The following is a 72,089-nucleotide window of genomic DNA, read 5'->3' on the forward strand; positions in this document are numbered from 1 at the left end:
ATGAAAAAAAATCAAAGAACATAGAACGCTACAGTACAGTACAGACCCTTTGGCCCTCGATGTTGCGCTGACCTGTGAAACCAATTTGAAGCCTATCTATTCTACACTATTACATTTCATCTATATGTATATCCAATGACCATTTAAATGCCCTTAAATGTGGCGAGTCTACTACTGTTGCAGGCATCATGTTCCACACCCCTACTACTCTCTGAGTAAAGAAACTACCTCTGACAGTTGTCCTATATCTATCACCCCTCAAATTTATAGCTATGTCCCAGGATTTATCCCAGGATTCTCTGGGACGTCTGGGAGGAGATTGCAGAGCCTTTGGCTTTGATCTTTATGTCATCATCATCTATAGGAAAAGTGCTAGAAAACTGGAGAATAGCAAATGTTGTCCCCTTGTTCAAGTTGGGGAGTACAAACAAACTTGGTAATTATAGACCAGTGAGCCTTACATTGGTTGTGGATAAAGTGTTGGAAAAGGTTAAAAGATACAGAATTTATAATCATCTAGAAGGGAATAAATTGATTAGGGATAGTCAACGTGGTTTTGCGAAGGGTAGGTCATGCCTCACAATCTTTGAGGTGGTAACCAAACAGGTGGTTGAGCGTAAAGCAGTTGATGTGGTGTGTGTGGATTTCATAAGGCATTTGTTACACAATATGGAGGCATGGGACTAAGGGTGATTTAGCAGTTTGGATCAGAGATTTGCTCGCTGAAAGAAGACAGGGAGTGGTGGTTGATGGGAAATTGTCATCCTGAATTTCAGTTATTGGTGGTGTATAGCAAGGATCTGTTTTGGGGCCACTGCTGTTTGTCATTTTTACAAATGACCTGGATGAGTGCATAGAAGGATGGGCTAATAAATTTGCAGACGGCACTAAGATCAGTGAAGTGGTGAATAGTGCTGAAGGATGTTGTAGGTTACAGAGGGACATACACCCAATGCCTCGAGGAAGAACACCTCATCTTCTGCCTCGGAACACTTCAACCCCAGGGCATCAAAGTGGACTTCACCAGTTCCCTCATTTCCCCTCCCCCACCTTACACCAGTTCCAAACTTCCAGCTGAGCACTATCCTCATGGACTGCCCTACCTGCCAATCTTCCTTCCCACCTATCCTCTCCACCATCCCCTCTGACCTATCACCTCCATCCACACCCCCATTCACCTAATGTACTCTTTGCTACCTTCTCTCCAGCCTGCCCTCCTCCCATTTATCTCTCCACCCTGCAGATTCCTGCCTCCATTTCTGATGAAGGGCTTTTGCCCAAAACGTTGACTTTCCTGCTCCTCAGATGCTGCCTGACCTGCTGTGCATTTCAAGCACCAGTCTAATCTAAACTCTGGTTTCCAGCATCTGCAGTCCTCACTTTTGTCTACAGAGGGACATAGATAAGCTGCAGAGCTGGGCTGAGAGGTGCCAAATGGAGTTTAATGCGGAAAAGTGTGTGGTGATTCACTTTGGAAGGAGTAATAGGAATGCAGAGTACTGGACTAATGGCAAGATTCTTGGCAGTGTAGAAGAGCATAGAGATCTTGGTGTCTACATACATAGATCCCGAAAGTTGTCACCCAGGTAGATAAGGTTGTTAAGAAGGCATACGGTGTGTTAACTTTTATTGGTTGATGGATTGAGTTTCGAAGCCACGGGGTCATGCTGCAGCTGTAGCTGTACAAAACTCTGGTGTGCATACAGTTCTGGTCACCACATTATCAGAAGGATGTGAAAGCTTTGGAAAGGGTTCAGAGGAGATTTCCGAGGACGTTGCCTGATATGGAGGGAAGATTACATTAGATTCCGTACAATGTCGAAACAGGCCCTTCGGCCCAACAAGTCCATGCCGACCCTCCGAAGAGTAACCCACCCAGACCCCTCTCCCTCTGACTAATGCACCTAACACTATGGGCAATTCAGTATGGCCAATTCACCTGACATACACATCTTTGGATTGTGGGAGGAAACCAGAGCACCCAGAGGAAACCCACGCAGACACGGGGAGAATGTGCAAACTCCAAACAGACAGTTGCCTGAGGCGGGAATTGAACCCGGGTCTCTGGCACTGTGAGGCAGCAATACTATCCACTGAGGCACCGTGCCGCCCTTGAGCCATGGCTGAGGGACTTGAGGCTGTTTTCCTTAGAGAGAAGAAGGTTGAGTAGTGACTTAATTGAGACATATAAGATCATCGGAGAGTTAGATCGGGTGGACAGTGAGAGCCTTTTTCCTTGGATGGTGATGGCTAGCATGAGGGAACATAGCTTTAAATTGAGGGGTAATAGATATAGGACAGATGTCAGAGGTAATTTCTTTACTCAGAGAATAGTAGGGGTGTGGAATGCGCTGCTGACAACTGTTGTAGACTTGCCAAGTTTAAGGGCATTTAAGTGGTCATTAGATAAACATATGAATGAAAATGGAATAGTGTCGGATAGATAGGCTTCAGATTGGTTCCACAGGTCAGCGCAAGATCGAGGACCGAAGGGCACATGCTGTACTGTAATGTTCTGTGTTCTATGTTTTAATTTTATTTGAAGTTAATGTGGATGGTACCATACATGGTTACTGTACACACTTTTCACTGTGTATGATGTTGAATAGACATGGTAATACATGATTCAAATCAAATGGAAGCAATTATGAGTTAGGAAGATGCTGTTTGGGAAATTTTGGTGAATGTCTGCAGTGCATCTTGTCAATAATACTCACTGTTGCTCCAGCCCATCAGTGGTGGAGGGAGTGGATGTTTGTGAATGGTGTGCCAATGAGGCAGGGGCTGCTTTGTTCTGGATGGTGTCAAGCGTCTTGAGTATTTATGGAGCTGCCCCTAACCCCCAGGGAAGTGGGTATTCCATCACACTCCTGACTTGTGCCTTGTAGGTGATGGACAGGCTTTTGGGAGTTAGGAGGTGAGTTCCTTGGCCCAGCATTCCTAGCCTCTGACTTGCTCTTATAGCCACTGTGTTTATGTGGTGAGTCCAGTTGAGTTTCTGGTCAATGGTAACTCCCAGGATTTTGACAGTAGAGGATAGAGTATTGGTAACACAGTTGAATGTCAAGGGGTAGTGGTTAGATTGTCTCTTATTGGTGATGGTAATTGTTTGGCAATTGTGTGGTGCGAATGTTACTTGCCACTTGTAAACCCAAGCCTGGATACTATCCAGATCTTGTTGCCATTGAATATGGTCTGCTTCAGTATCTGAGGAGTTGTGAATGGTGCTGAACAATGTGCAGTCATTGGTGAACATCCCCACTTCTGAGCTTATGTGGAGTGAAGCTCATTGATGAAGCAGCTGAAGGTGGTTGGGCTGAGGACACTACCTGAGGAATACCAGCAGATTCATCTGGTTTCAATTCTTTAAGACTTTGTAATGATTGGAACATCTGAATGGCTTGTTGGGCCATATAAATTTAAATGCAGTCGGCCAAAGCTTAGACTGCTTTTGTTATGACTACAAAGGACAATGCTCAAAGTGGTGTGCTGGGTGTCACAGCCCTCCAAGTAATCACAATGATTGTTAAGGCACTTTTCGAAGGGAGTGACAGCACAGCACAAAGATCCTTTCTCAGGACTACTCTGTGTAATGCCCCACAGTGCCACAACATCAGTGCCTTTTTCTGTCAACCAGCCTCAACTGCAGCAAATAAGGTGAAGCAGCAAGTCCTACCTTGTGGTCTCATGGCTGTTCACAGTCATTCTCCAAGAACAGCAGCAGCCATCCCACACGGAAAGTCAGCAACTTTCCATTGCTCATGCAGCAGGTACTGGGAGTCATAGACTCATACAACACGGTCCAACAAGTCCATACGAACATAATATTGTCTTTTAAACCTTGTAACTGTACCCACATTCATCACTTTCTCTAGAAATCCATTCCACATGCGAACCACTGTCTGTGTAAAAATGTTGCCCCTCATGTCCTTTTTAAATCTTCCTCCTCTCACCTTAAAATTATGCCCCTAGTCTTGAAATTCCTCATCATTGGGAAAAGATACCTGCCATTCACCTTATCAATACCCCTCATGATTTTAAATACTTATATAAAATTACTCCTCGCCCTCCTATGCCCCAGTGAAAAAAGTCTCAGCCTATCCAGCCCCTCCCTATACCTCAAACCTTCCATTCCCAGAAGCACTCTGGTGAACCTTTCCTGATCCCTCTCCAGCATGATGATACCCTTCCTAAAGCTGGGAGACCAGATTACTGCAGACGAACACTATAACAGACAAAAAGACATGGAAGTCAGCTACCAAAGGCACCAGTGTGATATTTAACGTTTGCATGGAATGTTGCATCCTCTGCTCTGTAAGTTTGGTTTGCAATGCTTATGTTGCTTTTCTGTTTAACATTATTACCTAGAAGATTCTGTGATGGTCAGCAACACAACCCAGGAAAGCTATGGAAGATTTGTGAATGCGACATTGGGATTGTGTTTGTTGGTTTACAATCCGTCAGTCAAGGTCCGGTTGGCTGAAAATGTGCTGTATGTGTTTTCTCTTCCTCTTTTCTTTCACGTCCTCCTCTACCTACTCTTCCTTCTCATTCTGTATTTCCCCCATAGTGGAAAAGACTGTGCTCATGTGATAGTCAGGCTATGCAACATGTAGCCGGTTTTCCAGAAATTAACGCAGTCTTGGCCAAGCTTTCCTAGTACAGCTACAACACTGGCATCTACTCATCAATGTGGAAAATTGCCCAAGCATGCTTCCCTCTCCATCAACATCCTGGGGATTACCATTGATTTGAAACGCAACTGGACTCACCATAATCATGCAGTGTCAACAGGAGGCTAGGAATACTGCAACAAGTAACTCACCTCCTGACTCCCTATCCACCATCTATCATGGCTCAACTCAGGAATTGCCTCCACTTGCCCAGATGGGTGCAGCACCAACAACCCTCAAGATACTTGACATCATCCAGGACAAAGCAGCCTGCTCTATTGACACCACATCCACAAACATCCATTCCTTCCACCTCCGATGCTCAGTCGCAGCAGTGTGTACTATCTACACGATACATGTAGAAATTTGCCAAAGATCTTTAGGTAGCATCTTCCAAAGCCACAACCACTTCAATCCAGAAAGACAAGGGCACCAGATACAGAGGAACCCAGCCACCTGCAGGTTCCTCTTTAAGCCACTCACCATCCTGACTCAGAAATAAATCACTGTTGCTGGGTTAAAATTCCAGAATTCCGTCCCTTAGGACAAAGAACGAAGAAAAATACAGCACAGAAACAGGCCCTTTGACCCTGTAAGCCTGCACCCACACATTTTGCCCTTCTATATTAAAACTGTGTTCACTTCCAGGCCCCACATTCCTCTATTCCTTTCCTATTCATGTGTTCATTCAGGCACTTTTTGAATGTTGCTTTAGTGGCTAATTCCACCACCTCCTCTGGCATCACGTTCCAGGCACTCACCAATGTTTGTGTGAAAAACGTGCCACTCACATCTCTTTTAAACATCCCCCCTTGCACGTTGAACCTGTGTCCCCTAATAATTGACCCCTCCACCCTGTGCACAAACTGGCTGCATGTTGCACAGCCTGACTGTCACAAGAGCACACTTTCCAATCTATCCATTCAGTTCACAATCTTATAAACTGCCTATCAGGTAGCTCCTCAACTCCAATGCTCCAGTGAAAACAAACCCAGTCTATCCAACCTTTCTTCATAGCTAAAATCCCCCATACCAGGCAACATCCCGGTAAATCTTTACTGTACCCTCTCCAAACCATCCACATCCTTCTGATAGTATGGTGACCAGAACTATATGCAATACTCCAAATGTGGTCTAACTAAAATTCTATAAAGCTGCAGCATAACTTGTCTATCCTTATACTGAATTCCCCTTCCAATGAAGACAAGCATGTCATAGACCTTTTATACCACCATATCTACCTGCACTGCCACTTCAGTGGTCTGTGGACCTGCATACCCAGATCCCACTGCCTTTCAATACTCCTAAGGATACTGCTATTGTAGGGGTCTACCTGGACTGCAGCATGGTTTGGAGGTGTCGGTGTTGGACTGGGGTGGAAAAATTTAAAAATCCCACAACACCAGGTTATAGTCTAACAGGTTGATTCAGAAGCACTCGCTTTCGCAGCATTGCTCCTTAATCAGGTGGTTATGGAGTATAAGATCATAAGACACAGAATTTATAGCAAAAGGCTTACAGTGTCATGGAACTGCAATGATATTTTAAACAAACTTAGATTAAGTCTTTAATCTATTAGAATGGACATGCTAGTTTTGGTTCTTTAATATGTAAATCCCAGAACTCCATTTAAGTTACATTCTCAAGATAGTTTTAGTTTTCCTAACAATAATTGCCACCTCAGCTCAGACAATGCATTAAGGGTGTGAGGTTACGATCTGTCTGTGTCCCAATGTTGAGTCAGATTGGTTCTATTTCTGAAGTGGGACTTACAGAATCTTACACGGATTTATGCAGTTTTTGAGCAAAATAAAATGTGATTCTGCAAATTCACCCCAAAAACTTACACGTGTGTGCGTGCAGGAGAGACAGAGTGAGTGTGTGCATGTGGGTATGAGTGCATGTGAAAGAGTGTGTGTATGTGCGTGGGTAAGCTTACTCAAGTAGGTGTGTGAGTGTGATGGCTATAGGCCTGAGAGAGGGTGCGTGCATGGGTGCGAGTGTGGGTGGTGCATATGAGAGAGAACGTGTGTATGAGAGAGGGTCTGTGTGTGTGTGAGTATGTAGGAGTGTGTGTGTTGTGTGTGAGAGAGTGTATAGTATAGTGGGTCACTTGTAGTGTGACATGAACCCAAGTTCCCAATTGAGGCCATCCCCAGGGGTACCGAACTTGGCTATCAGCTTCTGCTCGGCCACTTTGCGTCATTGCTTCTCCTGAAGTCCGCCTTGGAGGATGGTCACCCGAAGGTCCGAGGCTGAATGTTCCAGACCACTAAAGCTTTCTCCGACTGGGAGGGAACACTCCAGCCTGCTGATTGTCGCGGAGTGTCCATTGATCTGTTGACTGCAGCAGTTCAAGAAGGCATCTAACTATCACCTTCCCTCAAGAGCAACTAAGGACGGGCAATAACGTTAGTCAGCCAGTGGCATCCATGCCCTATAAGTAAATAGGGAAATAAGGTCATCCCAAAACTCAATGGACACTCTCCTGAATACTGCTAGGTTCCTCCAGAAAGACCCACACAGTGGAAGCATTGCTGCAGTATACCAGTGGTGCACTCTGTCATACTCTGTGAGCATGTATAGCTTTCTGACTGTGTATTCTATGCCAAGGTAGTGCACCATTTCACAAGCCACATTATTATCAGATCATCCTTGTTACCCAGTAAACACTCTAAGGTTTCAAAGCATAAAGATCACTGCCTGGATAATGGGTGTTCACCTGCATTATTCACTGAGAACATGGGACATATGAATTAGAAGTAGGCGATTCAGCCCATTGAGCCTGCTCCACCATATGCGAAGATAATGGTTGATCTATTTGAATCCTATGTTCTCATCTGCACCCACGACTCCTTCACCCCCTACTTAACAAGTATCTATCCATCTCTGTTTTTAAAATAGTTAATGATCCCACCTCCACTACTTTCTGAAGCTGAGTGTTAAAGTTGCACAATACCTTTTGTGAAAATATTTTCCTCATCTCTATCCTAAAAGAGAGACCCTTTATTTTATAACAGTGGCCCTTAGCTCTGAACTGATCCACAAAACATGCTTTTTACTTCCACCTTGTCAAGATTTTTAAGGACCTTATAAAATTCAATCAAGTCACCTGTCACTCCCAGAACATAGGACAAAGAACAGTACAGCACAGGATGTTGTTCCAAACATGATGCCAAATTAAACTAATGCCTTCTGCCTGCCCTTGGTCCATACCCTTCCTTTCCTTGCATATCCATGTGCTTGTCTAAAAGTGCCTTAAATGCACTATCATACCTGTCTCCTCCACCACCCCTGGTAGCACATTCCAGAGTCCTACCACTCTCAGTGGAAACAACATCTCCTTTGAACTTTCCCCCTCCACCTTAAATGCATGCCCCCTAATATTAGACATTTCAACTCTGGGAAAAAGATTCGAAAATCCAGTGAAAACAAGCCTTAGCTTGTTCCATCTATTGTCATAAGATACCTCGTCATACACCTGCTGAACATTAATAGTGAACATTATCACTTTTGGTTGTATTATACCTCAGAGGTATGCAGTCAATGGCACCTAGCACTATGGGGAAGCCCCAAAGTTTTGTGAATTTATGTATTTATTCTGCCTGCTACTCTCTCACAAAAGAGAATTTAAATTTCTAAAGTAGGGTCACTGGACCTGAAATGGTAATTTTGTTTTTTCTCCACAGATGCTGGCAGACTTGCTGAGTTCTTCCAGCAATTTCTGTTTTTGTTTCTGTTTTCCAGCATCAACAGTTCTTTGGGCTTTGTTTTTCGAGAATTCAACCGTATACACTTCTCTTGGAGTACTGAGCACTAGTTTCCTCCTCACTGGAATAGTGGTTGGGAAACTGGGAGATGTTTATAATATCTGCTGCTACAGTCTGGAAAACTCATAACAATCAAAGCCACAGGAAAAACTGTTCATGTCCTACTCTGCGTTTGCAGTTATGGTTGTACTTTAATGAGACTTCGAAAAGTGCAGGCGTCTGACGCATTTTTTTTCTCGACAAACTTCAGACAGGTGTATTGTTCCTGAACACCATAGATGGATATAGTCTTTTATTGAGTTAGCTTCTCCCTCGAACAGCTCCTAATCTGGAGCACTTCTGATCATTCCCCTAGTCTTCTCTGTCACACTGTAAGTCAAGGGAAATTCCTGCCACTGCATCAATATCTGATTGATCCATGCAGAATAATTGAAGTCAGGGAAAAGTCCATTAGCACCTGTCACACTATGTACCATGAATACAGAACTCCAGAAACCTAGGAACAACCTTTGACAATCCAGTAACATGCAAGTGGCTTGTAATCCTTGAAATTGCTTTGCTGGCAGCTTCTTGCTGCTGAGCTTGTGTACGATTTCAGAGAAGGAGCTTACTGCAATACAACAATTCAACTGTCAATGTCGTCATCAATCAGGAGTCCTTGCTAATAATCATAAGGCCGTAAGATATCGGAGCAGAGTTAGATGATTTGGCTATTCGATCATGGTTGATATGTTCCCTAACCCCATTCTCCTGTCTTCTCCCTGTAACCTTTGATTCCCTTCCTAATCAAGAACCTATCTATCTCAGTCTTAAATCCACTCAATGTTTTGGCCTCTGCAGCCTTCTGTGACAATGAGTTCCACTGACTCACCACTCACTAGCTGAACAAGTTCCTCAGAAAAAGTGAGGACTGCAGTTGCTGGAGAGTGAGAGTTGAAATGTGTGACATTGGAAATGCAGGTCAGGCAGCATCCGAGGAGCAGGAGGGGATGAAGGGCTCCTGCCTGAAATGTTGAATCTCTTGTTCCGTGGGTGCTACCTGACCTGTTGTGCTTTTCCAGCACCACACGTTTCAACTCTGAACAAATTCTTTCTCATCTCAGTTCAAAATGGTCATCCCTTCACTCAAAGGCTGTGCTATCAAGTCCTAGCCTCTCCTACTGTTGGAAATATATATTCCACATCCACTCTATCCAGGTTTCCCAGTATTCCGTAAGTGTCAGTGAGATACCCCCACCCCGCCCCCCACAAGCTTCTAAACTCCACCGAGTACAGACCCAGAGTCCGAAACCGCTCCTCATATGATAAGCACGTCATCCCCAGGATCATTCTTGTAAACCTGCTCTGGACTCTCCACAACCTGAATATTCTTCCTCATATTCAGGGCCCAAACTGCTCACAATATTTCAAATGCAGTCTGACCAGAACCTTCCACAGTCCAGCATCCTTACTGTTGTGTTCTAATCCCTTCCAAATGAATGTTAACATTGCATTTACCTTCCTAACTGACAACGGAAACTGCATGTTAATCATGCAAGAATCCTGAACGAGGACCCTTAAGCCCCTCTGTGTTTTACATTTCAGAAGCCTTTCCCCATTTAGAAAATAGTCAATGCCTTTATTCTACCGGCCAAAATGCATAATGTCACACCTTCCCAAACTTTATTCCATCTGCCACTTATTTTGTCCACTCACGTAGCCAATCCAAATCCTTTTGTGGCCTACTTGCCTCCTCTACACAACCTGTCCCTCCACCAATATTTGTGTCTTATGCCAACGTAGCAACAATGTCCTCAGTTCCTTGGTCCTGATCATTTCTGTCTAACGTGAATAGTTGTGGTCCCAACACTGACTCTGTGGCACTCGCACATGGAAATAACATTTGGAACAGCCCTCAGCAAAAATACATGTGTGTGCTGCAGATGGTATTTTAAATCCACAATGGCTCACCTGGTGCCTGAAATTATGTGCCCCAAACAACCAAACTTTACAGGAGGTATAACCTTCAGACAGCAACACACAATGCTCAGGGACATTGTGTTTGTTCACAAATGACACAATTAAAACTCAAACTCACTGACCACTGCCTATCATTTGTTGATCTCATCATTGTCACACGGTCTGCTCCTCACCTCATCTGCTATTATTTTCACTCTCAGGGGTGCTAGCATTGTAGGGTCATGACTTTATTCTGGTTTTTCAATTAAAAAAAAGAAAAGTTAAAAAGTAAACGCAGTTGTCAGTAGTGTAGCTAATGCAGCTGTCAACTTGCATACATGATTTGGAGATGCTGGTGTTGGACTGGGGTGTACAAAGTTAAAAATCACACAACACCAGGTTATAGTCCAAAAGGTTTAATTGGAAGCACACTAGCTTTCGGAGCTTCCAATTAAACCTTGGACTATAACCTGGATCGGCGCAACATCGAGGGCCGAAGGGCCTGTACTGCGCTGTATTCTTCTATGTTCTATGTTCTATGTTCTTCTCCTGATGAAGGAGCAGCACTCCGAAAGCTAGTGTGCTTCCAATTAAATCTATTAGACTATAACCTGGTGTTGTGTGATTTTTAACTTGCACACAGTAAGCTCTCACAAACAGTAGTGAACAAATTGATCAGGTAAGTTTCACTTCAATATCATTGAACAGTTGCCAGTTTGAACATCGGGAGAATAATTTATTATTGTTTGATAAAGTGACTTGCTATCTTCTTTCTCCATTTTCAAGGTCAGACAAGGCCACCTCATCAAATGACAGCACCACCAACAGTGCAGCAGCCTCTCTGTCCTGCACCAAGAATGTTTGATTGGACTTTAAGCTTTTTTCTCTGGAGTGAGAATTGAACTCATAATCTACAGGAACAGAGGATCATAAGGTTACAGAATGGACCTTGTCAAAAAAGATCTATCAACAATAAATTTAGGAGCCGAGGTTTGAGGAGCATGTGTATCAATCGATACTTATCAAGGAGCACAAATTCTCAGTTTTCAGCATGGTCCTTCCTAACAGTGTAATTAGTCTCTGATAACTGAGTGACATTTCATACAGTCTCATCCTATGGATGTCCCCCCTTTCATTCTGTATGTCTGATAGAATAATGAGTAAAGATTGAAATGTATACATTAATATACCATCCTCACATTGAATAGAGCAAGCTGGTATTAAAGAGCGTATTGTCTCATTCACCATGAATGGTGCTGTGGGCCAAACCCAATCTCCTCAATTACAGCTCATAACTCGCTCCAAGTGTTCATTATCCTGTCTAGAAATCAGCCAAATATGTCAATTTGATTGCAGCTTGCAGATCACTGCTGGGGTCTGGTATTCCATACAGGGAAGTCTATGAGCTCAGCTGGTTTGTGATACAGACAGAAAGCAACAGCATGGGTTCAATCACTGGTGGAGATTACCCTGAAGGACTCTTCTTCTCAGTCTCTCTCCTTACCTGAGTTTGGTAACCCTCAGATTAAACCACCACCAGTCATCTCTCTCTAATGAAAGAGCAGCCTTATGGTCCAGTAGCCACAGCTATTCAAAGATCATTATCCCAGTGACTGAGACTGGTTTTAAGGTCAAACGTTCCTATTTCACTGATTCAGTATCACAGGAACCATATTATCTTATTTGTTCTAATAATCCTTGAAAGTTCTTTAATAAAAGGTTTGAAACTCCATTCTGCTTTAATTAGTATTTCATGTTCCCTTGTAACATGCTGGAAACAACAGTTTTACTCTGTCAAACCATTGCATCCATCTGCTGCAGGAAGCTGTGCAAACTGCTAGAAAGAACTGAACTCATTAAGTACGGACTTGCTGGCCATTATAATAGCAAAAAAAAATTGTTTGGATTAAGAGCTCCTTGAGCCTTTTATGCTGTTCAATTACATTATGAATATTCTTCAACATTGACTTCCAGGTTTCTATTCAATCCAGGAATTCATTTATTTCCTCAGGTTTTAATAACCTTTCTATACTTATTAAACTGTACAAAGATTTTCCAGTAGAGAATTCCAGATGTTCATAATCTTCTGAGTGAAGGAATTGCTCTTCATCCCATTGCGAAATGAATGTCCTGTTTCTTGTTCCAGACTCTCCAGCTGGGGTGGGAGAAAGTGAGGACTGCAGATGCTGGCGATCAGAGTCAAAGTGTGTGGTGCTGGAAAAGCACAGCAGGTCAGGCAGCATCTGAGGAGCAGGAGAATCGATGTTTCAGGCAAAAGCCGTTCCTGATGCTTTTTCCATTCCACAATATCCAGCTGGGGTGAACAATTTCTCAGCACGATGCTGTCAAAACTATCAAAGAGGCAACTTTACAGAGGCATACAAACGATCAGAGGATGAGCTAGGCGGAACAGTGAGAGCCTTTTTCCTCAGATGTTGATGGCGAGCATGAGGAGTCATAACTTTAAATTGAGGGGTAATAAATTTAGGAGAGATGTCAGAGGTAGGTTCTTTACTCAGAGAGTAGTAAGGGCTTGGAAAGCCCTGCCTGCAGCAGTAGTGGACTTACCAACATTAGGGGTATTTAAATGATCATTGGATAAACATATGGATGATAATGGAATAGTGTAGGTTTGGTGTGCTTTAGATTGGTTTCACAGGTCGGCGCAACATTGAGGGCCGAAGGACCTGTACTGCACTGTAATGTTCTATGTTCTATCTTCTATGTTCCATAAGCTGTCCTTCATGTCTGGGAGTGTCTTCTGTTGTTTCCCCAAGACGTAATGGAGTGTGTGAATCCACAATTCCTGCTGACTGTCCTCAATGCTTTGTTTAAGGTCAGTCTCTTGTTTTCTCGAAGATGACCTTTGGAAATAGGTTTTCAAAAACTACAACGCTATTACAATAACACTGACTGTGGTCAGTGGTCTGGAAAAGGGTAGAGACTGTGGTCAGTGGCCCAGAGTGGGATGGGGACTGTGGTCAGGGACGTGGAATGGGGTGGGGACTGTGGTCAGTTGCCCAGAATGGGGTGGGGACTGTGGTCAGTGACCTGGAATGGGGTGGGGACAGTGGTTAGTGACCTGGAATGGGGTGGGGACTGTGGTCAGTGACATGGAATGGGGTGGGGACTATGGTCAGTGGCCTGGAAAAGGGTAGGGACCGTGGTCAGTGGCCCAGAGTGGGATGGGGACTGTAGTCAGTGACCTGGAATGGGATAGAGACTGTGGTCAGTGGCCCAGAATGTGATGGGGACTGTGGTCAGGGACCTGGAATGGGGTGGAGACTGTGGTCAGTGGCCGGAGTGGGGGTGGGGATGGTGGCCAGTGGCTGGAGTAGGAGTGAGCAGTGGGCTGGAGTTGAGTGGGGATGCTGACCAGTGGCTGGACTAGGAGTGAGCAGTGGGCTGGGACAGTGGCCAGTGGTCGGACTAGGAATGAGCAGAGGCCTGGAGTTGAGTGGGGACGGTGGCCATTGGCTGGAGTAGGACTGAGCAGTGGGCTGGAGCTGAGCAGAGACGGTGGGCCGCAGGCCCCGAAGTGGGAGTGCTCAGCGGCCCGGAGCAGGAACAGCAGACAGCGTACCGGGAGCAGAGCAGGGGTGGCCAGCAAGCCCCGAGTGGGGATGGACAGCAGCTCGGAGCAGGGACGATGGTTAACAAGTCCAGAGTGGAGTGGGTATGGCGGCTAGCAGGCCCAGAGTGGAGTGGGTCCAGTAGCCAGCAGGTCCAGAGTGGAGTGGGTCCAGTAGCCAGCGGGCCCAGAGTGGAGTGGGCACAGTGGCCAGCTGGCCCAGAGTGGAGTGGGTACAGTGGCCAGCTGGCCCAGAGTGGAACGGGTACAGTAGCCAGCAGGTCTAGAGTGGAGTGGGCACAGTGGCCAGCTGGCCCAGAGTGGAGTGGGTATGACGGCCAACGGGCCCAGCGTGGAGTGGGTTCGGTGGCCAGCGGGCCCAGAGTGGAGTGGGTAGGTTGACCAGTGGGCCCAGAGTGGAGTGGGTATGGTGGCCAACGGGCTCAGAGCGGAGTGGGTACCGTGCCCGTGGGCCCAAAGTGGAGTGGGTAGGTTGACTAGTGGGCCCAGAGTGGAGTGGGTACGGTGGCCAGTGGGCCCAGAGTGGAGTGAGAATGGCAGCCAGCCAGAGTGGAGTGGGTACCGTGCCCGTGGGCCCAGAGTGGAGTGGGTAGGTTGACCATCAGGCTCAGAGTGGAGTGGGTACAGTGACCAGCAAGGCCCAGAGTGGAGTGGGTATGGTGGCCAGCGGATCCAGAATGGAGTGGGTATGACGGCCAACGCGCCCAGAGTGGATTGGGTATGGCGGCCAGCGGGCCCAGAGTGGAGTGGGTACAGTGGCCAGTGGGGCCAGAGTGGAGTGAGTACGGCGGGCAGCAAGCCCAGAGTGGAGTGGGTACGGTGGCCAGTGGGCCCAGAGTGGAGTGGGTACAGCAGCCAGTGGGCCCAGAGTGGAGTGGGTACGGCAGGCAGCAAGCTCAGAGTGGAGTGGGTACAGCGGCCAGTGGGCCCAGAGTGGAGTGGGTAAAGCGGCCAGCGGGCCCAGAGTGGAGTGGGTACAGTGGCCAGCAGGTCCAGAGTGAAGATGGCTACTAGATGGAAAATGGTGGGAGCCCAGTTAGACCACGTGGAAGCCTTTCAAGAAAGACTGTAATGTCTATCTTTTTAGCTTTATTTCTTATTTTCCTATGTGTAATGTAATGTTATTTCTATTCTTTATTTTCTCCACTTTTTTTTGTAACTAAGATGCGTACCTAGGTACATAGTACCTAAGATGGCACTGTGTGTTGGCTGCATTGTACATTTCATTGTACTCCTGTTCTTTTGTAACTTGAGTACGTGACAATAAACCTGATTCCATTCATTTCTATTCCTTCAACACAATTCTCAAAAAGCTTTAAGGTTTGAATGGTCAACCACTACAAAAAAGCACTTCAAACTGTGAAGTAAAATTATGACAATGTTTTAATTTGTACAAAATTTGGCATCTGTTACTCAGTCTCAGGACCATTCTTTCTCTCTATTAAAATATATCAAATTGTGACAAGCTGACAGATTTTCTAAGAAAGTAAAACACGACGACAAGGAGACCAGGGCCAACAAACCTGCTGTCATCAACCAGGCTGGCAAAGTCCACACCAACAGTTCTGTGCAAGAGTCTCTCCCCAGACTCATTCTGTTCACAAACTGCAGATCAGCTGAGGAAATCACCACGGTTAGAGACAAAACAACTACGATGCTGGGAAATCATCACAGTTGCTAAGATATACCTTCAGTTCCAAATACTTCACTTCCAACAATTTTACATCTCTACCTTGAACAACACACATGCATCTAAATACAGATGTTGCTGTATAAATGTATAAATTGTACAAATAAATAATTTATATTTACAATCTATATTTGCATTGAAACATAGTTTTGTGTGTGCATGTTTGATTGTGACATAGTATTTTAGTAATTTCCCAGGTAAGAGCATGAAGATAAGCTAACCTTTCCAGTTACATATGAAAAGCTTCATGCTGGGTTATTTAAAATTGACTTCCTCACTCCAAGAGAAAGAAATACATTCATCCACATGGATCATAGGCAACTCTGAGGAAATATCTTAAAGCTGTCCATGACACTTGTATGTTTCAATGTGACTATGTTCTATAGGGGAGAAAGTGAGGACTGCAGAAGCTGGAGAGTCAGAGTCATGGGTTCTACAAGGACTTTAGGATCTGAAAGCAACTGTCCAATAATGTTGCAGTGCAGCTTTTCACTGGGTAGAAATAGCACAGCATAGCCAGAGTTAAACAAAAAAAGAAACACATTTCGAGAAGCATGTACAGCACACCTACTGTCATTAGACAGTAGAGTTTATCAAATCAGCGTAATTAGTCTGAGTGCTAAAATGGCTGCTGATACATGTCCAGATAGTGTCAGTGACCCACTTTGCTGTGACAGTCTTCTATGCTTGGAAGCATTTGCCCAGACAAAATTGCTTCGGGCACATGTCCAGACATAAGTTTTCCATAACAAATCCATCTTCAGATGTGCTTGGGAAGCCAGGGTTATGGGGAAAGACAGGAAATTGGGTTGAGGATTATCCAATCAGCCATGATCTCACTGAATGGCAGAACAGACCCAATGGTCTATTTCTGCTCCTACCTCTTTAGATCTTACGTGTGGATACCATGGACAGTCTGTTTCACCAATTGTTTGCTGTGATGAGATTTCCTGTGTTAACAAACACAGCATCCCACAACCAATGCCAGAAACAATCCGTCAGCTTCACATGACGTGTTCTGGGAGGGGGAGGTCCGTTGATGTTTGGTGATTTCCAAGCTTTCAGGAGATTTATAACTTTTGGAGATCAGATTACACATTGAGTTTGATCAGAGAGTTCTTTATTAAACACTCAGACAGAAGCAACCCATTAATCTGATAGGAGGTCACTGATACTGGCGTGTGGAACCTGCAGTGTGCTGTTCTTGTTTTCTCCTTAACTCAACTGTCTTGAAAATAAATCATGGATGTGGACATAAAACCATTTAACAAAAGAAATCACATTTTACTCTTCTAAATGACAGACATCTTAATCCTACTTTCATCAGCCTCGCATTCCAAGTCAGATCTCTCATCCCTGGAATCAGTCTATGAAATCCTTTTTGCACTTCTTGTAAGGTAAGTATGTACTTCCTTAGCTACAGATCACAACTTAACACAGAAAGTCAGATATGGTGGCATCAAAATTTGCAGCAAGTGGCACTTTCTCATTTACTCCAGCCTTATTTTCATATTTTCTTTTTATGACTACATGCTGCATCAGCATTTTCAATGTCTTGCGCTTTCCATACAAGGTCATCAAAATCACTCTAAACATAAACATTTTACAGTTCACTGTTTAAAAGTATAAACTGTTTTCCAATTCTTTCTTCCAAAATAAATTTTCTTGCCCACTGAGTTAAGGTGTCTGTAGACTATTGCAGACTCTTTGTATCTAGTCTCAGTTAACATTCTCCACAGGTAGACTGGGTGGTTAAGAAGGCGTTCAGCACACTTGCCTTCATTGCTCAGACCATTGAGTGTCAGAGTTGGGACGTCATGTTAAGATTGCACAGGATGTTGGTAAGGCCACTTTTGGAGTAATGTGTACAGTTCTGGCCCTGCTATAAGAAAGATATTATTAAATTAGAGGTGGTTCAGAAAAGATTTATCGTGATATTGTCATGACTGGAGGGTTTGAGTTATAAGGGTAGACTAGATAGGCTAGGACTTTTTCCATTGGATCATAGGCAGTTTTATAAACCTTATAGAGATTTATAAAATCATGACGGTTCTAGATAAGATGATTGTCAAAAGTCTTTTCCCTAGGTTGGAGGGCATATTTTTAAGGTGAGAGGAGAAAGATTTAAAACGGATCCAAGGGGCAACTTTTCACACGGGTTGGTTCGTATTGGACTGAATTTCAGAGGAAGTGGTAGATGCAGATACAGTTGCAACATTTCAAAGACATTAGGATAGGAAAAGTTCAGAGATATAGGGGCCAAATGCAGGCATGTGGGACTAGTTTAGTTTGGGAAACATGGCCAATATGGATGAGTTGGACTAATGCGTCTGTTTCTGTGCTGTATGATTCTGTAACTCTATGAATCATCGGCGAATCTGACCACATTTCTTTGGTCACTTGAAAATTATTTGCAAATAGCTGGGGCATAATTTGTGTCAGAAATATATGATGCAATTTGCTTTGCAAACCACAAATGTTTCCATTGAACTGGACACTTGCTGCATTTACCTTTGACAAGGTTCTTGTAAAGTAGTACCCTCACAATGTGAGCCAGCTAACTTGCACAGAGCACTTCAAAAACAGCTGTGACAGCATGCTGAGCTCTGCCTGGGCAACCGCAACCTTGTGGATTCAATAGAAATTAGTTATTTATTTGTGGCCTTACTAACTGCAGTTAGATCTGTTTTATTGATAAAACCTATCATTTCTAATTAAAAACTTTCCATTCTCTTCTTGGCTGGTGACTGTTTGCAAAAACACTCCTCACTACATAAACAAAAAACGTCTTTCATCCTCAAGCTAATGAGTGCAGTTAGTGAGAAACTTCAACCAAGAATATGGCTTAATGGATCCTGAAATATATTAAACTCCAAAGGGAAGTTAGTTTGATAAATGAAAGAGAAAAGAAGGATTTATCAAGGTGTAGTAGAGCAATAACAGCAGAAACACCAGCACAAGTGTCTACTGCTGCTAGCCTGTTTCTGAGCTGGTTAATTGCATGCAACTCTATTAATTAAATTCCCTTTAACTCATCTCTCCCTCCCTCAAGCATTCAGATCATGTTTTGTCAATGTAACTTTGATCACCGTTTCAGTCAGTAAAACTTTTATTCTCATTAAATTCCAGTTGAACTGTCATATGCATTTACTCCTCCTCCTCCTCCCTGCCCTGATCAAGTTAAAACACATTGCACAATCTGCTATGTCTTCATGTTTCCCCAGGCCCTGGGTACCGTGGCTGTTCCACTTGTTTCCCAACTCCCTGGTCCAATTTACTTTTCCGAACTGAAACTCAATTACCCAACTATCATTTGTTGATCTACTCTTTTCACTTTCAGTGGGGTCCTACAGCATAGATCTAGATCCCATATGAATTAAATGAAAGGTTATGTGTCACAGTTATTTTTTGGGGAAAATGTTTCGATATATCATATATATAAAACAATACTTGTATTAAGATATGGCACGACACATATGCCATATGTGTTTCATATGAGAAACAGTCTCCTTACTTGAGAAAGGATGCACTGGCACTGGAGGGGGTGCAGAGTAGGATCACTAGCTTGATTCCTGAGTTGAAAAGGTTGTTTTAGGATTAGAGATTGAGGACACTGGGATTATACTCTTTCACATTGAGAAGAATGAGGGTGATCTTATAGAAATATAGAAAATTATGAAGGGAATAGATAAGATAGAAGCAGGGGTGTTATTCCACTGGTGGATGAAAGTAGAACAAGGGGGCATAGCCTCAAAATAAGGGGGAATAGCTTTAGGGCTGAGTTGAGGAGGAACTGCTTCACCCAAAAGGTTGTGAATCTGTAGAATTCCCTGCCTAGTGAGGCAGTTGAGGTTACCTCATCGACTGCTTTTAAGGCATAGACAGGTAGATTTTTGAACAGTAAAGGAATTAAGGGTTATGGTGATTAAGTGGAGCTGAGTCCACAGAAAGATTAGCCATTATCTTCCTGAATGGTAGAGTAGGCTTGAGGGGACAGATGGCCCTCTTATTCCTTATGTTCTTATATTTAACAGATGAATATGAGTAAGAGGATAAATGAAGGGGTTCAGGAAGAAGGATGAGAAGTCAATGTGGTGAGTAGATATTGATGGTGATGGAAGTCAGTGAAGAGGGATTTGACATTGGGAGGCTGGTCCTGTGACTATTATCTCTTTCATGGTAACAGTAGACCTTTCTCGATCTCCCTGTGTTTGGATAGAGTCTCTCAAGTTGCTTGACTTTGTGCTCCTTCTGTGTTAGACAGTAGCTGCAGTGTGACAGAGCCTGAACAAGGGATAGCAGCTCACTACATGAGTCAGCATGACTGACCTTCGACACCTTAAAGACTGGCAGCTAAATTGAGAAATTTGATCAGTGGTGTGGCTAACCCATGTTTAGTCACAGTCTTCTGAGTGTAAGACAGTTTGCAATGTACCTGGTCACAATGTTGATAGTGGTCATAATCGTTGTTGTGGTTCTGTTCGCCGAGCTGGAAGTTTTTGTTGCAAATGTTTCGTCCCCTGGCTAGGCGACATCATCAGTGCATGGGAGCCTCCCTCTCATACTGAAAGTGTCTTCAGTGCCATAATGAAACTGCCCCTCTATTTCAGAGAGAATGGTATTGAGACAATACTAGGTGGTTATATTGCTCAGGCAGTTTATAAATAACAATGGACATTAACCCCCAGACAGGGACCATCTTCCACTATTTCTCTTCCTTATTCTCTCTCAGCATATCTTTCACATGCATGTCTCTTTCCCTTAATGACCTGAACTCAGTCCCTTCATGGGCGGCACAGTGGCACAATGGTTAGCACTGCTGCCTCACAGCGCCAGAGACCTGGGTTCAATTCCCGCTCAGGCGACTGACTTTGTGGAGTTTGCATATTCTCCCCGTGCCTCCGTGGGTTTCCTCCCACAGTCCAAAAAGGTGCAGGTTTGGTGAATTAGCCATGTTAAATTGCCCGTAGTGTTAGGTGAAGGGGTAAATGTAAGGGCGTGGGTTGGGCTTCGGCAGGTCGGTGTGGAATTGTTGGGCCGGAGGGGCTGTTTCCTCACTGTGAGTAATCTCATCCACTATTTAATCTCTCTCTTCCGTTGAACATTTCTGTCAATCCAGATAAATAATATTTCTACCCATGACACTTTGTCCACTCCTTCTACCATCTTCAAAAGTCCATTCTCGCTTGACACCTCTCAGAGCAGGCAGCTCACTCTTCTATCTCCATATCACCCAACATCTCTCCTGGTTGCTCAGTCACAACTCACATTCTCATCTCTCACAGCTCACATTCTCACTGCACATATTTCACAGCTTCACCTCTCTGCACCCACCTTCCATCCCTCATTTCTCACCCTCTCACACTCCCTTTGCCCCAGATCCACAACCTCTCGCCTCTTGACTGTGAATACTGTTCTTTGCCACATCTGCACTCAACCTCCCAATGCCAGCTGCTGTTTGTCCCCACATGCAATTGATGGGAAATTCCCAGGAGTTCATTATGGGGTACTAACCCACTGCAGCCATCACACCTAAAGGATGTGAAAGATATGCAGCAGGGATAAAGGACTTAGACCATCACATTCATGCCAGTTAAAAAACACCAACCGAACTAGTCTAATATCATTCCCAGCACTTGGTTCATCGCCTGTATTCCTTGGTATCAGAAGTGTGCATCTAAATATTTCTTAAAGATTCTGAAGGTTTTTGTCTCTCCCACCCTTACAAACAGTGAATTTCAGATTCCCACCACTGTCTGGATGAAAAAGCTTTTTCTCACATCTCCTTTGGGGAGAGATTGTGATGTTTGTCTTTTTAACTTGGCTTCTTGTTTTTTTTTCTGACCTATGAAAACACAGCTTGTGTTTAGCTGTGACGTAACTTCTTTTTTCTTCATTTCTCTATCGGTAACTAAGGATTGTACCTAAGATGGCGCGTAAGTGGCTACTTATAAACTTTTCACTGATTTGAATATGTGATAACAAAACCAATTCATTCATTCATTCGTCCTCAAAACCTTCTGCTCTTTATTTTAAATTTGTGTCCCCCTCGTCATTGATCCCTCCATGAAGGGGAAACGTTTCTTCCTGTCTACCCTGCGTATGTCTCTCATAATTTTACACATCTTAATTCTGTCCCCTCTCAATCTCCCCTACTCTACAGAAAACAACTCTTCTGTCCAATCTCTTCATAACTGAAATCCTTCAGCCCAGGCAACATCATGGTGAATCTGCCTTTCCAATGCTATTACATCTCTCCTATAATGTGGATTCCAGAACTGCACATATTACTTTAACTGTGGGGTAATCATTCAAAAAACAGTTTTAGCATCATTGCCCTGCTCTTAAACTCCTTGCCTCAGCTAATAAAGGCAAGTATCCCAGATGCCATCTTAACCACTTTATCCACCTGTCCCAATACCTTACGGGACCAGTGGACATGCACACCAAGGTTGTTCTGATCCTCAGTGCCTCCCAAGTTCATTATGCATTCCCTTGCCTTGTTTATCCTACCAAAGGGCTTGGCTCACATTAATCCAGACTGAATTCCATTTGCTCCTGATCACACTCTTTGACCAGCCTTGTCTTTATCCTCGTGTATCTAAGGTTATCCTCCTCACCATTTACCACCTCATCAATTTTTATATCATCTGCGAACTTACTGATCAGCCCTCCTATAATTCAAGTTTAAACTGTTTATATAAATTACAAATGGCATAACACTGATTCCTGTGTACCCCCACTCAACACAGACTTCCAATCGGAAAAAGACCCTCCCTCTGCTTTCAGCCTCTGCTTTCAGCAATTCGGATGACTGTGGATCCAGTTTGACAAATGTTCTTCGATCCCACAGGCTTTTGCTATTAGTATCCCATATGGGACACTGTCTAAAGCATTGCTAAAATCCTAGTCGACTACATAAAAAACTTTGCCCTCATCTACACAAAAAATCAACCAAGTTGGTCAGACATGATCTCTCATTGGCAAAACCATGCTGACTGTTCTTGATTAATCCCTATTTCTCCAAATGCAGATTAGTTCTGTATGCCAGAATTGCTTATAACAGTTTTATACCGCCGAAGTTAGGTTGTAACTGGTCCGCAATTATTTTGTCATATTCCTTGCTCCCTTCTTGAATAATGGGCTACTCTCCAGGCCTCCAGCACCTCTCCTTGGAGAGGTGAAAGATTTTGCTATTCATCCCATTCTGGCCAATAAAGCGACTGTTATGCCAGTCAGACCACTCAGAACCTCCTGTCTATGCACATGTATTTAATTATATTACAGATTTCTCTCTGATTGCAATATATTGTCCCTCTCATTCATTAACACAGACACAAAGTATTCATTTTGATCTCTGCCTACACCCTCGACACACAAGTTACTGGTCTGGTCTTTAGTGGTCCCTATTCTTTCCCTTATTTGTGGGTGGCACGGTGGCTCAGTGGTTAGCACTGTTGCCTCACAGCGCCAGAGACTTGGGATCAATTCCCACCTCAGGCGACTGACTGTGTGGAGTTTGCACATTCGCCACGTGTGTGCATGGGTTTCTTCCGGGTGCTCCTGTTTCCTCCCATAGTCCAAAAATGTGCAGGTTAGGTGAATTGGCTGTGCTAAATTGCCAGTAGTGTTAGGTTCAGGGATAAATGTCAGGGAATGGGTCTGGTTGGGTGCGCTTTGGCGGGTTGGTGTGGATGTGTTGGGCCGAAGGGCCTGCTTCCACACTGGAAGTAATCTATCCTTTTGACCTTCATGCACCTAGAAAAAAAAACTTTGGATTTTCCTTGATTTTACTTGCCAGTATCCTTTAATGCCCCTTGGGCCAGCCTAATCTTCTTTCAAAGTTCTCTCTTGCACATTCTATGTTCCTTTCGGGCTTCTGCTGCTTTCAGCTCTTGGTACCTGACATAAGCCTCCCTTTTTTCCTTAATCCAGTACGGTACATCCCTCGATATCCAGGTGTCACTGGACTTGGTGGTCCCACCCCTTTTCTTCATTGGAACATGTTAGCCCTGTCTTCTCCATGTCCTCTCCATGTTTCCTTCCTGAAAACATACCACTGTTCTGAGACTGATTGACCTTCTCCCAGTCCAGTCTGGCCAAACAACATTTGATCTTATTAACGTCAGCCTGCCCCCATTTTAGAACATTGACTTCACACCCATCCTTATCTTTTTCCAAAACAATGTTTATTGTAATGGAGTTATGATTGCTGTCTGCAAGACCCTCTTCCACTGACAATTGCCCAGATTGGTCACCCAAAAATAAATCTTGGGCTGTGCTCGCTCCTGGGGCCTTCCATGTGCTAACTTAAAAGGCTGTCCTGGATGCATTTTAATAATTCTGCTCATTCTAAAGCTTTCACATTCCCTCACAGTGTCTGTGACTGAGGCCTGCAGCAGTCAGCCAAGGTTAAGGGGCAAGATGTGAGGGAACAGAACTGTGTATTTGATCAGAGAGCTTGTGAAAAGAATAATGGCATAAATTAATGGAAGTAAAATCAACTGACGACATTCAGAAACACATCGACATTAAGCAACATTAAAGTGCAGTGGATCAAAGCATTACATAATTATCTGTCACACATAAGCACTCTTACAATTTTTAAACCTGAATTTAACTGTCCACAGGCAACAATGTAATTGGAACTGTTTTCATTAGAAAAGAGGAGAATATTAATGTTAGGAAGACATGAGAAAAAGATTCACAGATATTGGGAGCTCACTGGAATAAACAAGTTTTCAGGAATTAAAGAATTAAAGGGGGAACCGGAGTTCAGGAGTGGAGGAGCCTCAGCCCTTGACCTTGTCCAACAGGTACGAGATTCTTGCTCCCTGTTCGGATGAGGAAAAGGGCTCTGGACAGGATGAGCCAGCTGACCAAGGCACCATGGTCCAGAAGGCCATTCAAGAAGGGGGGAGCTAATAGACAAGTAGTTGTTATAGGGGATTCTATAATTAGGGGGACAGATAGTATCCTTTGCAAGCCGGATCGGGAGTCTCGTATGGTGTGTTGCCTACCCGGTGCCAGGGTGCGAGACATCTCCGACCGTCTTGAAAGGATATTGGAGCGGGAGGGGGAGGATCCAGTTGTTGTGGTCCACGTTGGTACCAACAACATAGGCAAAGCTAGGGTGGAGGACCTGTTTGGGCATTATGAAGCACTAGGCAGGAAATTGAAGCACAGGTCCTCAAGGGTCATAATCTCCGGATTACTGCCCGAGCCACGTGCCAATTGGCATAGGGACAAGAAAATTAGGCAAGTAAACACGTGGCTAAGGGATTGGTGTGGGAAAGAGGGATTCCACTTCATGGGGCATTGGCATCAGTTTTGGAACAGGGGGGATCTGTACCGTTGGGACGGTCTCCACCTGAACCGATCAGGTACCAATGTTCTAGCGAAGAGGATAAATAGGGTGGTCAGTAGGACTTTAAACTTCTGAGTTGGGGGGAAGGGAAAGTGAAAGCGACAGGGAGTATGGAGGTAAATGGCAAGATAAGCAGCAGGATAGAATGTTTGCAGGCGGATTTAAAATTGAGGCAGACTGAGAATGCAGTAAAAAGCAAGGATAACTTAGGACATATGACTTTCAACATCTCTAATGATAAGGAAGTTAGCATTAAGGCACTTTACCTGAATGCTCGTAGCATACATAACAAAGCCGATGAACTAATGGCACAGATAATAGTGAATGATTATGATGTAGTAGGCATCACAGAGACTTGGTTACAGGGGGGTCAGGACTGGCAGTTAAACCTCCATGGTTTTTCAACTTATCGAAAAGACAGAGAGGTGGGCAGAGGGGGTGGGGTTGCCTTGTTAGTTAAGAACAAAATTAAATCTATGGTATTGAATGACATAGCGTCGGATGATGTGGAGTCTGTGTGGGTGGAATTGAGGAACCACAAAGGCAAAAAAAACATAATTGGAGTTGTGTATAGACCTCCTAACAGTGGTCAGGACCAGGGACGCAACATGTACCGGGAAATAGAGAAGGCATGTCAGAAAGGCAAGGTTACATTGATCATGGGAGACTTCAATATGTAGGTGGACTGGGTAAATAATGTTGTTAGTGGATCTAAAGAAAGGGAATTCATGGAATGCTTACAGGATGGCTTTTTGGAACAGCTTGTCATGGAGCCCACAAGAGAGCAGGCTATTCTGGACCTAGTGCTTTGCAATGAACCAGACTCTATAAAAGATCTTAAAGTAAGGGAACCCTTAGGAAGTAGCGACCATAATATGATAGAGTTCAGTCTGGAGTTTGAAAGGGAGAAGGCAAAATCGGATGTAATGGTGTTACAGTTGAATAAAGGTAATTATGAGGGCATGAGAGAGGAACTGACTAAAATAGACTGGAAGCAGAGGCTAACCGGGAAGACAGTAGAGCAAAAATGGCAGGAGTTTGTAGGTATAATTGAGGACATTGTACAGAGGTTCATTCCCAAGAAAAGAAAGATTAACCGGGGAGGGATTAGACAACCTTGGCTGACAAAGGAAGTCAGGAAATGTATTAAAGAAAAAGAGAGATCCTATAAAGTGGCTAAGAACAGTGGGAAATCAGAAAATTGGGAGGGATACAAAAGCAAACAGAGGATAACAAAGAGTGTAATAAGAAAGGAGAGGATCAAATATGAAGGTAGGCTAGCCAGTAATATTAGAAATAATAGTAAAAGTTTCTTTCAGTACATAAGAAACAAACGACAGGCAAAAGTAGACATTGGGCCACTTCAAACTGGTGCAGGAAGCCTAGTGATGGGAGATAAGGAAATAGCAGGAGAACTTAACAAGTACTTTGCGTCAGTCTTCACAGTGGAAGACATGAGTAATATCCCAAAAATTAAAGGGTGTCACGGGGCTGAGTTGAGTATGGTTGCCATTACGAAAGAGATAGTGCTAGAAAAGTTAAAAAGTCTTAAAATTGATAAATCTCCTGGCCCCGATGGGATACACCCTAGAGTTCTGAGAGAGGTGGCTGAGGAAATAGCAGAGGCATTGGTTGAGATCTTTCAAGAGTCACTGGAGTCAGGAAAGGTCCCGGATGATTGGAAGATGGCTGTTGTAACCCCCTTGTTCAAGAAAGGATCAAGGCAAAAGATGGAAAATTATAGGCCAATCAGCTTAACCTCGGTTGTTGGTAAAATTCTAGAATCCATCATTAAGGATGAGGTTTCTAAATTCTTGGAAGAGCAGAGTCTGATTAGAACAAGTCAACATGGATTTAGTAAAGGGAGGTCATGCCTGACAAACCTGTTGGAATTTTTTGAAGAGGTAACAAGTAGGTTAGACCAGGGAAACCCAGTGGATGTGGTCTATCTAGACTTTCAAAAGGCCTTTGATAAGGTGCCACACGGGAGGCTGCTGAGCAAGGTGAGGGCCCATGATGTTCGAGGTGAGCTGCTAGGATGGATTGAGGATTGGCTGTCTAACAGAAGGCAGAGAGTTGGGATAAAAGGTTCTTTTTCAGAATGGCAGCCGGTGACGAGCGGTGTCCCGCAGGGTTCGGTGCTGGGGCCACAGCTGTTCGCATTATATATTAACGATTTGGATGAGGGAACCGGGGGCATTCTAGCGAAGTTTGCCGATGATACGAAGTTAGGTGGACAGGCAGGTAGTACTGAGGAAGTGGGGAGGCTGCAGAAGGATCTTGACAGGTTGGGAGAGTGGTCCAGGAAATGGCTGATGGAATTTAATGTGAGCAAGTGCGAGGTCTTGCACTTTGGCAAAAAGAATAAAAGCATAGACTACTTTCTAAATGGTGAGAAAATTAATAAAGCCAAAGCACAAAGGGATCTGGGAGTGCTAGTCCAGGATTCTCTAAAGGTAAACATGCAGGTTGAGTCCGTGATTAAGAAAGCGAATGCAATGTTGTCTCTTATCTCAAGAGGGTTGGAATATAAAAGCAGAGATGTACTACTAAGACTTTATAAAGCTCTGGTTAGGCCCCATTTGGAGTACTGTGTCCAGTTTTGGTCCCCACACCAAAGGAAGGACATACTGGCACTGGAACGTGTCCAGCGGAGATTCACACGGATGATCCCTGGAATGACAGGTCTAACATATGAGGAACGGCTGAGGATACTGGGATTGTATTCGTTGGAGTTTAGAAGATTAAGGGGAGACTTAATAGAGACGTACAAAATAATACATGGCTTGGAAAAGGTGGATGCTAGGAAATTGTTTCAGTTAAACGAGGAGACTAGGACTCGTGGACACAGCCTTAGAATTAGAGGGGGTCATTTCAGAACAGAAATGCGGAGGCATTTCTTCAGCCAGAGAGTGGTGGGCCTGTGGAATTCATTGCCACGGAGTGCAGTGGAAGCCGGGACGCTAAATGTCTTCAAGGCCGAGATTGATAGATTCTTGTTGTCTCGAGGAATTAAGGGCTACGGGGAGAACGCTGGTAAGTGGAGCTGAAATGCGCATCAGCCATGATTGAATGGCGGAGTGGACTTGATGGGCCGAATGGCCTTACTTCCACTCCTATGTCTTATGGTCTTATTGATCTCCAGGACACAACTGGAAACAGCCGGAAAAAAAAAAACAGGGTAGGAAATGGAACAGGAGTGGGCCATTCAGCCTGTCAAGCCAGGCCCATCATTTTATTCAATCACGGCTATTCAAATACTTCAATGCCTTTTACCCATGATCCTTAATAGTATTGGTAAGCAAATGTCTGACAATCCCGAAACATTTTCAAAGACTGACCTTCCACAGCGCTCCTTACTTCAATTCTAATTGGCATCCTGTATTTTAAAACTTTTCCCTATTTCTAACCAGAGACACTCTAACAAGACGAAACACTTTACCTGCATCTATTCTATCATTTATGTTTTATTAGTACCATTGTTGATTTTTCATTATTTTTGATTTCATTCCTTTATCAGTTTTGAACAATGAGCTGGAAAAGACTAAAGTTAAAAATCATACAACACCAGGTTATAGTCCAACAGGTTTAATTGGAAGCACACTAGCTTTCGGATCGACGCTCCTTCATCAGGTGATTGTGAAGGGCTCCACAATCACCTGATGAAGGAGCGTCGCTCCAAAAGCTAGTGTGCTTCCAATTAAACCTGTTGGACTATAACCTGGTGTGTGATTTTTAACTTGGTACACCCCAGTCCAACACCGGCATCTCCGAATCTGGAAAAGACTAGTAGATTTTGGGATAAGTTGTGTCAAATGAAAAGAACAGACTAAACAAGTTTTATTTGCCTGTGAGGATAGGCCTGCAGGCTCATTATCGGCTGAGCTTAGATTGAAAGCATTCTAACAGATATGGCCACCACACCCATTTGATGCAAAATCGTTTGCAAGAACCAAATGTTAACTTTCAGTGATTTATTGAAAATAACACCTTGGTAATTTTCAACCAGTTACCACTTAGGAAATATTCTGTGCACGTTTCCTTTCCATAAAAATGGATAGGCTGACAGTGTCCACATTACATTACACCTGCCATGTTCTTGCGCACTCAATAAGTCTTTACAACTCCTTCTGAAGCTTATGCCGTCCTCCACATACACATTCCCGTTCAGATTTGCAGCATCTGCCAAACTGGAAAAGTTACAGTTGGCCCCCACTTCCAAGTTAATGATTTATATTGTGAACAGCTGTAGCCCAAGTACTAAGCTTTGGACAATCAAAACATATCTGGAGTATTGTGTGCAGTTTTGGTCGCCATAATATAGGAAGGATGTGGAGGCACTGGAACGGGTGCAGAGGAGGTTTACCAGGATGTTGCCTGGTATGGTAGAAAGATCGTATGAGGAAAGGCTGAGGCACTTGGGGTTGTTTTCACTGGAGAAAAGAAGGTTTAGGGGTGACTTGATAGAGGTGTATAAGATGATTAGGGGTTTAGATAGGGTTGACAGTGAGAATCTTTTTCCACGTATGGAGTCAGCTATTACAAGGGGGCATAGCTTTAAATTAAGGGGAGGTAGATATAGGACAGATGTTAGGGGTAGGTTCTTTACTCAGCGAGTCGTGAGTTCATGGAATGCCCTGCCAGTAGCAGTGGTGGACTCTCCCTCATTATGGGCATTTAAGCGGGCATTGGATAGGCATATGGAGGATAGTGGGCTAGTGTAGGTTAGGTGGGCTTGGATCGGCGCAACATCGAGGGCCGAAGGGCCTGTACTGCGCTGTATTCTTCTATGTTCTATAACAGGTTTTCAAATTTTGTTTGAAAGTATTGGTTATGAGTTCTAAAGTTGAACAAAAGTGGGAGGCCTATTTGATTGACAGCTGCAACATCCAATCAGGTTGTGAAGAATCATCTGCTTTGCCCCTGGTCTGAGAAGGTGGAACTCCCTGATGATTGACATGGCAGACAACTAATGGTGTCAGGGGATGAGGGATTGTGATTTGAGCTTCAAAAACAGACCCAACAGAATCTCCTGCAAAGAGTAGAAGAAAATGTATTTACATGGCAAATTGAGATGCTTTTGATCACTGTTCGAGTTAGTGATTTACTTTTATAGAATCTCTCCAGTGTGGCAACAGGTCATTCAGCCCAAGTCCACACCAACTCTCCAAAGAGCATTCCTCCAGACTCACCCTGCACCCCATCATATATATATATATAAAACTCCCACATACACACTTTATCCCTGCATTTCTAATAGCTAATCCATCTAACCTACACATCCCGGGACACTATGGACAATTTAGCATGGCCAATCTACTTAACCTGCACATCATTGGACTGCGGGAGGAAAGCAGAGCACCGGGAGGAAAGCAGAGCACCCGCAGGAAACCCACGCTGACATGGGGAGAATGTGCAAGCTCCACATCGTCAGTTGCCTGAGGCTGGAATTGAACCCTGTTTCCCGGCGTTGAGGCAGCAGGACTCACCACTGAGTCACTAGTCATGGCAAATACCATTTAATGGTGGATTTGTCAACTGGCTGAGTGAACGTGGATTAAAAGGGACAACATCGGAGCAAGATGGCTGAATACGATAAAGGCCAATGTGGACTGAAGACTCTGTTCCAATTTCATAAATTCACAGAGTATTCAAACATCCTGCAATACTAAATGACTAATTCATGATGTATGGTTTTACATATGGTTGTATCTTACTGATGTTCCATTTAAGAAATTCATTTTAATGCAACATTGTTAAGTTTCCAGTTGAATGAAGGGGAAAATCTCCTTGGCCAATGAGGCATTGAGTAGCAAATCCCCAGCCTAATTTCTTAGCCACCTCTTACATTCTCACCACTTCTAATTTCCTCACCTTTTTCTACTCACCGCTCACAGCCTATCACTCATATGCAAGACAATTCTCTCCTCATCTTCAGTTCCCAAATACACATGAATGCACCTCCCATTCTGAAACTTCCATGTCACATCCCTCTCAGTTTCCTAATTTCCAATTCTCATCTTCCACCTTCTTATCTCCCTAATTCTGATCCAACCATCTCTAAAACTCTCACCTCCAAACCTTTGACTTGACAGCAAGCAAGAAGATGTTTTGAGTCTGTCTGCATCAACGCCAGAAGCATCCAGAATAAGGTGGGTAAACTTGAAGAATGGATTGGTACCTGGGATTTTGATGTTGTGGCCATTTCGGAGATACGCGTCGAGCAGGGACAGGAATGGTTTTGTAGATTCCGGGATTTAGATGTTTCAGCAAGAACAGAAAAAATGGTAAAAGCGTAGGTGGTGTGACACTGTGAGTCAAGGATAGTATTACAGTTGCAGAAAGGACATTTGAGGACTCGTCTGCTGAGGTAGTATGGGCTGAGATTAGAAACAGGAAAGAAGCATTTACCCTGTTGGGAGTTTTCTATAGTGTCCAAATAATTACAGAGATGTAGAGGATCAGATAGCAAATATGATCCTCTATAGGAGCGAGAGTGACAGGGTAGTTGTTAAGGGGGACTTCACTTTCAAATAATGACCGGGAATACTATAGTTCAAGTACTTTAGATGGGACAGTTTTTGTCCGACGTATGCAGGAGGGTTTCCTGACACAGGCCAACAAGGGGCGAGGCCACATTAGATTTGGTATTGGGTAATGAACCCAGCCAGGTGTTAGATTTGGAGGTAGGTGAGCACTTTGGTGATAGTGACCACAATTGGGTTATGTTAACTTTAATGATGGAAAGGATAGGTATATACCGCAGGGCAAGAGTTTTAGCTGGGCAAAAGAAAATACAACGCGATGAAGCAAGCTTTAGGATGCATTGGGTGGGGAAGGAAACAATAGGGGATTTAGTGGTTTGGATTAGAAATTGGCTAGTGACAGAGAGTGGTGGTTGATGGGAAATATTCATCCTGGAGTTCAGTTACTCGTGGGGCAACGCAAGGATCTGTTTTGGGTCCACTGTTGTTTGTCATTTTTAGAAATGACCTGCATGACAGCATAGAAGGATAGATTAATACATTTGCGGTTGACACTAAGGTCGGTAGAGTTGTGAATAGTGACAAAGGAGACAGAGGTTACAGAGAGACATAGATAAGCCACAAAGCTGGGCTGAGAGGAGGCAAATGGAGTTTAATGTGGAAAAGTGTGAGGTGATTCACTTTGGAAGAAGTAACAGGAATGCAGATTACTGGGCTAATGGTAAGGTTCTTGGTAGTGTAGATGAGCAGAGAGATCTCGGTGTTCATGTACGTAGATCCCTGAAAGTTGTCACTCAGGTTGATAGGGTTGTTAAGAAGGCATATGGTAGAGGGATTGAGTTTCAGAACTATGAGCTCATGCTGCAGCTGTACAAAACTCTGGTGTGGCCACATTTGGAGTATTGCATACAGTTCTGGTCACCGCATTATAGGAAGGATATGGAAGCTTTGGAAAGGGTTCAGAGGAGATTTACCAGGATGTTGCCTGGTATGGAGGGAAGGTTTTATGGGGAGAGGCTGAGGGACTTGAGGCTGTTTTCATTAAAGAGAAGAAAGAGGAGACTTAATTGAGACATATAAGATAATCTATTAAGACATCAATTGAGACATGTAAGATAAAACAATAAATTCAATTCATCAGCAGGTTAGATAGTTTGGACAGTGAGAGCCTTTTGCTTCGGATGGCAATGGCTAGCATGAGGGGACATAGCTTTCAATTGAGGGGTGATAGATATTGGACAGATGTTAGAGGTAGTTTCTTTACTCGGAGAGGAGTGCACTGCCTGCAACAGTAGTAGTCTCGCCAACTTTAAGAGCATTTAAATGGTCATTGGATAGGCATATGGACGAGAATGGAACAGTGTGGGTTAGATGGCTTCAGCCTGGTTCCATAGGTCGGTGCGACATCGAGGGCCGAAGGACCGGTACTGCGCTGTAGTGTTTGTTCTCTGTCTATGTTTTGATGAGAGATAACATCATGGCAGTTCTTAGGGATGATATTCCTGCGAATATGTCCAGGGAAGTTATTTGGGTGGAACTGAGAAATATGAAAGGGATGATCATCTTATTGGGCTTGTATTATAGACCCCCCTATAGTCAGCAGGAAATTGAGAAACAAATTTGTAGGGAGATCTGCGTTATCTCTAAGGATAATACAGTGGTTATTGTGGGGGATTTTAAACACTTTCCAAACATAGACAGGGAATGCCAAAGTGTTAAGGATTTACATGGAGGGGAATTTGTTAAGTGTGTACAGGAAAATTTTCTGATTCAGTATGTGGATGTATCTAGTGGAGAACTTGCAAAACGTGACCTACTCTTGGGAAACAAGGCAGGGCAAGTGACTAGATGTCAGTGGGGGAGCACTTTGGGGCCAGTGAAGATTAATATTTTAGTTTTTAAAATAGTAATGCAAAAGGATAGACTGGATCTAAAAGTTAAAGTTCTAAATTGGAGGAAGGCCAATTTTGACAGTATTAGGGAAGAATTATTGGATGTAGATGTTCACAGGTAAAGGGATGGCTGGAAAATGGGAAGCTTTCAAAAATGAGATAACAAGAATCCAGAGAGAGTATGTTCCTGTTAGGGTGAAAGGTAAGGCTGGTCAGTGTATGGAGTGCTGGATGATGAGAAAATGGATACTTTGGTCAAGAAAAAGCAGGAAGCATGTGTCAGGTGTAGATTGCATAGATCAAGTGAATCCTTAGAAGGCTATAAAGGCAGCAGGAGTATACTGAAATTGGAAATCAAGAGAGTGAAAAAGGTACCTGAGGGAGCTTTGGCAAATAGCATTAAGGAGAATCAGGAGGGATTTTATAAATACATTAAAGACAAAGGATAACTAGGGATAGAATAGGGCCCCTCAAAGATCAGTAAGGCAACCGATGTGTGGAACTATAGGAGATACTAAATGAATATATTGCATCAGTGATTACTGTGGAGAACTATTAAGAAGACATAGAATGTGGGGAAATAGATGGTGACATCTTCAAAAATGTCCATATTACAGAGGAGGTGGTGCTGAGTGCCTTAAAATATATTAAGCTGGATAAATACCCACGTGTACATGGAAATCTGTGGGAAGCTAGTGAAGTGATTGCTAGGCCCCTTGTTGTGAGATATCATCAATAGTCACAGGTGAAGTGCCGGAAAACTGGAGGTTGGCGAATGTGGTGCTGTTATTTAAGAAAGGTGGGAAGGAAAAGCCAAGGAACTATAGGCCGGTAAGCCTGACAGAGGTTTATAAAATCATGAGGGAATGGATGGGGTAAAGAGACAAAGATTTTTTTCCTGGGGTGGGGGAAGCGCAGAACTAGAGGGCATAGGTTTAGGGTGAGAGGGAAAGATCTAAAAGGGCCCTAAGGAACAACTTTTTCACACAGCTGGTAGTTCATATCAGAATGAGTTGCCAGATGAAATGGAGGAGACTGGTGCTATTACAATATTTAAAAGGCATCTGGATGGCTATATGAATAGGAAGACTTTAGAGAGAATCGGACTAAGTGCTGGCAAATGAGACTAGATTAATTTAGGAAACATGGTCAGCATGGACGAGTTAAACCAAAGGGTCCATTTGGGGTGTAGGTTTGCTCGCTGAGCTGTCGGTTTGCTATCCATACGTTTCATTACCTGGCTAGGTAACATCATCAATGGCGACCTCCAAGTGAAGCGAAGCTGTTGTCTCCCTCTTCCTATTTATATCTTTCTATTTATGTATGCCTGAAGATATAAATAGAAAGCAGAAGACAACAGCTTCACTTCACTTGTAGGTCGCCACTGATGATGTTACCTAGCCAGGTAACGAAATGTCTGGATATCAAACCTACAGCTCAGCGAGCAAACCTACACCCTAAACCTCAACCTGAGCTACAAACCTTCACAAACCTTGCAAAGGGTCCATTTCTATGCTGTACATTTCTCTGACTGACTCTATGTCAGTTAGCCAGAGAGAGAGAACTGGATAATATTCAGAAAAAGTGTGAGCAACATGATAGCATCAATTAATGTAGAAATAATAAACTAGCTGTATTTCTCACAGCTTATATTTGCACCAATCTTCATACTGTCTACAAAACTGGTCACACCACTTTCTACCTCCAACTAAATCACAAATAGAGATCAATTCAAACAGCCTGTTCTTATGTCTCTTGGCTTGCATGCAACATATTTTTATAAGGCTCATCCATGACATAATAATAGTATCAAAGCATCAGGTTTATAAAGGTTTCAGACTCCATCTTTCTCCTTTTCGATCTTAACTGGGTCCACTTGAAGCATGACCTGATGATTGAAGAAAGCTTCTATTGGTAACCAAATTACTCAACATTAGTCCAGACATTGAAGTGCCGATGATTGGAGCTGCAAAAAAAAATCTACAGAATCTTTCAGTATTAGGTTGTCTACGTTGACTTCTTATGTTGCAGGAGCCAGCATTGCCTCATCAAATACAAGTACAAGTATGCTTATCTTGGGTATTGACCATTTGTATGGTATCTTATCAATTTTATTTTGGAAATCAAAAAATCTCTAATCACATTTTTAATCAAACAGGATGTCCCTATCTCTAAACTATGTTGACTTCAATAAAAGCTGAAAGAACTGTAAATCAGAAACAAAAAACAGAAGTTGCTCGAAAAGCTTAGCAGGTCTGGCAGCATCTGTGGAGAGAAATCAGGATGACCCCATCTCAGAACAGAGACTTGGATATTCTAATCATATTATGCTTTTCAAAATGCATTACTAAGACTTGGTTAAGAATAGGTTGCAGCATGTCCCCAGTCTTTAATATCAGGCTCATTGCCCTGCAGCTTATTATTTACTCTCTCTCCTTTTCTGGGTAGCAGTTTTACATTTCCCAACTTTATTCTGCTAAGATTGTTCCAGAACCTATCGAACGTTGGAAAATCATATTCAGCAGAGAAAATAAAACATTACAGCACAGTACAGGCCCTTCGGCCCTCGATGTTGCATCGACCTTGGAAACAATCTGAAGCCCATCCATCCTACTGTATTCCATTCTCATCCATATGGCTTTCCAATATCCATTTAAATGCCCTTAAAGCTGGCAAGTCTACCACTATTTCAGTCTGTGCGCTCCACACACTTACTACTCTCTGTGGAAAAACAATCCCTCTGACATATGTCCTGTATCTTTTACCCCTCAATTTAAATCTATGTTCCCTCATGCTAGCCATCATCACCCGAGGAAAATGGCTCTCACTGTTCACCCTGTCTGATTATCTTATATGTCTCAATTAAGTCACTTCTTAACCTTCTCTCTAATGAAAACAGCTTCAAGTCTATCAGCCTTTCTGCATTAGACCTTTCCTCCAAACCAGGCAACATCCTATAAATCTCCTCTGAACCCTTATCAAAAGTTCCACATCCTTCCTACAATGTGGTGTCCAAAATTGTACGCAATACTTCAAGCACGGCTGCACCAAAGTTTTGTATAGCTGCAGTATGACCTTATGGCTCTGAAACTCAATTCCTCTACCAATAAAAGCTAACACCCATATACCTTCTCAACAATGCTATCAACCTGGGTGGCAACTTTCAGGGATCTATGTACCTGGACACTGAGATCTCTCGGCTCATCTACACTACCAAGAATCTCACCATTCGTCCAGTACTCTGCAGTCATGTCGCTCTTTCAAAAGTGAATCACCTCACATTTTTCCACATTAAACTCCATTTGCCACCTCTCAGCCCAGCTCTACAGCTTATCTATGTCCCTCTGTAACCTGCAACATCCTTCAGTACTATCCACAAGTCCACCGACCTTAGTGTCATCCACAAGTTTAATTACCCATCCTCTACGCCCTCATCCAGGTCATTTATTAAAATGACAAACAGCAGTGTCCCCAAAACAGATCCTTGTGGTACACCACTAGGAATTGAACTCCAGGATGAACAGCTCCGATCAACACCATCCTCTGTCTTCTTTCAGCTGCCAACTTCTGATTCTATACGTTAAATCACCCTCACTCCCATACCTCTGTAGTTTGTGCAATAACCTACCATGGGGAACCTTATCTAATGCCTTACTGAAATGCATACACACATCAACCACTTTACCTTTATCCAACTGTTTGATCACCATCTCAAAGAACTCAATAAAGTTTGTGAGGCACAACCTACCCTTCACAAAACCGCATATGACTATCTCTGCAACTCTGTCTTTGAGGATGTAGGCCATCATAGACATATGTTGAATTTAAAATACTTCTAATCCCTACAGTGTGAAAACAGGTCATTCAGCCCAACAAGTCCACACCAACTCTTCAAAGACCCACCCAGACCCATCCCCCTACACTATACCTGTAACCCTGCATTTCCCATGGCCAACCCACCTAACCTACACATCTTTGGACTGTGGGAGGAAATTGGACCATCTGGAGGAAACCCACACAGACAGGGGGAGAACATGCAACCTCCACACAGTGGCATACGGCAGGAATCAAACCTGGGCCACTGGTACTGGGAGGCAGCAGTGTGAACCACTGAGCCACCGTGAGTTTGTGCAACATTCCAACAACTTTAGGTTCACTTTTATAGAGACTAGCTGTTTTATTTCCAGACTTCTCAAAGTCCATAGGGTCATACAGATCCATAGCACAGAAAAAGGCCCGTTGGTCCATGAACTCTCAACTACATGTCTCTGGTCAGACACTACAGAAATTCTCCATTATCACACTGCCTTTACCCACAGTGCAGGATGGGTGGTTCCCTTTATTGAACAATATTCATAAATTTGACATCAAAAACAAGCCCTCATTCCAATTTGAAATTTATCTGACCTGTAATTGCCACAAGGGGAATGAGGTGCAGATTAAGAGTAACAATTAGGAATGCTCTTCGCAATCCAAGGTCAACCATCCATTGTGAAAAATAAAGTTATCCAGAATTTCAGTTCATAAATCGTCCAGCATCAAGTGTGAGTGAGCAAAATGACTTCAGATGCAGGAAGTACAGACCACTTCCTGCAGCTAGTCTGGTCTGTACTGTGAAGAGAAGTGTTTTGGGGATGGGAGCTGAAGTCCTTCTGTCTTCATTCAAACCGAACTTAACTGCACATCAGAGTGAAAACCCACAGAACACAAGACAGTACAGAGTAATCATTCCCATCAAATACTCCCAGGGCAGGTAAACCTCAGGGTTACACACAGGGTAAGACTTCTTCTACGTCATCTTGATTAATGACTTCCAGCACAGGTTCAAGATGGGGTTAGAAACAAAGTAAAACACCCTCTCCTCTTTTAAACTGAAAATAAACTGAAAGTAAAGCTCCCTCAACACTATTGCCATCAAACCTTCCCAGGACAGCTACAGCACAAGGTTAGATACAGGATAAAGCTCCCTCAGTGTTAGAAAGTGAAAGTGAACCACTTCTACTCTTTTAAAACTGAAAGTAAACTGAAAATAATTCTTCCTGGATTCTTTTAAACAAATCGGGTCCAAGTACAAGACAGCAATTCCTGGAAGAAGATCTGAAGACAGGACCACTCTATGAACAGGAACTGCGTATTGCAATGGAGACTGTGTACCAGATGGATATAATACATCATCAGGGCACACCTTGGAGAAGGCTTGACATTAAGGTATCGCTGCAGAGTCTGAAGGCACTGCCAACGTATGTTCCTGTCCACTCCCGGGGCTGCTTTTAGCCATTGGACAGACAGGACCAAGATCAGTTGGGAATCCCATCAATCCTCCAGTGCCCAGGTCCTCAGGCAGCACCACCTCCCAGTCCCCGGGCCCTCAGGGAGCACTGCCTCCCGGTCCCCGGGCCCTCAGGCAGCACCGCCTCCCGGTCCCCGGGCCCTCAGACAGCACTGCCTTCCAGCCCTCGGGCCCTCAGGCAGCACTGCCTTCCAGCCCCCGGGCCCTCAGGCAGCACTGCCTCCCAGTCCTCAGGCCCCTCAGGCAGCACTGCCTTCCAGCCCCCGGGCCCTCAGGCAGCACTGCCTTCCAGCCCCCTGGCCCTCAGGCAGCACTGCCTTCCAGCCCCCGGGCCCTCAGGCAGCACTGCCTTCCAGCCCCCTGGCCCTCAGGCAGCACTGCCTTCCAGTCCACAGGCCTTCAGGCAGCACTGCCTTCCAGTCCACAGGCCTTCAGGCAGCACTGCCTCCCAGTCCTCAGGTCCCTCAGGCAGCACTGCCTTCGAGTCAGCAGACCTTCAGGCAGCACTGCCTCCCAGCCCCCGGACCCTCAGGCAGCACTGCCTTCCAGCCCCCGGACCCTCAGGCAGCACTGCCTTCCAGCCCTTGGGCCCTCAGGCAGCACTGCCTCCCAGCCCCCGGACCCTCAGGCAGCACTGCCTCCCAGCCCCCGGACCCTCAGGCAGCAGTGCCTCCCAGTCCACAGGCCTTCAGGCAGCACTGCCATCCAGTCCACAGACCTTCAGGCAGCACTGCCTTCCAGCCCCTGGGACTCAGGCAGCACCGTCTCCCAGTTCCAGGTCACTCAGGCAGCACCGCCGCCCAGTCCCAGGGCCCTCAGGCAGCATTGCCTCCCAGTCCCAGGGCCCTCAGGCAGCGCTGCCTCAAAGCCCCAGGGCCCTCAGCCAGCACCGCCTCCCAGTCCCAGAGCTCTCAGCCAGCATGGCGTTCCAGTCCCAGCAGCATTAGAGAATCCAGGCCCCAGATAGCAGCAGTAGAGAACCCAGAGTCCAGTCAGAGTAGTAGAAGAGAATCCAGGGCTCAGTCAGCAGCAGCAGTAGAGAATCTAGTTCCCAGTTAGCAGCAGTAGAAGAGAATCCAGGCCCCAGTCATCAGCAATAGTAGAGAATCCAGGACCAAGTCTGCAGCAGCAAAAGAGAATGCAGGTCCCAGTCAGCAGCAGCAGTAAGAATCCAGGCCCCAGTCAGCAGCAGTAGAAGAGAATCCAGGCCCCAGTCATCAGCAGTAGAAGAGAATCCAGGCCCCAGTGATCAGCAATAGTAGAGAATCCAGAACCAAGTCTGCAGCAGCAAAAGAGAATCCAGGTCCCAGTCAGCAGCAGCAGTAGAGAATTCAGGCCCCACACAGCAGAAGCAGTAGAGAATACAGGCCCTATACAGCCAAAGCAGTAGAGAATCCAGGCCACAGTCAGCAGCAGCAGATGAGAAAGTGATATCTGTAGATGCTGGAGATCAGAATCGAGAGTGTGTTGCTGGAAAAGCGCAGCAAGTTGGGCAGCATCCAAGGAGCTAAAGAATAGATGTTTTAGGCCTCATTCCTGCTGAAGGGCCCCAGCCCGAAATGGGATTCTCCTGCTCCTCGGATGCTGCCCGACCTGCTGCGCGTTTCCAGCAACTCACTCTCGACAGCAGCAGTAGAGAATCTAGTGCAGTCTGCTGCAGCAGTAGAGAATCCAGGTCCCAGTCAGCAGCAGCAGTAGAGAATCCAGTTCCCTGTCAGCAGCAGCAGTAGAGAATTCAGGTCCCTGTCAGCAGCAGCAGTAGAGAATTCAGGTCCCTGTCAGCAGCAGCAGTAGAGAATCCAGGTCCCTGTCAGCAGCAGCAGTAGAGAATTCAGGTCCCTGTCAGCAGCAGCAGTAGAGAATCCAAGCCTCAGTCAGCAGCAGCAGTAGAGAATCAGGGCTCCGGTGAGCAGCAGTAGTGGTAACAATCTAGACCTCTGTCAGCAACAGCAGTACAGAATCAGGGCCCCAGTCAGCAGTAGCAAGAGAGAATCCAGGCCACACACAGCAGCAGTGGAGAACCCAGAGCCCAATCAGAGTAGTAGAAGAGAATCCAGGTCTCAGTCAGCAGCAGCAGGAGAGAATCCAGGCCCCAGTCAGTAGCAGCAGTGGAGAATCCAGGTCCCAGTCAGCAGCAGCAGGAGAGAATCCAGGCCCAAGATAGCAGCAGCAGTATAGTATCCAGGTCCCTGTCAGCAGCAGCAGTAGAGTATCCAGGTCCCAGTCAGCAGCAGCAGTAGAGAATCCAGGCCCCAGTCAGCAACAGTAGTAGAGAATCCAGGCCCCAGTCAGCAGCAGCAGTAGAGAATACAGGCCCCAGTCAGCAGCAGCAGTAGAGAATCTAGTTCCCAGTCAGCAGCAGTAGAAGAGAATCCACGCCCCAGTCAGCGGCAGCAGTAGAGTATACAGGCCCCACACAGCAGAAGCAGTAGAGAATACAGGCCCTATACAGCCAAAGCAGTAGAGAATCCAGGCCACAGTCAGCAGCTGCAGATGAGAAAGTGATATCTGTAGATGCTGGAGATCAGAATCGAGAGGCTGTTGCTGGAAAAGCGCAGCAGGTCGGGCAGCATCCAAGAATTGATGTTTCGGGCTCATTCCTGCTGAAGGGCACCAGCCCGAAACGGGATTCTCCTGCTCCTCGGATGCTGCCTGACCTGCTGCGCATTTCCAGCAACTCACTCTCGACAGCCGCAGTTGAGAATCTAGTACAGTCTGCTGCAGCAGTAGAGAATCCAGGTCCCAGCCAGCAGCAGCAGTAGAGAATCCAGGTCCCTGTCAGCATCAGTGTAGAGAATCCAGGTCCCTGTCAACAGCAGCAGTAGAGTATCCAGGTCCCAGTCAGCAGCAGCAGTAGAGAATCAGGGCCCCAGTCAGCAGTAGCAATAGAGAATCCAGGCCGCACACAGCAGCAGTGGAGAACCCAGAGCCCAGTCAGAGTAGTGGAAGAGAATCCAGGTCCTCAGTCAGCAGCAGCAGGAGAAAATCAAGGCCCCAATCAGCAGCAGCAGGAGAGAATCCAGGCCCCAGTCAGCAGCAGCAGGAGAGAATCAAGGCACCAGTTAGTAGTAGCAGTAGAGAATCCAGGCCCCACACAGCAGCAGTAGAGAACCCAGTCAGAGTAGTAGAAGTGAATCCATGGCTCAGTCCGCAGCAGCAGGAGAGAATGCAGGCATCAGTCAGCAGCAGCAGGAGAGAATTCAGGCACCAGGCAGCAGCAGCAGATGAAATAGTGAGATCTGCAGATGTTGGAGGTAAGAGTTGAGAGCGTTTTGCTGGAAAAGCGCAGCAGGTCCGGCAGCATCCGAAAAGCAGGAGAATCAATTCTTCGGGCGTCATTCCTGATGAAGGACTCCAGCCTGAAACGTGATTCTCCTGCTCCTCTGATGTAGCCCGACCTGCTGCGCTTTCCAGCAACACACAGCAGCAGTGGAGACTCCAGGTCCCAGTCAGCAGCAGCCGGAGAGAATCCAGGCCTCAGTCAGCAGCAGTACTAGAGAATCCAGGTCACAGCCATCAGTAATGGTAGAGACTCCAGGACCAAGTCTGCAGCAGCAAAAGAGAATCCAGGTCCCAGTTAGCAGCAGCAGTAGAGAATCCAGGCCCCAGTCAGCAGTAGCATTAGGGAATCCAGGCCTCAGTTAGCAGCAGCAGTGGAGAATACAGGCCACTGTCAAGAACAGCAGTAGAGAATATAGGCCCCACACTGCAGCAGCAGTGGAGAATCAAGGCCCCAGTCAGCAGCAGCAGTAGAGAATCCAGGACCAAGTCTGCAGCAGCAAAAGAGAATGCAGGTCCCAGTCAGCAGCAGCAGTAAGAATCCAGGCCCCAGTCAGCAGCAGTAGAAGGGAATCCAGGCCCCAGTCATCAGCAGTAGAAGAGAATCCAGGCCCCAGTGATCAGCAATAGTAGAGAATCCAGAACCAAGTCTGCAGCAGCAAAAGAGAATCCAGGCCCCAGTCAGCGGCAGCAGTAGAGTATACAGGCCCCACACAGCAGAAGCAGTAGAGAATACAGGCCCTATACAGCCAAAGCAGTAGAGAATCCAGGCCACAGTCAGCAGCTGCAGATGAGAAAGTGATATCTGTAGATGCTGGAGATCAGAATCGAGAGGCTGTTGCTGGAAAAGCGCAGCAGGTCGGGCAGCATCCAAGAATTGATGTTTCGGGCTCATTCCTGCTGAAGGGCACCAGCCCGAAACGGGATTCTCCTGCTCCTCGGATGCTGCCTGACCTGCTGCGCATTTCCAGCAACTCACTCTCGACAGCCGCAGTTGAGAATCTAGTACAGTCTGCTGCAGCAGTAGAGAATCAAGGCCCCAGTCATCAGCAGCTGTAGAGGAACAAGGCCCCAGTCAGCAGCAGCAGTAGAGAATGAAGGCCCCAGTCAACAGTAGCAGTAGAGAATCCAGGCCCCACACAGCAGCAGTAGAGAACCCAGAGCCCACTCAGAGTAGTAGTAGAGAATCCAGGCCCGAGTCAGCAGCAGCAGTGGAGTATCTATGCCCAACTCAGCAGCAGCAGAGGAGAATCTAGGCCCAAGTCAGCAGCAACAGTCGAGAACCCAGGCCCCAGTCAGCAGCAACAGCAGTAAAGAGTCCAGGACCCAGAGAGCAGCAGCAGTAGAGAATCCAGGTCCCAGTCAACAGTAGCAGTAGAGAATCCAGGCCCCACACATCAGCAGTAGAGAACCCAGAGCCCAGTCAGAGTAGTAGTAGAGAATCCAGGCCTCAGTCAGCAGCAGCAGTGGAGAATACAGACCAGAGTCAACAATAGCAGTAAAGAATCCAGGTCCCAGTCAGCATCAGCAATAGAGAGTGGAGGCCCCAGTCAGCAGCAGCCATAGAGAATACAGGCCCCAGTCAGCAGCATCCGTAGAGAATACAGGCCCCAGTCAGCAGCATCCGTAGAGAATACAGGCCCCAGTCAGTAGTAGCAGTAGAGAATACACGCCCCACAGCAGTAGCCATAGAGAATACAAGCCCCATACAGCTTAAGCAGTAGAGAATCCAGGCCACAGTCAGCAGCAGCAGATGAGAAAGTGATATCTGTAGATGCTGGAGATCAGAATTGAGAGGCTGTTCCTGGGAAGGCGCAGCAGGTCGGGCAGCATCCAAGGAGCTGATGAATCGACGTTTTGGGCCTCATTCCTGTGAAGGGCCCCAGTCTGAAACGTGATTCTCCTGCTCCTCGGATGCTGCCCGACCTGCTACACGTTTCTAGCAACACGCTCTCGACAGCAGCAATAGAGAATCCAGTACACAGTCAGCAGCAGCAGTAGAGAATCAAGGCCCCAGTCAACAGCAGCAGTAGAGAATCCAGGTCCCTGTCAGCAGCAGCAGTAGAGAATCCAGGTCCCAATCAGCAGCATCAGTAGAGAATCCAGGTCCCAGCAGCAGTAGAGAAGCAAGGTCCCAGCAGCAGCAGCAGTGGAGAATCCAGGCCCAAGTCAGCAGCAGCAGGAGAGAATCAAGGCACCAGTCAGCAGTTGCAGTAGAGAATCCAGGCCCCACACAGCAGCATTGGAGAACCCAGAGCCCACTCAGAGTAGTAGTAGAGAATCCAGGGCTCAGTCTGCAGCAGCAGGAGAGAATCAAGGCACCATTCAGCAGCAGCAGTGGAGAATCTAGGCCCAAGTCAGCAGCAGCCGTACAGAATCCAGGCGCTAATTAGCAACAGCAGCAGAGAATCCAGGCACCAGGCAGCAGCAGCAGATGAGAAAGTGAGATCTGCAGATGTTGGAGATCAGAGTCGAGAGTGTGTTGCTGGAAAACCGCAGCAGGTCGGGCAACAGGAGAATTGACATTTCGGGCCTCATTCCTGATGAAGGACTCCAGCCATAAACGTGATTCTCCTGCTCCTCTGATGCTGCCCAACCTGCTGCGCTTTTCCAGCAACACAGCAGCAGTGGAGAATCAAGGGCCCAGTCAGCAGCAGCAGTAGAGGATCCAGGGCTCAGACAGCAGCAGCAGTGGAGAATCCAGGCCCAAGTCAGCAGCAGCAGTGGAGAATCCAGGCCCAAGTCAGCAGCAGCAGTGGAGAATATAGGCCCAAGTCAGCAGCAGTAGAGAACCCAAACCCCAGTCAGCAGCAGCAGTGGAGAATCCAGGCCCCAGTCACCAGCAGCAGTGGAGAATCAAGGCCCAAGTCAGTAGCAGCAGTGGAGAATATAGGCCCAAGTCAGCAGCAGTAGAGAACCCAGACCCCAGTCAGCAGCAGCAGTGGAGAATCCAGATCCCAGTCAGCAACAACAGCAGTAGAGAGTCCAGGGCCCAGAGAGCAGCAGCAGAAGAGTAACCAGGCCACAATCAGCAGGAGCATTAGAGAATCCAGGCCTCAGTCAGCAATAGCAGAAGAGAATCCAGAGCCCAATCAGCAGCAGCAGTAGAGAATCCAGGCCCCAATCAACAGCAGCAGTAGAGAATCCAGGCCCCAATCAACAGCAGCAGTAGAGAATCCAGGCCCCAGTCAGCAGCAGCAGTGGAGAATCCAGGCCCCACACAGCAGCAGCAGTAGAGAATCCATGCCCCAGTCAGCAGCAATTATAGAATCATAGAGATGTACAGCATGGAAACAGACCCTTCGGTCCAACATGTCCATACCGACCAGATATCACAACCCAATCTAGTCCCATCTGCCAGCTCCCGGCCCATATTCCTCCCAACCCTTCCTATTCGTATACCCATCCAAATGCCTTTTAAATGTTGCAATTGTACCAGCCTCCACCACATCGTCTGGCAGCTCATTCTGCATGAAGAAGATGCCCTGTAGGTCTCTTTTATATCTTACCCCTCTCACCCTAAACCTCTAGTTCTGGACTCCCCGACCCCAAGGAAAAGACTTTGTCTATTTATCCTATCCATGCCCCTCCTAATTTTGTAAACCTCTATAAGGTCACCCCTCAGTCTCCGACGCTCCAGGGAAAACAGCCCCAGCCTATCAGCCTCTACCTATCGCTCAAATCCTCCAACCCTGGCAACATCCTTGTAAATCTTTTCTGAACCCTTTCAAGCTTCACAACATATTTCCGACAGGAAGAAGACAGAATTGCATGCAATATTCCAACAGTGGCCTAACCAATGTCCTGTACAGCCGCAACATGACCTCCCAACTCCTGTACTCAATACTCTGACCAATAAAGGAAAGCATACTAAATGTCTTCTTCACTATCCTATCTACCTGTGACTCCACTTGCAAGGAGCTATGAACATACACTCCCAAGTATCTTTGTTCAGCAACACTCCCTCGGACCTTACCAATTTGCTTTCCAAAAGATTTGCTTTCCAAAATGCAGCACCTCACATTTATCTGAATTAAACTCCATCTGCCACTTCTCAGCCCATTGGCCCATCTGGTCCAGATCCTACTGTAATCTGAGGTAACCCTCTTCGCTGTCCACTACACCTCCAATTTTGGTGTCATCTGCAAACTTACTAACTGTACCTCTTATGCTCGCATCCAAATCATTTGTGTAAATGACAAAAAGTAGAGGACCTAACACCGATCCTTGTGGTACTCCACTGGTCACAGGCCTCCAGTCTGAAAAATAACCCTTCTGCACCAATGTCTGTCTTCTACCTTTGAGTCAGTTCTGTATCCAAATGGCAACTTCCCCCTGTATTCCATGAGATCTAACCTAGCTAATCAGTCTCCCATGGGGAACCTTGTTGAACACCTTGTAAAGAATTCAGGTCCCAGGCAGCCGCAGTGGAGAATCCAGGCCCCAATCAGCAGCAGCAGATGAGAAAGTGAGATCTGCATACTCTGGAGGTCAGAGTCGAGAGTGTGTTGCTGGAAAAGCGCAGCAGGTCGGGCAGCATCCGAGGAGCAGGAGAATCAACGTTTCAGGCCTCATTCCTGATGAAGGACGCCAGCCTGAAACGTGATTCTCTTGCTCCTCGGATGCTGCCTGCCCTGCTGCTCTTTTCCAGCAATACACTCTTAACAGCAGCAGTAGAGAATCCAGGCTCCAGTCAGCAGCAGCATTAGAGAATCCAGGACCCAGTCAGCAGCAGCAGTAGAGAATCCAGGTCCCTGTCAGCAGCAGCAGTAGAGAATCCAGGTCCCAGTCAGCAGCAGCAGTAGAGAATCCAGGCCCCTGTAAGTTTTCTGAATTGGAGAGATTGTATGAACTTGGATTGTTTTCTTTAAAACATCAGTTGCTAAGGAGGGTGACCTGATGGAAGTATACAGAACTATGAGAGACATGGATGGAGGGGATTGTCAGAGTCTTTTTCCAAGGATGGAGTTGTCAAGTACCGGGGACATGGATTTAGAGTGAGAGATGGAAAGTTTAAAGGTGATGTGTAGGGAAACATTTTTTCCACAGAGAATGGGAGGGGCCTGGAACACATTGCCAGCAGACATGGTAGAAACAGATACAATAGCAACATTTAGTGCTGTGCCTGTACAGGACATTGGTTAGGCCACTTTTGGAATATTGCATACAATTCTGGTCTCCTTCCCATTGGAAGGATGTTTTGAAACTTGAAAGAGTTCAGAAAAAATTTACAAGGACTTTGCCAGGTTTGGAGGATTTGAGCTATAGGGAGAGGTTGAAGAAGCTAGGGCTGTTTTCCTTGGACCGTTGGAGACTGATTATCAAGATTTATAAAATTATGAGAGGCATGGATAGGATAAATAGACAGGGTAGGGGAGTCCAGAACTAGAGCGCAGGGATTTAGGGTGAGAGGGGAAAGATATAAAAGAGACCTAAGGGTCAATATTTTCAATGCAGAGAATGATACAAGTATGGATTGAGCTGCCAGAGGAAGTGGTGGAGGCTTGTACAATTGCAACATTTAAAAGGCACCTGGCTGGGTATATGAATAGGAAGGGTTTGGAAGGATATGGGCCGGGTGCTGGAAGGTGGGACTAGATTGGGTTGGGATATCTGGTCAGCATGGACGAGTTAGACCGAAGGGTCTGTTTCCGTGCTGTACATCTCTCTGACTCTATGACTCTATTTGGGAGGCATTTACACAGACATCTGAACAGGCAGGGAATAGAGGAATGGAGATGAGATGCAGGTATTTGAGGTTAGTTTAGAATAGCATCATGGTCAGCACAGACATGGTGGGCTAAAGGGGCTGTCTCTGTGCTGAAATGTTCTATGTTCTATTACCAACAGCTCCGAATTCTGACTGCAGCAGAGTAAAGTGAGCTGCACTCTTTTAAATGGAAAGTCAAGTTCTTTCTCCACTATCTGTTACAAACATTGCCAAGGCATGGGGTTAAATACAGTGTAAAACTTCCTCAACTCTTATATAATGGAATTAAAGATTATCCTCTACTCTTTCAAACTGAAAGTGTAGCGATCTCTACACTGTCCCAATCAAACACTTTAAATTTAGGGACAGAACAGGGCTCAAAGGAGCATCAAGCTCATCATCCACAGTTCTATGAAAGAGTCTTGGTTCAATATGAAGTAAAGCCTGTTCCTGTCCTACTTTGTTCCGACCTCTGAACCACACACTGTGCAGTTTCAGTGCAATCTTTGTTTCTCACAGCAGACATGCTGTAGCCTTTCTAGGTCAGATGACTAATTTACTTGCAATTAGAACCAGTTTGTGGTCACAACAACAGCGACAATGTGTATGTGGTGACATGGCCAGATCGACGTCCTCACCCTTCCGTTCCTCTATTATCTGTTATTGTCATAAAGCTCTGAAATATTCTAATGGGAGTCTGAAGTTCTTGCCTTTGATCCCCAGTCACCAGCCTGATCCTTCTCATCACTGACTCCAGGCTGAACTCTGGAGACAGGTGAAGGTTGAGTGAGAGCCTTCAAAACCTTTGTGTCCGATTTGATTTTGAGGTGACCATCTGAATATTTGACATCAGGAACAGGAGGATAATTCAGCCATTTTTATATGAACATGGCAGATCATCTCCATCAATTACATTTTCCCCACTGTCTTTGTACCCAGTTGGGTGACATGGTGGCACAATGGTTAGCACTGCTCCCTCACAGTGCGAGAAACACAGCCTCAATTCCAGCCTGAGGTGATTGTCTGGGTGGGGTTTGCACGTTCTCCCCGCGTCTGCGTGGGTTTTCGCCAGATACTCTGGGTTCCTCCTACAGTCTAAAGATGTACAGGCTGGATGGGTTAGCCATGGTAAATGTGGGGGTTGGGTCCGGAAGGTATTGGTGCAGATTTGATGGGTGAATGGTCTCTTTCTGCATTGTAGGGATTCTATGATATCCCTTTGTAGCCAAAACTCCAATGATTGCTCCTTCACTGTGTTCTGGCCCTGAGTGATTAAACCAATCCAATCAAACTCTGAATTAATAATCCAGAGAGACTGAGCAAATTCACCCTTACCACACTGACAATTTGAAAACTTGAATTTTCAAAGAATCACAGAGGAAGGCAATTTAGCCCATTGTGTCTGCACCAGCATTTTAACGTTGTGTCTATCTCCTGCGTTTTCTCCATGACCTCACGCATTGTCTGTATTTCAGTCATCATTCAATGTCCTCTTCAGTGCCTCATGTGACAACGCTATGGCTTTAAGAGGTGGACTTTGTCCATTTTCTCTGAAGAGAGTTTGAGATGGACATGCCAGGTGGTATGTTCCAAGCTAATAAAGTAGAGAGCTTGTGAGGCCTTGTTTTTCTTAAGTTGGAACAATAGATGCTGCATGAAAGAGTCAGGTCAAGCTCCCACAGATCCAGGATTTTAAGTTAACTTTCAGTAATTGCTTGGATCTTGAAGCTGTAAATGGAAGCTGTTATTCCTGTCTCTGTTATAGCTAAAAGCTTGAGTTCTCTTCCCGCTGCTAGAATTGCATGTGAGGCAATCTATTTTACTAAATTTGCCATTACCAAGGCTCTGTTCATGGGATGTTATTATATTGGAAAGTTGCTGTTGGAAATTAAATAATCCATGATTCTGTTAAATTTTCTAATAGAGTTAAATTATTCCAAGTCTTCTTCCTTTTGTTTGTATTTCCACTATAGTTTAAGAATAAAGTGTGTTTTGCTTCAGGTCTGGTAGTTTGACCAATCAAATTGTTTTGGAAACACAAACCTTGCATTTAAAAATAAGAGAAGTTGGGGTCGAGGCTATCTTCTTGATATATTTTAAGGGGGTTTTGTCTGGTCCATAACACTCAATTGAACCAGACTCCACATTTCCAGGTAGTGCAGTCCAGATACGGTGTGAAAAAGTTTTTTCTCACCTTGCAGTTGCTTCTTTTGCAAAACAGATCAAACATGTTGGTACAATCTGCCTCTAAAGGATGTAAGACAATACTTTTCACTGTACTGTGGCCCATGTGTCAATAATAAATCAAATCAAATCTTTGCTCCAGGTTTTAAAAAGAAATTGGAAAATTAGGAAAACTATTGGTAGGAAAAGGTAGATGAAGCTGATGTAAAAATCTGGCTGGTTAATGAATGTCTATCGGGGAGGACACCTGCCACGTTTACCTAGTCTGTGCTGATAGTGATATCAATCCCCATGTCAATATTGTCACTCCAAATTGCTCTCTGATGTGGTTCAGCAAGCTACTCAGTTAGACCAATTCAACATAAAGGAGAAACCACAAGATCACCTTCTTGGGGAATATATCCGAAAGTAAATATTAAAAAGGGTTCTTGATGAAGCCGTTAGCACTCAGTGGTTAGCAGTGCTACCTCACAGTGCCAAGGACCCGGGTTCCCTGTGTCTGTGTGGATTGTCTTCTGGGTGCTTCTGTTTCCTCCCACATTCCAAACAGTGGATCTTTGGTGGATGTTAAATTGCTCATAGTGTCCAGGGATTTGCGGGCGAGGTGGATTAGCCACAGGAAATGCAGGATTACAGGGATAGGGTAGTGGGTGGGCCTGGTGGAGATGTTGTTTGGAAGGTCGATATGGATTCAGTGGGCCAAATGGCCAGCTTTCACACGGTCGGGTTTCAATGATTATTTTAACATGTATTTAAGAAAAACAAAGAGCTAACCCGAGCAGTTTCCAGTATCAGCCGACTGCTTCCCAAATGACTGTCAACATTTAACAAGTGTAGCACCATTCACATATCATACCAAAGGAATTCACCAAGGACAATTGTACAAATCTTGACACTAACCAATGTATTCGGTCAGGTCACCACAAGTCTGGTGACACATTTGGATTTCAAGGAGCCTCTTCAATGATCATCCAAAGGTGGAGAGATTGAGGGCAGCAATTGGAGACTTCAGGACCTTGTCAGCTTGGGGCAAAAGAGAAAACAACAAACAGATCCATCCTGCAGGAGCCCACTGCTCTCAGAGGTTCATACAGATCCATCCTGCAGGAGCCCACTGCTCTCAGAGGTTCATACAGATACAGGTTCATACAGATCCATCTGTATTGGGTGGCACGGTGGCACAGTGGTTAGCACTGTTGCCTCACAGCACCAGAGACCCGGGTTCAATTCCCGCCTCAGGCAACTAACTGTGTGGAGTTTGCACGTTCTCCCCGTGTCTGCGTGGGTTTCTTCTGGGTGCTCCGGTTTCCTCCCACAGTCCAAAGATGTGCAGGTCAGGTGAATTGGCCATGCTAAATTGCCCGTAGTGTTAGGTAAGGGGTAAAATGTAGGAATATGGGTGGGTTGCGCTTCGGCGGGGCGGTGTGGACTTGTTGGGCCGAAGGGCCTGTTTCCACACTGTAAGTAATCTAATCTAATCATCCTGCAGGAGTCCACTGCTCTCAGAGGATCATACAGACCCATACTGCAGGAGCCTACTGCTCTCAGAGGTTCATACAGATCCATCCTGCAGGAGCCCACTGCTCTCAGAGGTTCATACAGCTGGGAGAGATTAGAGTGATCGGGACAATTGGTCACAAGGAGGAATTTTTAAACTAAAATGAGAATTTATATTACAGTGTCACCAAATGTGCAGCTGGTTTAATTCAGTGAGTAGTGAGTGACTGGTAAATGGGACAAAGTGAAAGATGTGGGGAAGAGACTTTTGGATAAGATCAAGTTTATATCAGGTCATGGAAAGGCTAGATGAGGATGACAGAAACAGCTATGTTGAGGCAGAGGCACAGCTGGATGATGGCATGAAGCTGAAAATAAATAAAAATAGGTTCATTATAATCTCACAGTACCATCAACCCAATTTGAAAATTAGTAAATAAAAGGCACATTGTATCTGAAAAGCTTCACCAATTTTATTCCAGTTCCTTTCTCAATGATTACGACCCATCCACCTTCCCTTGCCTTTCTGCCTGGAGACAGCCTGCTAAAGCAGTAGGCCTTCATGTGGTCACTGAAAGCATTGGGCTACCAGACTCCCACATTCAGATATCCCGATGCAAAGAGTGAACTCCTGGGCTGAATAACTCCCATCAAAGCCCAGTTTCCCAATCCCTGGACTTTCACAGATCATTATTTTGTACTGGTATAGACCCATTCCCTGGAATTGGGATATTTTAAAAATTCATAAGTCATCCCTTCAAGAAGAGCAGCTCCCATGGGATGGGCACTACCAACAATAGTAACTACCAGATGTGTCCTCAGTGTCTCCTCACTCCTCCTTTTTGGCTCACTACAGAGCCCATCAAAGAGAAGTCTGCCATCCAGCAGTCAATGATCTACTTGCTTTGCCAGACCTTATTTAGCTCAGTGTCACCTTGGAGATAGGAGCTTAGTTTCCCTCCATGAATAAGACATTATCTTAGTTTCAGTTATCCACATCTATTCAAAGAACAATTGAATGCTTACATGGAAGAAGCAGGCTACTCAGCCCATTGATTCACACTAACCTTTCAAAGAGCATCCCACTTAGACCCACCCCTCCTCTCCATCCCTGTAACCCTGCATTTCCCATAGCTAATCCACCTAGCCTGCACATCTCTGGAGACTATGGGTAATTGAGCATGGCCAATGCAACTAGCCTGCACATCGTAGACTGTGGGAAGAAACTGGAGCACCTGGAAGAAACCCACGCACACAGGGAGAACATGCAAACTCCACACAGACAGTCACCCAAGGCTGGAATCAATCCAGGTCTCTGTGAGGCAGCAAGCTAATCACTGAGCGATATTCCCAGCTGCAAGGACTTCCTCTTTCTCTGAGACAACCTTGGAAAAGGTTGAATTAAACATTTAATTAAAAGACAGATTCTGTAGTGCCTCATCAGTACCTGTATTTCATCCTTATGTTTGGTCACTTCCTGTTTTAGGTGACTACACACTTTAAAACTGTCCATTATCATCCTGGCAAGCTGCCAACACCAGACCTTATTTAGACCCATGAGCTTAGCCAGGCTATGCATCTGAAGCTGACACTGTGAACAGAGATAATATTTTGTCTGATTGCTTGATTATAATTTACACATTACCCCAGAAATTACTGCGGCTAAAGTCCAATTGTGTAACAAAGCCCACATGAAGGTTTATTTCCAATTATTTGATGACAACATTAAATTATTATCTATCTCTTAATCAATTGAATGACATTAGATTCAGGCATAGGCAAATAGAAAGAAAGAAAGATCTTGCCTTTATATAGGGTCTTTTGCAATCTCGAGATGTGTAATTCTCACAACCCATGAAATAGTGTTGCATGAATAGATGCATGAAACACCACAGCCAGTCTACAGACAGTCATTTCCTCAAATTGATCATTTATCTTCGTGACTTGGATTGAGGGATAAATATTGACCGTGGAGAGGACTCATCTGCTCATCTTTGACTCATATCTAAAATACTCATCCCAAAGGTATACCCACAAGTAGATAGGGTGATAGAGAAGGCATATGGGAATCTTGCCTTTGTTGGTTGGGACACTGAGAATAAAATCAGGAACTGATGTTGCAGCTTCATAACACTTTAGTTAGGCTGCACTTAGAGAATTGCACTCAATTCAGGCCACCACATTGCAGGAAGAATGGAAAGGTTTTCCAGGATGCTGCCTGGATTGGAGGGTATGAGCTGGAAGGAGAGGCTGGACAAACAAGGGTTGTGTTCTCTGGAGTGGTGAAGGCTGAGGGGAGACCTGATAGAAGTTTACACAATTATGAGAGGCATAGATAGAGTTCACAGTCAGAATCATTTTCCCAGAGTTGAAATGTCTAACACTAAATGGCATATATTTATGGTAAAAGGGGGAAAGATGTGAGGGGCATGTGTTTTACACAGAGAGAGACAGGTGCCTAGAATGCACTGCGCAGAGAAAGTGGTGAAGTCTGACATGATAGGGGTGTTTAAGGGGCTTTTAGATAGGCACATGGAGAAGCAAGGAATGGAGGGATATGGACTACAAGCAGGGAGTAGGGATTAGTTTAATTTGGTATCGTGTTCAGCACAACATTGAGGGCCAAAGGGCCTGTTCTTGTGCTGTACTATTCTATGTTCTATGACACAACCCAACAGTTCTACAGTCCCTCAGCAATTCATTAATTTTCATCCTAGATGTGTTACTCAAGTTTCTTTGAGTTGGACTTGACCCCAAGACCTTCTACCACTTAACCAATATAAAGAAAGACATTTAAACATTAGTCTCTTATCATAATCATCCAGATCTCCCATTGCTGTAGCTGCCCAATAACATTGGCAAAAGGATGGTCCGAGTTGAACCAGGACAGGCTCAGAGTCAAAGGTTGCCAAATGGACTGAGTATTCCCAGTATCCACAGTTTGTTGCTGGCATTCAGTTTAACCTTAGAATAGTTTTTCTGGCTGAAGAACTTTTTAAATTCATTCTCAGAATGTGTTTGCCAGGTTGTTTATTTCCCATCCTTAGTTACCCTGATGCAAGGTAATTTGGAAGGCAATTAAGATCAACCATATTGGTACTGAATTGGGATCACAAAAAGAACAGAGCAGGTGAGGGACAGCCAGCTTACTTCCTTCAAGGATATCTGAAAGCTTTATGAACACATTTACAAATGCCTTTTTTAAAATTTCACTAAGTAATTATCAAAATTTACATCCTTAATTCATCATTGCAGAATTGTTGCAACACACAAGAAGGCTGATCAGTCCATGGTTGACTTGATCTCAGTTCTCTCGACTATTCACCCAGTAACAGAATCATATCGAAGCTCTGAGGAGATTTATTGTTTCAGTTCATGTCTGAAAAAATGGCCTGAAGAGTGTGTGTGGTACTAGAGTGAAACCAATCTCAAGAAGGATCAGAATAGAAGACAAGGGTAACTGGGCTTCAGCTGCCAGTCCCTAGGCTCTAGATCCACAGTCTCTAGGTCCCAGAGCTAGATCCATAATGACTAGGCCTCAGTCTCAATCCCAAGGCCCTAGACATTTTTTTTTATCAGGGTCCAATTGACACAGTTACAAGAGAGTTTTTTTCCCTTTAGATACAATCAGCATCCGCTGCTCTACTAGTAATGCTCTGGTTCTACCGTCTCTCAAATTAGGTACTTCCTTCACCTGGTTTGAAATATTTGTTGAGCCTTTTTGAGGCTTTTAGACCAATGTGCCATTGTTTATTCCAGCCAACGTGTCTATGGCCTTGTTGGAGTACCCTGCAAATTGTATCCTCCAAAGGAACTGAAAATCCCTCAGATTCTCATTACTGTGTAATAGGAAAATGTATCTCAGTTCCATTTACGAATGATAAAGGGAACTAATGGAATTTCAGGATTTGATTTTCACACTCTCATTTCTTGTTAAGGAATGAAGCATTGATTTCTCACACTGACCTTTTTATTCACACTGACCTTAAACACACCCACCTTACCCAAAACCAACACCATTTTCACCCTCACAGTCTAGAATTTGCCGAAGTCTTTGGACTATATTCAATTAGTTGATCTCAAGTCAGGCAGGATGATTGGCATCAGGGCCTCAGAATATGTGAAAATCAGCCAGGTTTCTGCGTTTGATGTGTGGGGGTTGCATGTAACTGTATTAGCCTGCCTTTCCCTGTATGTTGTTTTTATTCATTCATGGGATGAGGCCATCACTGACTGGGCCAGTATTTATTGCCCATTCCTAATTATCCAGAGGCCAATTAAAGGTCAACCACATTGTTATGGGTCTGGAGTCACATGTAAGCCAGACCAGGTACGGATGCCAGTTTTTTTCCCTAAAGGGCATTAAGGGGACCAGATGGGGTTTTTTTCCCAACAGCTGACATTTTGACCTCTAATTCCAGATTTTCTTTATTGAAATCAAGTGCCACCATGGCAGGTTCGAACCCAGGTCCACAGAATATCTCCAGTGTCTCTGAGTGAACAGTCCAGTGATAACACCATGAGGTTGTTGCCTGCCCAACAGTCTCTGTATGTGCTTGTACACTTTGTTTTTTTTGAAATTCATTCATGGTCAGTAACCACCGTCCATCTCCAATCATCCAGAAGTTAAGAGTTAACCATCTTGCTGTGATTTTTGAGTCACATGCTTTTAAGAATGGCAGCTGGAAGAACATTAGTGATCCAGAAGTTTTTATGACAATCATCAGCGGTCACATGGTGATAACCAGATCAAATTTTGTCTCATATTTTTATTGAATTTAAATTTCACCACCTGCTTGCGTGAAATATAAATTCATACACCCAGAATATTAGCCTGGGGTTTTGGATTACAAATTTAATGACATTACCACCACGCTACGCCTCCCCAAGAATGCGTTTGTGTTCTGACCCGAAACTTTAAGTCTGATTTCTCTCCACAGATACTGCCAGATTTGCTGAGCTTACCCATCAATTTTTATTTTTGTTTCTGGTTTACATCATCCATTGTTCTTTCGGTTTGTATGTTTGTGTGTACTTTTGCATGGTTGAAGGGGAGTATGAGATGATTTGCTGATAAATATTAAGTCTCAGGAGCTTCTCCAGCAGCGGCTGAAATGTCTGCAGTATTCTGACACAAGATTCTTCTTCCTCGGTCTAGGGAATGAAAAGTGCCCACAAAGGAGAAAGGAAAATTTAATTTTAAATGGGAAAATTTCCTTAAAATTCAAGATCTTATAGAACAGAGCAAGGATAGAGACTCGACATTGAGAGACTTGTATGCCTTCCGTTTGATTTCTGTTAAATGAGGGTCATTTAGTTTGATTAAACAAAAACTTCCTGTTTATTGGTAGCACTTTACCAAAATGGAACTACTGGTTTCTAACATGTTGCAACACTGCCCCCTGTTGTCAGCACACAGCCTGTAACTCACCTACTCCTATTTGCCTCTTGGTATCAGAACCACATTCTGAAGAAGTGTCATTGATCACTAAATTCAAATGAAAACAGGAAAGTGATAATCACACTGCCAGAACATTTCCACAATTATTGCATCTCACTGTCTCAAGGGGTTTCACCACTTCTTGCAGGCAGGTGCAGTACATTCACTTCTGTAAAACTATTTTAGTTGGTAAACCAATTTAATGTTGCATTATTCCGTTAGCTGCTGTTGCTCATGTTGTTCCTACAGACACACTTTCTCATTCAGTCCCACACTGCCAGTCCATCACCTAATCCATGTCATTCCTCACTCTCCACAGCCTCTCACTCCCCTTTCAATTCCTCACATTCTGCTCACTTCTGGAATCAACATTACTGAACAGAGAAATGGTCAGATTGGATATCAAGGCTTTGTTGGATCCTGGAAAGTCAGAACTCAGGCTGAAAGTAAGTATACAAGTGCAGCAGGTGGTGAAGAGGGTAAATGATTATGTTACCTTTCAGAGCAACAGGATTTGAGTACATGAGCAGGAATATCTTGCTGTATTTGGACAGGGCCTTGCTGAAACGATACCTGGAGTATTCTGTTCAGTTTTGGTCTCCTAATCTGAGGAAGGAAGCTCTGGCCATGGAGGGAATGCAATGAACCACACTGATTCCTGGAATAGCAGGTCTGGCATATGAGGAGACAAGATCGGTCAGAACGATATTTACTGTAGTTGAGAAGAATGAAGAGGTATCTCATAGAAACCTATAAAATTCTAACAGGACTAAGCAGGGTAAACACAGGAAGGTTGCTCCTCCTGACAGGAGAATCGAGAATCAGGGTACACAGTCAGAGGATGCAGGGTAGGACTAAGATGAGGAGAAATTTCTTCACCATTCTTCAGAGAGTGGTGAGCCTGTGGAATTCTCATTAACAACATAAACCAGTGGAGTCCAAAACATTAAATGTTTTCAAGAAGGAGTTATAGTTATTCAAGCTAAATGGATCAAAAGCAATGTGGAGAAAGTGGGAATAGAGTACAAGAGTTGGATGATCAACCAGAGAGTCATAGAGATGTACAGCATGGAAACAGACCCTTCGGTACAACCCATTCATGCTGACCAGATATCCCAACCCAATCTAGTCCCACCTGCCAGCACCCGGCCCATATCCTTCCAAACCGTTCTTATTCATATACCCATCCAAATGCCTTTTAAATGTTGCAATTGTACCACCTCCACCACATCCTCTGGCAGCTCATTCCATACACGTACCACCCTCTGTGTGAAAATGTTGCCCCTTAGGTCCCTTTTAAATCTTTCCCCTCTCACCTGACTACACTGAGGCAAGGGAAAATTTCTATCGTGTGGCCAACTGGCTAGTGGAACGCTGGCATTTTTTAATGCTGAATGATAAGCAGAGGAATGTCGCCTATCAGAGAGCAATCCAAAAAACAGTGCAGTCTGGTTGCATGTCTGTTCTTGATATTGGAACAGGAACTGGTATTCTCAGGTCTGCCTTCATGTGTGTTGTTCTGATTGTGTATGTTTATTAAATGGACGTATGTTTCTGTATGCATATTATAAACATGGATTTGGAGAGGCAACGCTATGAATGGAAGAAATGAAAGGTTCCAAGTATAAGTGAAAATAAGCAGAGAATATAGGTTTGAGTGGGCCAAAGGATGACATGTGATAAATCTATGTTTGGAGCAACTGTTAAAATTAACTTGCAAACGAACAGCCATAATCATAGAATCATACAGTACGGAAGAAGCTTGTATATGATCAGTTTGTTGTGGGATTGTTTTCACTTGCTGCTTATACAGTTGGCATGCAAGTAGTCCTGTTTGGTAGCTTCACCAGGTTAGCACCTCATTTTTAATATGCCTTGTGTTGCTCCTGCACTCTCCATTGCACCAGGGTTGATCTCCTGACTTGATGGTAATGATTGAGTGGAGAATATGCTGGACCGTGAGGTTGCATCTTATGCCGGAGTACAATTCTGTTGCTTCCAAGTGTAAAAGACAGTTTACTGGCTGTTTAAGTTCATGCCTCATTCTCATAATAAAGATCAGTTCAAGACTGATAAAGTCATAAGAGGTATGAAGATAATCCAAAATGGTGGATCTAATCCGTTGTCAGTATTAATTGTAACTATGTGGAAAGGATTGAAAAAAAACAAATGAGTTCAGAACCAATGCATTCGTAGAAACAGGACATTGTGTTGAGCATACAAAATGCATAGCAACAAGAAATAATTTCATAGTAACAAGAAATAATTTCTGGGATCTTAGTTGGTTTCAAGGTTTGTGTTGAAGTTGAAGAAATACATGAAAGAACAAAATTTGTTAAATTTTATAGTTTCAGGTGATACATGAAAGACAAGCAAAATCCAAAGATGTGCAGGTCAGGTGAATTGGCCATGCTAAATTGCCCATAGGGATAGGTGCATTAGTCAGGGGTAAATATAGGGTAGGGGAATGGGTCTGGGTGGGTTACTCTTCTGAGGGTCGGTGTGGATTTGTTGGGCCGAAGGGCCTGTTTCCATACTGTAGGGAATCTAATCTAATCACCCTAAACCTATGCCCTCCAGTTCTGGACTCCCACGCCCCAGGGAAAAGACTTTGTCTATTTATCCTATCCATGCCCCTCATAAATTTGTAAACCTCTATAAGGTCACCCCTCAGCCTCTGATGCTCCAGGGAAAACAGCCCCAGACTGTTCAGCCTCTCTCTTTAGCTCAAATCCTCTAACCCTGGCAACATCCTTGTAATTCTTTTCTGAATCTTTTGAACTTTCACAACATCTTTCCAATAGGAAGGAGAGCAGAATTGCATGCAATATTCCAACACTGGCCTAACCAATGTCCTATACAGCCTCAGATCATGTTAAATGATTTCTCTATAAGCCTTCAAATGGCACATTGAGCACATGTTGAATTTCCACTTCAAAGAGCCTACAGAATCTGACCACTATAATTTGAGCTGGTGTGTTCACTTCTTAACTTTTCTCAGTGTGAAGAAGTTTATCCTTATTACTCCATTCTTTTGCTGATTATTTTTGTCCTATGAGCTCTGGTTGCCAACTCACTTGACAAAGGAAAGGTCAGTCACTTTCTCACGGTGAATCAAAATTGTGAATAAATTTCTCCTTATAACCTTCTCACACAAGGAAAAAAATTCAGCTTCTCCACTTAACATGAATTTTCTCATTTTTAGCACAATCCTAATAACCTTTCTCTGTTGTCCCCTCCAAGCCTTGTCAATTTTTCTAAAGATTTGGTCAGAGTAACTCAGCAGACCTAACCAGAAATTCCTAAAGAATTTGCATTATATCCTTGTTTTCATGTTAAATGTTTCTATTTATAAATCCAATGATCCTATATTACAATATAGTTGTAGTCATGTGGCACCATAAACCATCCCAATGTATGTCACAGGAATCTTATAAAACAAAGTGTGAAACCAAGGCACATAAGTAAATTTTATGTCAGATGACCAAAACTATGTCAAAGAGGAATGCCTTAAAGAAAGAAAATATGCTAGACAGGCAGAAAATTTCAAAGAGGGAATTCCAGATATCGGGGCCGAGGTTACCAGAGGAACAGTCACCGAAGATGCAATGATTAAATGTACAGATGCTAATGAGGCACGAAAAGAGGAAGACAGATATCTCAGAAGGTTATGAATTGGATGAGATTACAGAAATAGGAAGGGTTGAGGTCAAGGAGAGATTTGGGAAGAAGGATGAGAACCTTAAAACGAGGACATTGTTTTCCTGGGAGCCAGTGCGGGTCTGAGCACACAGAAACGCAGTGGAGTCAAGCCAGGGGCAGCAGAGTTTTGAATGGCCTCATGTTTGTTGAGTGTAAAGTGTGGGAGATCTGACCAGACCTGGTCAGAAAAGGCAAGTCTAGAGGTAACAAAGGCATGGGTAAGGGTTTCAGCAGCAGATGGGTTGAGATGGGGTGAAGTTAGATGATGTTATTAAGATTACTAATGAGTTTTGTGGTAGCACAAAAGTGAACATGTTTTCTAAACCATATTATTAACTTGTCCTGTTATGGTTAGTAATCTGCAGACATGACAATCCTCATTAAAACACTGAGAAATACAACTTTTTGATCAAATTCAGCCTTACTCACAATCACATGAGAGGGGTGTGAAATCTCAGAATGTTTTTATGTTGCTGGTGTTAGGGCAGAATAACTAATTGAAACACTTGACCCCAAGTTCAGTTTAATCATCAAAGAGTTTATTGTTTTGCACTAGTGAGGAGAGAGCCTCTGGTAATCCAGGGACTTCTCCCCTGAATAAAGGGAAACATACACTTTTTATACATTTGCTTTTACCCTGTCTTTAGCTGTTACAAACCATCATTAATTATTCATAATAATTAGTACTATTAATTAGTTACATACACATCCAATCAGGTTTATCGTATGACTGTGATCAGTCCATGGACGTCCCATTATCTCATGATGTTTACTAGATGACCTTATCCATTATCCTTAGCTTTTCCTAATACATCTTATTAAACCACATTCCAGACTTTAGCCCCTGCCCCAGTTATTCAGTACGCCTTCATTTTTCTTTCATGGCATTTGGGCATAGCTGGTTGTGCCAATATTTACTGTCGACTCTAACAGGAACGAGGCTTTCTTTATCTGCTTTGGACATGATATCAACAAGAATGCAGTTAAGTATCCCAATGACTGAAGACTTAAAACTCCATTTTGATATGTGACGTGTCGCTACAATGAACTGGGAGTCTTAAATGATGTGGGTCAGGTCCTTCCTTTCTATCCCATGATGAATACCAAATTTTGGACCAGCCTGGTACAGAGGCTTCTATCAGCATTTTCAAAGATGTTCATAATCAAACTGTCTCTGAACAAGCAGCTGCATTGACTTCTATCCCAACAAAGTCACTTGTATGCAATTCACTAGACCCTTTGTGTGTTACTTTAATCTTGTTACCTTACATATAATCCTTTTATGAAGGCTACAATTACTTTAGCTTACAGTTTATCTTCAAACATCAGATTATGGAATCTATTGTTTCAGCTTAAAATATCTTCGCTAGCCATTTTATGTCAACTGAGAACTACCTACAGCTGCTTTATACAAAGCACAAACAGAAATGGCTGGAAAAGCTCAGCAGGTCTGGAAGCACCTGTGGAGACAAATCCAAGTTAATGTATCAGGTCGAATGACCTTTCCTCAGAACTCAGCATCGGTCAGGAGGGATGGTGAATACGTGACAGGAGGTGGAATTAGGAGAGGGGATGGAGTGAGATGAAAGGGAGGTGAGGAAGGTTCTGGAGGGCTGTGGGATTCTCTGACTTGTTGCATCTTTTATGCTTTGATGCCAAAAATGAAAGGAAAAAGTTCCTTGTTAGCATGTCGAGTGAGATGGAGGATGAAGTGGATCTGGGGAGCGGTACAGCCCTGAACCAGTGCGATGTGATGCTGTTGGACAGAGCAGTCAAGAGTGTGCATGTGATGACACCTGGCACTGAGTGTGGATCTCAGGATATGGTGAGTGCAGCTGTCTGTGATATGTTGAACATCGCGGAGATACCCATGGTCCTGGGTGAATTCAAAGCATAAAGAATGAAACTACAGTTGGAATCTACATGGGATGAGTCTGAGCTAGAGGCAGTTACCAAGGAAAATGATGTGGCTGTGGAAATGAGTTTTAGCAAATACCTGGTTAAACACCAGGAGCAACAGTGAAGTTAATTATGGTAAACAAGAAAACAGTTGAGAATGTGGTGCTGGAAAAGCATAGCAGGTCTGGCAGCATCCGAGAAGCAGGAAAATCGACATTTGATTCCTGATGAAGGGTTGACGCCCGAAACGCCGATTCTCCTGCTCCTTTAATGCTGCCTGACCTGCTCTGCTTTTCCAGCACCACACTCTCGACTCTGATCTCCAGCATCTGCCGTTCTCACTTTCTCCTACCTGAACAAGAGAAAAGATTGGAACGGAAATCCTGTTAGACAGAGGAGCAGAACTTCTTCAAGATGGGTATGCCAACAAGAGAAGTGGCAGTGAATTAAATACCAAATAAAATCCAAAAAAACTTTGAAGGGTGCTTGCTAATGGTGGTGGTGTTTGATGTGTCTGCACACTAGTCCTTCTAGGTGATAGATATTGAGGGTTTGAAAATTGCTGACAAAGGAGCCTTGTTGACTTGCTACAGAGTATCTTGTAAATGCTAATCACTGTGAATTGATGCTGTACATTGAAGATAGTGGATGGGGGGCTAGCTAAGCGGTCTGCTTCATCCTGGGTAATGTCAAGTTTCTTGAATGTTGATGGAGCTGCACTCATTCTATCACACCCCTGACTTGTGCCTTGAAGAAGCTGTTTGAGAGACAGAGGGCGAAGTACTTATTGCATCACTGTTAGCCTCGAATCTATTCTTGTATCCATTATATTTATATGGTCAATCCAGTTTGGTGTTTGGTCAGTGACGACCCAGGTTGTTGGTACGGGTTGGACTGGTATAATGAACACTTTGTCAACGTGAATTGTTATATCATGATTAATGAATTGTGGAAAATATTTGGATAACATGAATTTTCAACTGAAAAGGTATTGTGATTTTCTACACTGGCTTTCCATAGCGCAAATTTCCATAGCACGGGGTTGCAGAGAAATGCAACTACTGCTTTATAGCAGAAAGACCCGTAGTGTGGCATTCTGTAATGGTTGCCATTCAAAACAAAAGGCAATGGTTAGATACTGCCTTGTTGAAAATGTTGCCTGACATTTATGTAGTGCACATGTAACATGTCGCTTCTCATTTCAAGTTGAGATATTGTTCAGGACTTGCTGCATTTGAACATGGACAGCTTCAAAGAACAAAGAAAATTACAGCACAGGAACAGGCCCTTCAGCCCTCTAAGCCTGCACTGATCCAGATTCTTTGTCTAAACCTGTTGCCTATTTTCTAAGGGACTGTATCCCTCTGCTCCCTGCCCTTTCATGTATCTGTCTAGATACATCTTCAATGAAGCTATTGTGCCCTGCCTCTACCACCTCCATTGGCAATGTATTCCAGGCATCCACTGCCCTCCGCGTAAAGAAGTTTCCATGTATATCGCCCCTGAACATTTCCCCTCTCACTTTGAATGCATGATCACTAGTAATTGAGTTCCACACTCTTGGAAAAAGTTTCTTGCTGTCCACCCTGTCTATATCTCTCATGATTTTGTAGATCTTCATCAGGTCCCCACTCAACCTCAATCTTTCAAATAAAAATAATCCTAATCTACTCAATCTTTCTTCATAGCTAGCACCCTCCAGACCAGGCAACATCCTGGTGAACCTCCTCTGCACCCTTTCCAAATCATCCACATCCTTTTAGTAATGTGGCAACCAGAACTGTACGCAGTATTCTAAATGTGGCCAAACCAAAGTCTTATACAAATGTAACATGACCTGCCAACTCTTGTACTTAATGCTTGTGAGAAGATTTGTAGCTCGGGTGCTCGTTGTTATGGTCTGTTCACCGAGCTGGGAATTTGTGTTGCAGACGTTTGAAGAAGCAGATTCAAACCACTACAAATGCCGGAGGAAAGATCACAGAAGCACTTCACAGGAGGCTCCCAAGCACTGAGGATGTCACCTAGACAGGGGACGAAACGTCTGCAACACAAATTCCCAGCTCCTGTACTTAATACGCCGTCTGATGAAGGAAAGCATGCGTTATGCCTTCTTGACAATTTTATTGACCTGAACACCCAGATCTCTCTCTATATCAATTTTCCACAGGACTTGTCCATTTACTGTTTAATTCAGTCTTGAATTGGATCTTCAAAAATGCATCACTTTGCATTTACCCGGATTGAACTCCATCTGCCATTTTGCTGCTCAACTCTCGAATCTACCTATATATTGCTGTATTCTCTGACAGTCCCCTTTACTAACTGCTACTCCACTAATCTTAGTGTCATCTGTAAACTTACTAATCAGACAACTGATACCATCCTCCAAATCATTCATGTGTATTACCAATAACAGGGGTCCCAGCATGGATCCTGATGGAACACCACTGGGTCACAGTTCTTCATTTTGAGAAACTCGCTTCCACTACGGCTCTCTGTCTCCTGCTGCCCAGCCAGTTCTTTATCCATCTAGCTTGTAGACCCTGGACCCCATGCAACTTCACTTTCTCCATCAGCCTATCATGGGACACGTTATCAAACACCTTACTGAAGTCCATGTACATGACATCTACAGTCCCTTCCTCATCAATCTACTTTGTCACTTTCTCAAATAATTTGATTAAGTTGTTAAGATATGACTTTCACTGCACAAATCCATGTTACCTATCACTGATAAGCCCATTTTCTTCCAAATACAAATAGATCCTATCCCTCAGTATCTTCACCAGCAGCTTCCCTACCACTGATATCAGTCTCACCAGTCTATAACTCCCTGGATTATCATCACTTTGAGTGAATTTAGAACTTCCTCCTAATTACCTGATATTAGTTGCCCACCCTTGCCCCTATTGCAATAGTAACTTCATTATTGTTCTTTTGTCACAATAAATAGAATCATAGAGATGTACAGCATGAAAACAGACCTTTTGGTCCAACTCATCCATGCCGATCAGATATCCCAACCCTATCTATTCCCATCTGCCAGCATCCGGCCCATATCCCTCCCAACCCTTTCTATTCATAAACCCATCCAGATGCCTATTAAGTGTTGCAAATGTACTGGCCTCCACCACTTCCTCTGGCAGCTCATTCCATTCATGTCCCACCCTCTGCGTGAAAAAGTTGCTCCTTAGGTTTCTTTTATATCTTTCCCCTCTCACCCTAAACCTATGCCCCTAGTTCTGGATTCTCCATCCCAGGGAAGAGACTTTGTCTATTTATCCTATCCATGCCCCTCATGATTTGATAAACTTCTATAAGGTCACCCCTTAGCTTCCGATGCTCCAGGGATAACAGTCCCAGCCTGTTCAACCTAAAATCCTCCAACCCTAGCAACATCCTTGTAAATATTTTCTGAACCCTTTCAAGTTTCACAACATCCTTCCTATAGGCAGGAAATCACAATATTCCAAAATTGGCCTAACCAATGTCCTGTCCAGCTGCAACATGACCTCCCAACTCCTGTGCTCAATGCTCTGACATGTAGAGTTGCATTCGATATCGCAATCAAGTTGTCTGTCACAGCGGTACCTTTCAATAAAAACATTTAACCTTTTAAAATATACACTTAAATAAGGTTTTGGGGTTCCTTTGTTACTTGTAAAAATACTCACTACTTTCTGCCTTGTTTTCTTCAATACTACATTCTTTTTTGCGTTCAGGATCCTCTGTCTTCAGATGCTTCAGCTCTTCCACTGATGGTATTTCTTGGTGCGTGCCTGACTCTCTGAGCCCCGCAGAAAAGCCCATTTGTGTTGGATCTCTGTTCGGAACACAGAAAGATGCTGCGCTTCACAATGTGGATGAGGAAACAATAGGTGGGGATGACGTAACAATGAGCGACAAGCCAATCAGGTGCAACGCTGAGCCTGATTGGCTCCTGTCCGTCCAACTTTCTGAACTTGGCTCCGCTCCCGTTATGAGGCTCCTGGCCGGCAGCTTGGATGTCTCCTTTACCCCGGGGACTGGAGCAGGCTCCACATGTCTGGTAGAGGCTCGGCCACGGCCAGGTTTCACCTCTCCATTCCCGGGCTCGCGCTGCTCGTTATTAGCTGCAAAGATGAGTAAGAGGGCGGAGCACTACGGGATCCTGTCCCTTCATCCTGATTCCGTGGTGCAGAGTGTCCCGGCATCCAGGCTGAGAAACGGTGCCAGAGGGAGAAAGTTCTGGGGAGTGAAACAGTGTTCCGATTGAGTGAGTGACTGGGGATAGAGACGGGGACATAAAAGGAAGTGGGAATGCGAGTGGGGATGAGACAGGACCTGAGAATGGGATAAAGGACTGGTGTGTGGGCCAGGTACAGAACAGTATTTAAACCTAGTTTATTTGTATTTAACAATTAAATCTTGTTGTTATGTTAGTGTCACAAAAAGGAAAAATGCCCGCCGATATTTAAAGCTGAGGGCAATCCACTGGGTGGTTAGTGATTGATTTGTTCTTTGTGTTCAGTTTTGCAAGATGGAAATTGTTTAGCTATTCAACATGGAAATGGAGAAAGAAGCAGAAGTGTCAGTGCAGGATCCGCCTGGATCAGTGGACACTCCAGGGCCTGGATTCCCAGAGAACCCCAAACCTAGCCAGCAGGGAGTAATGTTGACAAAATTACTGCTTTTCCATGTATGGGGGGGCAGCTACCAGTGGGCAAGCTATTTAAAAAGGCACAGCACATTGACACTGCAGAGAAACCATTCAAATATCCTGTTTGTAATAAGCAGTTATACACATCTAGTGACCTGATCCAGCACCAGTGAATTCCCACTGCAGAGAAGTTTGAATGTAAAGCTGTGCAGTACATTGAAAGTGCATCAATGAATTCATGGTGGAGAAAAAAGCTTTTGAATGGCCAGTGTGTAGAAAAGGATTCTGTGCATTAAGTGACCTGGCTGTACACCAGAGAGTTCACAGCAGGGACGAGCCATTCAGGGGCACTGTGTACAAAGCAGTTGTGCACTTCCAATAGCCTGATAGTGCATCAATGGCTTCACAGTGGAGAGTAGCCATTCAAATATACAGAGTGTAAAATTCAGTTTTACACATCCAGTACATCAAAGAACTCACATGGGTGAGAAGCTGTTTGAATGTACAGAATGTAAAAAGCAGTTCAACTCGTCAAGCAAATTGTTACAACATGAGAAGATTCATACAGGAGACAGACCATTTGAATGCTCTATGTAAAAAAACAATTTTGTTTATCCAGGCACCTGCTGTTGTATCAATGAAATCGCACTGGAGAGAAACCATTTGAATGGACTGTGTGGAAAAAGCAGTCTCCTCAATCAACCACACTGTAAATTCATCAGCATTCACACTGGGGAGAAACCATTCAAATGCTCTATCTGTGCAAAAATGTTTTACACAACCAGTCACTTGATATGGCATGAAGGCATTCACACAGGTGAGAATCTATTTGTTTGTGCAGAGTGTAAAATCTGATTTTGTACATCTCTTGATCTTACTTTACATTAGCAAAATAACAAGGGCAAGAAATGATTTGCACACTCAGGGGCACTGTGTACAAAGCAGTTGTGCACTTCCCTTGTAGATATTTGAGTCAATCCAGTTAATTGACAGTCTATGAACAAAGTTCATGCTGGAGTAGAGCCATTTAAATGGTCAGTGTACAGAATGTATTCACAAACATAATCATTTTGATCAAACATCAGCAGATTCACGTTTGAGATAACTGAGAATTGTACTTTGTAGAGAACACATTTTGACACATCAGAGCAATGGAAAGAAATTGTTATATTCAATTAATTAGATTGTTTTGGATTCTTCCAGACTTTCAGTTTTCTGATGTTTATGGATAGTCTGTCACTTGCACGTGGAAACCAGTGAGAGGCCAGAGTTGTCTAGAAATTGAAATTGGCAGTCCCAGGATGTTTGATACAATCTCCTCTGGGAGTGAGAGAATATGGGAATATATCATTTAAGGAGGAGGTGGTATGTGATGTTGAAGAATGCCTGGTTTTTGCATAAGGTGTGATTTTATTTTTCTGTAAGGTTCAGTCAGATATTCTACCTCCCACATACGTTTAAGGAGAGAATTAAGACTATGTTGTACATTTTGCACTCTTGGGCAGCCATCTCTCTTTAAAGGCCACCGTTCACATGTAGGTGCAACATTGCTTCAGGTCAGCCTTCTTCAAACTGTGACAAAACTAACATTACAACAGTAGTTGGTTTTCACAGTGATGTTTATTGTACACACTTCCATTTCTGAATCAAAGTAGAATAATACAGTAAGTAAAATCAATATTGTCAATTATCATTGCTGTACAATTTGTTATTAGGCTTTATGCAAATATTCCTGCAAATTTAAGAAGGGCCAACTGAACAGGCTTGTACATACCTATGGTTTACAGTAACTCTATGGGGTGGGGGCAGGTCAGTAGCAACAGCCAATGGGAGCATTGTTTGTTCAATTAGTGCAACCCAGGAGTTTTGATGTTCTATTATAATTTTTGATGCTGAAAACATTGCATCAGCAACTCTACTGAAATACAGATATTACAAATATCGCCAGGTTAATTTTGGGTAAAGATGGGCTTTCTAATCCATTTAGTTAGACAAGATTTACGTGAATAAACCAGAACAGGGCAGAAGATAATTATCCCATATTAGTGGATTACAGATTCATATAAATGTTAAATATACCCAATACGGATCGCAAGATACATCTTGAGTTCTACGTCCAAAGACAAATGCAACTCACAATGCCACAGTGCTGACCATAGTTAGGGAAAGGAAACACATGCCATCAGACCATAAGATGTATGAGCAGAAGTAGGCATTTCGCTCATTAAGTCTGTGATACCATTCAATATCATGGTGGATCTGCTAATCTGGATTACTTAATTGCTTTCCCATAAAATCCTTGATTTTCTGACTGATTAAAAGTCTGCCTTGCAAATACTTAATACTGCAGGAATGACAGCCCTCAGCAGTAAAGAATTCCACTGCTTCACAGCCCTCTGAGAAGGCATTCTTCCTCATCTCCATCTTAAATGGATGACTCCTTACTCTGACGTTATATGATCCAATCCTGGACTCCCCCATAGGGGAAACAATCTCTCCACATCTAGCCTATCAAGCCTCCTAAAATGTAAGTTTAAATAAGGGTGCTGGTCATTTTCCTAAACTCCAATGAATATACCACCAACCATCTCAACCTCTTGCAGGAAAATCCCTCAATACCTGGAATCAACCTAGTGACCCTTCTCCATAATGCCTCCAAAGGTATTCACAGTATTCTAGGTGCATTCTAACTTGTGTCTTGTATAATTTCAGCAAGACTTCCCCATCTTTGTGTTCCATTTCCTTTGAAATAAAGGCCAACATTCCATTTGCCTTCCACATTACCTGCTGAACTTGACAGCAAGGATTTGATAGCAAGGGTTTTTAAAGAGGTAGATTTTAACAGTTGTCTTAAAGGAAAAAAGTGAAGTGGAAGGTTGTATTCTCTAACAATAAATAATTAATCTAATCACAGCCGATTGTTAAAGTGGAGAAATTGGGTTACATGTTTAGGTACCTTGGAGTTGTACTTTATCTGTCGAGGCGATATGTGTGTCTGGGTAGTTGTGATGTTCTGGACTTTTACAGGTACAAGAGCAGTACCACCTACTCGACAGAAGCTTGGTAGACGCGGTGAAATGTTGGATGAAGGTTCCTGCAACATGTATCCCACGTTAGATGGACATAGAAAATCTCAGTTACATCTGCAAGCCAATTGACCATCTGTATTCTAGAACTGAATGATTGATTTATTATCGAAACTTTATTCGTGTAGAGTCATACAGCATGGAAAGAGACCCTTCAGTCCAAACAGTTTATGCTTGACATAATCCTAAACTAAATTTGCCATCTTCTAGCACATATCCCCCCAAAACTTTCCTATTCATGTATCTATCCAAATATTATTTAAATTTTGTAATTGTGCCCACACTCACCATTTCCTCATTCCACATTCGAACCACCCACTGTGTTTAAAACTAAAATTGCCTGTCATGTCTTTTTAAAATCTCTCTCCTCTCACCTTAAAATGAGCCCCCTCATCTTGAAATCCCCCATCCAAGGAAAAAGACTCTATCTATACCTCGCATTATTTTATAAACTTCTATCAGATCACCTCTCAATCTCCTACACTGTGTTGAAAAAGGTCCCAGCCTATCCAGCCTTTCTTTATAACTCACACCTCCTGTGGGAGATTTGTTAGATCTGATGTAGCCATTTTGTCAATTACTAAAAGCCTGGAAACCATTTTGAATCTTATGTTAGTGTCTGCTTGCTAAGCTCAAACATTCCCAGGCTCAGTGAGGTGGTTGACCTTGCAGCTGTACTTATATCTAATAGTGAACTCTTTCCCAGCATGGGAATGTTCTTCTTTCACAAGAACCTATTGTATCCTAACACTTGCTTATCAGCCACTAACCAGCACTGTCCAGACACTGTGTGACTGAGGCTAGTGACTGGGCAAAGTGATGAAACATGCCTTATCCTGCAATTAATAGTTTGCTAATTGTTATATGATTGTAACCTATATAATGATGCAACACTCTGTATCTTGTTGGATTGACTTGTGACCATTCGATTAACTTGTCTTTCCCCGTAAGCTCACAAATAAACAGTCAATAACTCAAGGTTTATGTGGCGTGATTTATTGTTCCTCTAAATTGGACCGTTATGAGTGAGTCACCCACTGCATAATTTATCCCATCCCCAACACCTCCCATACTCAGTAACTTCCAGGTAAATCTCTCTCTTGAGCCTTTTGTAGCTTAATAATATCCTTCCAATAACTGGGTGACCAGACCTATTCACAGTACACCAGAAGAGGCCTTGCCAATATCCTCTACAATCTCGCATTACTTCCCAACTCCTGTACTCATGACACATGTGCCAAATGCCTTTTTAAACACCTATCTATATGTGGTCCAAACTTTAAAGAGTTATGTACTTGCATCCCTAGGTCCCTCTGTTTTTATAGCACTACCCAAAGCCCTATCATTAATTGTATAAGCCCTATTGTTGTGTGTTGTACCAAATGCAATATTTCACATTTATCCAGATTGAACTCCATCTGCCATTTTTCAGCCCATTGACCTATTTGATCAAGAGGGGAAAGTGAGGACTGCAGATGCTGAAGATCTGCAATTTGAGAGGAAGAGGGTACAGTCGGAAGTGACAGTACGTCTGTTGAATAAAGGGAACTATGAAGCTATGAGGGAGGAGCTGGCCAAAGTTCAATGGTGCAATACCTTAACAGGGATGACTTTGGAGGAACAATGGCGGATATTTCTGTGTATAATGCAGAAGTTGCAGGATCAGTTCATTCCTAAAAGGAAGAAAGATCCCAGGAGGAGGCATGGGCGGCCATGGCTGATGAGGGAAGTTAAGAAACATATAAACATGCGTGGCACAGTGGTTAGCACTGCTGCCTCACAGCGCCAGAGACCCGGGTTCAATTCCCGCCTCAGACTGACTGTGAGGAGTTTGCACATTCTCCCTGTGTCTGCGTGGGTTTCCTCTGGGTGCATCGGTTTCCTCTCACAGTCCAAAGATGTGCAGGTCAGGTGAAGTGGCCATGCTAAATTGCCCGTAGTGTTAGATAAGCG

This window comes from Chiloscyllium plagiosum, unplaced genomic scaffold (assembly GCF_037043375.1).
Source record: "Chiloscyllium plagiosum isolate Xiang-an unplaced genomic scaffold, Cpla_swu_hap1 HiC_scaffold_17, whole genome shotgun sequence".
NCBI lineage: Eukaryota > Metazoa > Chordata > Chondrichthyes > Orectolobiformes > Hemiscylliidae > Chiloscyllium > Chiloscyllium plagiosum.